Source organism: Hemicordylus capensis, chromosome 13, assembly GCF_027244095.1.
Source record: "Hemicordylus capensis ecotype Gifberg chromosome 13, rHemCap1.1.pri, whole genome shotgun sequence".
Taxonomy (NCBI): Eukaryota; Metazoa; Chordata; class Lepidosauria; order Squamata; family Cordylidae; genus Hemicordylus; species Hemicordylus capensis.
Window position 1 is genome coordinate 10,691,624 of NC_069669.1, and position 53,893 is coordinate 10,745,516.

The 53,893-nt window shown below is 47.8% G+C and overlaps 1 protein-coding gene across 1 annotated transcript; it reads left to right on the plus strand.

The window, feature by feature from the left end:
* Positions 1-5,001: 5,001 nt before the first annotated feature.
* LOC128336582 (syntaxin-binding protein 4-like) lies at positions 5,002-51,350 on the plus strand. The gene is made up of 22 exons (XM_053276464.1): positions 5,002-5,048; positions 6,465-6,538; positions 16,600-16,695; positions 17,274-17,343; positions 18,597-18,671; positions 22,866-22,951; positions 24,325-24,451; positions 26,407-26,548; positions 27,848-27,954; positions 28,976-29,129; positions 29,500-29,572; positions 32,060-32,157; positions 33,305-33,401; positions 35,015-35,142; positions 39,432-39,524; positions 40,608-40,673; positions 41,121-41,309; positions 42,180-42,296; positions 45,027-45,076; positions 45,934-46,073; positions 48,036-48,087; positions 50,325-51,350. Exons 1-22 carry the CDS (start codon positions 5,002-5,004, stop codon positions 50,428-50,430), a joined length of 2,187 nt encoding a protein of 728 aa, XP_053132439.1. The 3' UTR covers positions 50,431-51,350.
* The last annotated feature ends 2,543 nt before the right edge of the window (positions 51,351-53,893 follow it).

Below are 53,893 nucleotides of genomic sequence, written 5' to 3' on the forward strand. Positions count from 1 at the left end.
GTGACTGATGGGGCAGAATGGAAAGGGGGCACTTTTCACAAATATTTTCAGCAGTATCAGAAGGCGTCCCCCTCTTTTGGGGCTTTGGGGGACACTGCATCTAAAGAGGGCCAAAGCATTTGCCACAGTAGCCCTGATCAGACATTTGAAACGAAACTGCTGTGCATCATTTCAGCACAGTTTTCAGAACAGTTTCAGGGAGGAAGGTGAGCTAGTCTCATGGTAGCAAGCATGAATTGCCCCCTGTGCTAAGGAGGGTCCACCCTGGTTTGCATCTGAATGGGAGACTACATGTGTGAGCACTGTAAGATCTTCCCCTTAGAGGATGGGGCTGCTTTGGGAAGAGAACCTGCCTGCTTGCATGCAGAAGGTTCCAAGTTCCCTACCTGACATCTCCAAGCTAGGGCTAGAGAGACTCCCACCTGCAACCTTGGAGAAGCTGCTGCCAGTCTGTGTAGACAATACTGAGCTAGATGGATCAATGGTCTGACTCAGTAGAAGGCAGCATCCTATGAATGAATGAATGAATGAATGAATGAATGACTTTATTACAGTCATTGACCAGCAACCAGCAAATAAAAATAAAAGTAACGATCAAGATGAAACAAAATCAATCAGATCAAAACAACAGAGCTCGATAACAGAGCATCAGAGTATATAGAGATCTCAGTTCCAATTAATCAGTTGCTCCCATCTCAGTTTACAAGTTACCGCACAGGATCTTGCTTCCCCAGCTGTAATGGCTATATACTGGTCTGCCAGAACGAAGGAGATAGAGTATTCTTCCGATCGACCTGGCATATTTGTTAAAAGTGGCTCCATCCAGGCAATAAAAAGGTCCCAATAATATGAACAATATAGAAGAACATGTGAAATGGTTTCAATATTCAAGAGCCCCTGGTGGTGCAGTGGTAAAACTGCCGCCCTGTAACCAGAAGGTTACAAGTTCGATCCTGACCAGGGGCTCAAGGTTGACTCAGCCTTCCATCCTTCCAAGGTCGGTAAAATGAGTACCCAGAATGTTGGGGGCAATATGCTAAATCATTGTAAACTGCTTAGAGAGCTCCGGCTATAGAGCGGTATATAAATGTAAGTGCTATTGCTATTGCTAATATTGCCCGAACCGCATGGACAAAGCTGGTTCTTGAGCGGTATTTTCTTAAATCTGTCATCTAAGATGGCAGAAGGAAGGGCATTAAATCACACCAGCGAGAAAGCTCTCCTCTGATTTAGACTGGTCAAATTTGTGAGGTATGCAGCTGGCTGAGGGTAGTTTGGGAAGCCATCTGGAATGCTACTAGAGGCTACAGAACTTAGATCAACTTGCTTCTCCATATCCACTATTCGTTGCTTAAGAATTTCTTTGGCAGCATCATGGTAAAGTGTGTTGTCGAATCAGGGTCGACTCCTGGTGCCCACAGAGCCCTGTGGTTGTCTTTGGTAGAATACAGGATGGGTTGACCATTGCCTCCTCCTGCGCAGTCTGAGATGATGCCTTTCAGCATCTTCCTATATCTTCCTGGTGATGGGCCACTGTGTGGAACAGGATGCTGGACTAGATGGGTTTCCTTGGGCCTGATCCAGCAGGGCTGTTCTTATGTAAGTAACAAACTATTTAAATAAAAGAAAATAAAATCTTGGGTCAGCTCTGCACGAGTGTGACTGTCGAGGATAATCCCTCACTGGGATCCTCTCTCTCCCCATCCCAGTTCAGCTTGTAGCCACAGTGGATGATGCCTTCTGGATGCAGCCCTGCAGAAGAACCATCCTCTCCCAGGGCCCTCTGCTCGTTTCATCCACAAAGCATCGCCTGCTGCCTGCGTAGCTGAGGCAACCTCAGCTCTGTGGCTAACTGGGCTTTGGGCACCTCTGCCATGGACCGCTTGGCCTCTCTCCCCTGTTGCTATGGCTACAGCCATTTTGCATCATCCAGCTCTCTAATCATCCTATTCCAGCACACAGTGGACTGTTGATCAGATTAGGTGGCAGACACAGGGGAGAGAGAGAGAGAGAGAGAGAGAGAGAGAGAGAAAGAGGGTGACGTGGCTGTTTGGCAGCTGGAGATTTAACCCTCTCTGCGGGAGATGGAGGGAGGGACGGAGGGGACTTTCACACAGAGGGCCTGCAGATAATAGTTCTTCTGGAATTTAGAAAGAGGCACAGACACACCATTGAGAGGGGACGGGAAAGGGCAGGGTTTACCTGTATTTCAGACCATATGTGATTGTTTCTTCAGAGTCCTCCTATACTGGCTGCTGACCCAGTGGTTCTACATAGTGCATAGCTAGGCACAGCATCTGCTTTGCATGCAGAAGGTCCCAGGTTCAATCCCTGGCAGCATCTTCAGGTAGGGCTGGGAAAGACTCCTGCCTGAAACCTCGAAGAAGCTGCTGCCAGTCAGTGTAGACAAGACTGACCTAGATGGACCAAGGGTCTGGCTCAGTAGAAGGCAGCTTCTTATGTTCAAATGATGGGGAGGAGCCCCAGTGTTGTGGAAGAGTATCTTCTTTGTATGCAGAAAGTTCCAGGTTCAATCCCTGGAATCACTTCCAGGTAAGGCTGGGAAAGACCCCTGCCTGAAATCTCTGAGAGCCTCTGCCAGTCAGAGGACACAATACTGACCTAGAGGGACCAATCGTCTGACTCTATATAAAGCAGCTTCCTATGTTCTATGTTGTATTAGGCAGGTTCAGATAATCCTCTAAACCAATTCTCTAAACTTTGGCCTTCCAGTTTTTGTTGGACTACAAACTCCCATCACCCCTGACAACTGGCCATTGTGGCTTGGGATGATGGGAATTGTCATCCAATAGCAGATGGAGGGCTGAAGTTGCCCAGCCCTGCTCTAAACAAACAATGAAATAAAGCAAAAGATCCACTATTACCCACAATAAATTTGCATGACTATGACTGTTATGTATGTGCCGCTTTCCAGCAAAGAGTTCTTGAAGTGATTTACACAGAAAAATAATTATAAGGAAAAAATCCTTATTATTTTGGATTGGGTAGAAGAACGAACGTAATGTACATTTTATATCATTCCAAAAAGGTTCATCTCATTCCAAAAATCAAATCTTCATAAATATGTAGATGAAAATAGAATTAAATGACATATTCTAACATATGTTTCATATATATGTTGACATATGCTAATATATGTCTCATAAAGGCACAGAATACATTTTGATTAAATGTCTTCATCAGAGGTTGCTGTGAAACTTGAAATCATGTCAAAATCCAGTAAGCCCGCAATCTCCGCCCCCACAGGAGCCGCTGAATCATCCAACTGGTATATTCCTGGTCATCTCTTTCTAATGTAGGTCACACACACAAAACCTGCTGTCCAGCTCCTTACACCCCTGTATCTTACTGCATAGAACCTTTTGAATCTCATGGGTGCTTTCCAGATTGCGAGCCTTACATTGCAAAAAGCGGTGTATACTGCAATGTTTTGTGGCGCCGAATTCAAACTGGAGTAGAGCTCCATTGTAAGGGGGCAAGCCTCCTACAACAGGCAAATACAACTTTTTTTTAAAAAAAATGCAGATGCGATGTTATAGAGCTTTGACGGAGCAATAGAACCCAAAAGAAGGCACCATAAATAGGAATGGAGCCTTCCTTACAACACAAGGGCTGAGATGTCAAAACACAGGCAATACGGAAACACACTTAAGAGACCCGTTTTGATACTGTGATAGCGTACAATCTGGAAAGCGCAATGGCTTTGTCAGACTAAGGGCGGCTTCACACGATCTGCTGAAAGCAAGGAAAGGTCTGGATATAAATACGATAAATACTTATATACCGTTTTTCAACAGAAGTTCCCCAAGCGGTTTACATAAAGGTAAAGCATGCTGTCGAGTCGGTGTCGACTCCTAGAGACCACCAACCCTGTGGTTGTCTTTGGTAGTATACAGGAGGGGTTTACCCTTGTGGCGATGCAGCAGCGAGCCCTACAAACCTCCTCTCGGCGCTCGACACTGCTTGTGTGAAGCGCCTCCATGAGTGCAATGGGTTGTAGGGTCATTTCTCCTGCAGATTTCAGCTGGCCTGGGAGTGACCCCTCTCCCCACTCCAGTCTCTCCTGCCACATGGTGTTGCACAGGAAGAGAAAACTAGCCTGGGAATGGGAAGTAGACTGCAAGGTTTGCTCTAATCCAAAAGAAGGTCTGTATTTTCTAAGAGGAATCCGGCCCATTTTCTGAAGAAGTCCGAAGAAGTCCAACAAGGTTTAATATTAAGATAAATAGATGAATAACAGTAATTACTTTGCTTCTGTAAATGTTGAACATATAGCAGAATCCTCGCTCCTTTCTGAAGGGTTTTTTGCCAGCCCTTTCTTCCTTCAAACTAGCTAGAGTCAATCCTGGCAGCTAACTCTGGATTTCAAGAGTGCTGGTGTTTCTGGGAGTGGAAGAAGGCATGCTAATTCACCCTACCCTGAAAGGAGGGCTCCGTTTTTGTGAACTCTGTCGCAGGTGGAGAAAATTGGGGCATTTTGGCACATGCCACAATCAAGGATGGTTATTACAGTCAGGGAGTTTCCTGGGATTTCTGCCCTCCTGGGATAAATGGTGAGGATGTTTGACCTCGTTTGAGTGTTTTCCATCCTTCACCGCCTGTTTGCAGGCTAGAGATCACAATGAACAATAAAAAGCACATCAGGATAATTACTTTGCTGCTCTAATTATGCGTGAGCAGCGGTGGGTTGGGGGAAAGGGGAGGGGGTGAGGATTTATTTAAGTATAATTGAATTTTTACTCCCCAGTTTTCGGGGAAGTCATTCATGACAGGCCAACCCTGACTCCGTTTAGCCTTGCGTAAGCGCTAAGCTTAAGCGAGGAATGGTGTCCTCTGGATTTGTGCTGGTGTTTGGGGCAGAATTTACGTGCCCAAGGGCTGGTCATGTGACTCCCTTCCCTTCCCCACTGCTTTATTGTCTCTCGGACAAAGCAGAATGGTGTCACACTGGATTGGAACTGGGCATCTCCAGAAGGCAAGATGCCCGCCATCTCGGTCCTCTACAAAGGAGCCATCATAATTAGCAGGTAATGGCTCAGAGCAGACTTGAATGGAGCTTGAGGTTATGCTGGTGCATTGTTGGGCTGGATAGTTTGAGGGACAGGTGTGGGCATGAAATAGTGCAGCTGTTCTCCGGATCCTTGCTCTCTAGTCTTTGACTTTGGCAAACCACTGCCCTGTGTTGTTTTGCCTTGAGATAGTGTTAGTAGTGTGACTTGCTACCACTTATCACTCCTCAAGGTTGAGCTCCTTCTTCAGGGTCTCTGGAAGCTAAATCTCTGGGTGGGTGGGTGCATCTTCTCTTCAGTGCATGTGTACATAAATGCATGTGCAAAAAATCCAGAAGAATTTACTGCAGCTCAGTGGCAGAGCATCTGCTTTGCATGCAGAAGGTCCCAGGTTCAATCCCTGGCAGCATTTCCAGGTAGGGCTTGGAAGGACCCCTGTTTGAACCCCTGAAGAGTTGCTGCTAGTCAGTGTAGACAATACTGAGCTAGACAGACCAGGGGTCTGATTCAGCATAAGGCAGCTTCCTATGTTCCTGTGTTATGTACCCTGGAAATAAGGGTAAGGAGTACCTGTCACAGTACATCAGCTGTGATGCATGTCTGTGAGGAAACTTATGACATTCCAAACCAAAGGAGAGGAGAGCTAGTCTTGTGGTAGCAAACATGACCTGTCCCCTTAGCTAAACAGGGTCCACCCTGGTTGCATGTGAATGGGAGACATGATGTGTGAGCACTGGAAGAGATTCCCCTCCGAGGATGGAGCCGCTCTGGGAAGAGCATCTAGGTTCCAAGTTCCCTCCCTGGCAGCATCTCCAAGAGAGGGCTGAGAGAGACTCCTGCCCATAACCTTGGAAAGGCTGCTGCCAGTCTGGGTAGACATTACTGAGCTAGATGGACCAAGGGTCTGGCTCAGTATATGGCAGCTTCCTTTGTTCCTAAAGGTACAAAATCAGCAGTATCTGTGGAGGCTTGTGAAGCTATCATCAATACTCCTTTCATGTAGATGTAGTGGGCTTATGTGCAAACTAATTCATGTTTACAAAACGTATTCTTGTTTTCCGAAATCTTTGTTTATGTGGACTTTACAGTATATGTGGATTTTCTACAAGTTGATTTTTTTTAATTCAGTCATGCATAGTTGCAAATACCTTTGGATATATGGTTTATGTCTAACATCAGTTCTGCCTGTTATGGTGGGATATTAACTGTTGCTTTAATATAGTTGGGGTCTGTTTGTTCTATATTCACCTGGTATACAGATCTCAATACACATTGTGTTATTTGGGAGTTGTAGTCCAACAACATCTGGGGACTCCAGCTGGGAACCCTTGCCCTGGAGAGACTCTTGGCCTAATCCAGTATAGCACTTCATATGCTTAGCACTGAGACCCACTGTCCATAAAAGCATGCTTTCATCCTGGTTTCTGCTTTCAGGACACTAATGGGACCATATGGAATGGACCGGATTGTGCATTGCATTGACTTCTACGACTGCGCCAATGGACTGGGTGAGTTGTGCCATGTTTAGTGCCAAGACCACTGTGGTATGTGCAAATAATGGGACTGGGGAATCTTGAGCTCCTAAGGTTGCATCTGCCTTGCAACTACAGCATCTTGAGAAATCACTTCAAAAAGCTCCTCCAGCTGTAGCAGGTCCATCATTAGTTCATAATTTCCTCTCTCTCTCTCTCCCTCCCATTTTTTGGTAGTACTTTTCTAGGAATGTTGAATTTTCACAAGCTTGTGCTTGTGCATCGTGCTGCACTAAATATTCGGAGGAAACCCAGCATAACTGCCAGGGGTTGCTTTACTAGTGCTGTACATAAGAACAGCTCTGCTGGATCAGGCCCAAGGCCAATCAAGTCCAGCATCCTGTTTCACACAGTAGCCCACCAGATGCTTCTGGAAAGCCCACAAGCAAAAGGTTAAGGCATGCCCTCTCTCTTGCTGTTGCTTGCCTGCAACTGGTGTTTAGAAGCATAGTGCCTCCGCAGCTGGAGGTGGCCTTTAGCTACCAGACTGGTAGCCATTGATGGACCTGTCCTCCATGTAGTGTGTGGATTCTGTGATTCAGGTCTTGGACCCAAGTTCAGGATTTCTCCAATGGTAAGTGTGAGTCAAGATCACTTGTCCAGGAAATTGCCTGGTCCCAGAATTTATCAAGGAAGTTGGGGAGGGTCCCAATGCCGAAATTGAACCTCAAAGATACAGTAGAATTGTTGCTGTTGCTAAACTCAACTCATTTCCAGTGGATATTCTTCTTTGGGGCACTGATGAGGCGAAGCAGCCTCCTCCATTATCTCAGAGTAATTCCAAACTTTAGAGATAATACTCTAGAGATAATAATTTATTTATTTATTTTTTTTAAAAAAACCCACTTCTGGTGCATCTTGGAGTCTTCCTTTCCTATTTCCCCAAGTCCACTCGGCTTGTTCTCATCATCCTCATCTGGGTTTGAGCAGCAGCCTGCCAGGGTCTGAGAGCCAGATCCTGATCGGCAATTGTGTAACCCCTCCAAAAAGGACAGAGGTGGGGCGAGTGATGGTGTGGGAGCTGGAAGCCAGGTTAGATGGGGACACCCAACCCAGATTCTGTCTCCAGCATTTGACCGAGCATGGACAAAAAGCTGTCCTTGCCAGCTCCCGCCTCTCATCACTCTCCTCCTCCAACTTGTTCTTTGGGTTTACATGACCATGGGTTGGGAGCACACCCAGCTTTCTTACCTAGCTGAGGGTCATGGGAACCAGCCTAATGAGTGAAAACCCAGGAGGGCCTCTCAGATCTTTTAGGTAGGGAGGAGTCCCATGGATCTATCTATCCCAGGACTAGCAACGATAGAACCAACAGGTTCTTGGGGAAAGGTCTGGCCAGCTCTGCACCCCCCCCCCGCAAATACCTTTACCTGGAGATGCTGGGGGTTGAAGCTGGATCCTTATGTATGTGAAGCGTGTGCATTGCAAAGTCTGAGTTCTGACCCTGAGACATTGGCTCCATCTCATTGCTCACTGGGATCTCTCCATGGTCCTGTAGCAATAGCACTAGCAATAGCACTTACATTTATATACCGCTCTATAGCCGGAGCTCTCTAAGCGGTTTACAATGATTTAGCATATTGCCCCCAACATTCTGGGTACTCATTTTACCGACCTCGGAAGGATGGAAGGCTGAGTCAACCTTGAGCCCCTGGTCAGGATCGAACTTGTAACCTTCTGGTTACAGGGCGGCAGTTTTACCACTGCGCCACCAGTGTAGACCCCTGGAACGTAGGAAGCTGCCATATTCCAAGTCAGACCCTTGGTCCATCTAGCTCAGTATGGTCTACTCAGACTGCCATTGGCTTCTCCAAGGCTGCAGGCAGGAATCTCTCTCAGCCCTATCTTGGAGATGCCAAGGAGGGAACTTGGAACCTTCTGCATGCAAACATGAAGATGCTCTTCCCAGAGTGGCCCAGTCCTCTAAGGGGAATATCTTACAGTGCTCACATGTGTAGTCCCCCTTTCAGATGCAAAGCAGGGAAGGCCCTGCTTAGCAAAGGGGACAAGTCATGCTGGCTACCACAAGACTAGCCACCCAATAGCGCAGCGGGGAAGTAACTTGCCTAGCAAGCCAGAGGTTGCCGGTTCGTGTCCCCGCTGGTATGTTTTCCAGACCATGGGAAACACCTATATCGGGCAGCAGCGATACAGGAAGATGCTGAAAGGCCATCATCTCATACTGCATGGCAGGAGGCAATGGTCAACCCCTCCTGTATTCTACCAAAGACAACCACAGGGCTCTGTGGTCGCCAGGCGATGACACCGACCCGACTGCACAACTTTACTTTACCACAAGACCAGCTGTCCTCCCGCATTCTAGAGATCAATTCTTGTAAGGTGGCTGAATCAATGCCTGCTTCCCCCGGACATGTGTACAGAACTTCCAGCTTGAAAAGTGTGTGTGTGTGTGTGTGTGTGTGTGTGTGTGATTTAAGTCAGGGATTTGGCATGGGGCAGAGAATTACCCCCACCCCCAAGGCTGTTTTTGGAGCTCCCAATGTCATTTTCTTTTTTCATTCTGGAACTTCCACATCAGGTCCAAGTTGGGTGTCTCGGAGATCTCTACTGATCATGTAATTAGAAATCTGTCACACAGTGGAGGTGCCAGTTAAGCATTGTTTCTCTGAAAAGCTGAGATCCAATTATCCTCACCTTCATCTCCTCAGATCCAAGCTTAACTTGATTCACCTGCAGCCGATTTCTCACCCTGGGTGAGAAAAAGAGGCCAGAGAGTCTGGAAAGCAAAACAAACAGATTAAAGCCAATGTCACCAATCACTCTTTTCTTTAGCCGGGGATGTGGGGTGCTGTCTTGCTGCACATGGATGTAGTCCCAGGCAACATTCTGTGTGGAATCAGCAATGTGTGCTGCAGAGGGGGAAACATGCTGGTATAGAACACAGCATTCTGGCAATCTCAGCTTTCATTTTAAAAACAAGTTTCTAGTTCTTATGGCAGTGGATATAAATGTGAAAGTGGACAGGCAACCTTTGGTGGAATCTCCAATGCTATAGTGAACAAAGACAGCTTCACACATGCCAATTGCTGTAGGAAATGCAAGTCTTTTGCTGATTGGCTCTTACAGCAAACACGTAACATGTGAACACATAAGAACAGCCCTGCTGGATCAGGCCCAAGGAGGCCCATCTAGTCCAGCATCCTGTTTCTCACAGTGGCCCACCAGATGCCTCTGAGAAGCCCACAGGCAAGAGATGAAGGCATGCCCTCTCTCCTGTTACTGCTCTCCTGCAACTGGTATTGAGAGGTATCCTGCCTCTGGTAGCTGGAGATAGCCCACAGCCACCAGACTAGTAGCCATTGATAGGTCTGTTGTCCATGAATTTGCCCAAGCCCCATTTATTGACTGATTGACTGACTGACTGATTGATTATACCACTTTTCATTAAAATAATCTCAAGGTGGTTCACACAAAAGTTAAAACAAGACTATAAAAATTACACAATTAAAATATTAAACTAGAATATAAAAATTCTACACTGGCTGTCAATAGGTTTCCGGGCAACAAACAAGGTGCTGGTTATAACCTATAAAGCCCTAAATGGCTTGGGCCCTGGGTATTCATCATAATGAGTCCCACTGCCCATTGAGGTCATCTGGAGGTCTTCCTCCAGTTGCTGCCAGCTTGGCAGGTAGCCACACGGGGGCAGGCCTTCTCGGTTGCTGCCCCGAGATTGTGGAATGCGCTCCCTACTGAAATATGATCCTCCCCATCTCGGACAATTTTTAAAAAGCACTTGAAAACCCACCTCTTCACCCAAGCTTTTTCAGCTCTTTAAATTTTTAGGTGTAGATCTATGTTTGATTTTAAATTATCTAAATTAAATTATCTAATTTAAATTATCTAAATTGTTTTAAGTTTTTGTGTATGTTTTTAACTTGTTTTATGTTATTGTTAACCGCCCAGAGTTGAAAGTTTGGGGCAGTGAACAAATCAGATAGATAGAAAGAAGATAAAAAATACAGATCTGATTTAAAAGTTGTTTGTTTTTTTAACCCAAGCACAATATAACCATTAAAAAATACAGCAGCAATAGAAAGAATCGTATAAAAGTCTGGGTAAAAAGCCAAGATTTCACATGCTTAAGAGGAAAAAAAAGGCATCCAAGCCAGTGCCCATCACCTTTTAAAGATATCTTGGCTAGTGGCTATCACCTCATCCCGTGGCAGGGAGTTCCATAGGTTAATTATGCAACGTACGACAAGGTACTTCTTTTTGTCCGTCCTGAATTTCCTGGCCATCAGCTCCATGGGATGACCCCTGTTTCTAGTGTCCTGAGAGAGGGAGGGGAAAAAAATATCTATCCACTACGCAGTATATATGTAGATCCAACTATTCTTGCGAAAATGTATATACTTTTATATATTTATATTTATTTATATAATATTTAAATGTTTATATTTACTCTCAAAAAAGATGAAAAAAGTAAATAAAGATGGCTCCCTGTCCCCAACGGGCTTGCAATCGAAATAGAAGCACAAGGGAGACACTAGGAATAATCCGTGAGAGGGACACTGTGCTGGGGTTGGATAGGGCCAGTCGGTCTCCCCCTGCTAAAGACAAGAGAGCCACCACTTTCAAAGGTGCCTCTTTGCTCAGTTAATAGGGATGTGTGTATATTTATTTATTCATTCTTAGATATGTATACCTATACATCTCTATTTTATTATTCATTAAAATAAGCTCAAGGCAGTTTACAATAAATGTAAACACAATACGAAACTGTCGAACAGTTAAAACAATACATATATTAAACTGGAATGATGTGGGGTGGGAAGCAAATCTATTTTACAAGTTTTCTTTTGTTCTCATAACAGTTACCCCGGCTCTTTCAGTCTAGTATTTAAATGGGTGCTGTTTAGCAGCTGCCTTGATTTGAAAGACAGGGCATACAGCACAGCCATTTGAGAAGTCCCTTTGCTTTGGACTGGCGGGGACAGCTTTCAGGCAGCACCTGGGCATTCAGCTTCCAGCATTTCAGTGGGGCTGATTCCTGGGCAAAAGGGTCTCTCCACTGCCATGCGGGATGGTTGCAGTGGACAGATGCTCCTTGGAGGAGATGGCCGCCTTCTCTCGTGTTGACACATCTATTTGTGTCTCGGATTGAGAGCAGGGAAAAGTCTGGTTCTGTTGGCTCTTGCTGGTCGATTTGTTAATTAAATCCAGCCGTCTTAATCCCACTGGCCTCAGCCCAGGCTCCAAGAAACGAGGCGTAATGAGCTGGGCGTAAATCGCATCTTTGCCTTTTCCCTGCCTGGCAGGACAAGGAGCACCTCCCTGGGGAAAGGCTTTCTGGTGGTCCTTGGGTGGGGCCAGCAGGGTTGGAACTGACCCTCGCAGTGGCCCCCGAGTGAAGAGGAGAGCAGGTCTTGTGGTGGCCGGCATGGCTTGTCCCCTTAGCTAAGCAGGGTCTGCCCTGGTTGCATATGAATGGGAGACTAGAAGTATCAGCTCTGTAAGATCTTCCCTTTAGGGGATGTAGCAGCTCTGGGAAGAGCAGAAGGTTCCAAGTTCCCTCCGTGGCAGCATCTCCAAGATAAAGCTGAGAGAGACTCCTGCCTGCAACCTTGGAGAAGCTGCTGCCAGTCTGTGAAGACAATACTGAGCTAGCTAGACCAATGGTCTGACTCAGCATATGGCAGCTTCCTTTGTTCCTATGAGTATTCCCTACATCCCTGAGCAATGAAAGGTTCCAGGAGCAGCACTGCCTGGGTCTGGTTTCCTTTGGAAGAGAGAGCCTTTATGGGACCTGGTTCAAGAAAACCACTTGGCTCTGTGGCCGCCAGGAGTCGACACCAACTCGAGGGCACAACTTTACTTTACTTAAAAAAAAAATATTACAATATACAAGCAGGGCATGTGGAAGCAAAGGGACACTCCTGGCAAGGCAGCAGATGGGCCATCTCTACATCTTATCACCAGAGAGACCCTGCACCCTCCCGGAATCTTAGCTCGGAGGTAGAGCATCTGCTTTGCATGCAGAAGGTCCCAGGTTCAGTTCCTGGCAGCATCTCCAAGTAGGGCTGGGAGAGACGCCTGCCTGAAACCATGAAAGAAGCCACTGCTGTTGGAATAGCCAGAACTTCCAGCTGAGCAAAGAGGCACCTTTCAAAAAGTGGCGATTCTCTTGAGTGAACACGGGGAGAGCAACTGACCCCATCCAACCCCAGCACAGCATCCCTCCAGTGGCTGCTGCTGGGGGTCTACTTTTTTTTTTTAACCAGGCCTGCTCAACTTCAGCCCTCCTGCAAATGTTGGTCTGCAACTCCTATAATCCCTGTCTATTGGCCGCTGGGGCTGGGGCTTATGGGAGTTGTAGTCCAAAAATAGCCAGAGGGGGCCAAAGTTGAGCAGGCCTGTTTTCGACTGTACCCTTTGAGGACAGGGAACCATCTGATTTACTTATTATGTATTTTTCTATGTGAACCACTTTGAGAACTTTGGTTGGAAAGCTGGAAATAAATATTCATAGTCGTGGTCCTACTGACCAATGGTTTGACTCCCTATGTTCCGATGCACATTTGTATGCTCCTACCAAGGCTTGCAAGGGACATAGCAGTCCCAAAGTGCTGCTCTGAGGGAAGCAGCAAGGGGCATGTTGCTGCCCAACTGATGCCTCCATCATTTGCTGCCGAAGGCAAACTGCCCCACCTCGCCTCATGAAAAGGCCGTCTCTGCATGTTTGTAATATGTTAGCATCATTTGGAATTCATATTTAGCTTTGCTAAATCATTCTGAAGGCACTGAATAATTCAGAGTTCTTCACTGCAAGGCCCAGGGGGCCAGAGGCAGCCACCATCAACCTTAAGCACGGCTTCCAGGCGGATTGTTTATTCAGCTTTTGTGAAGCTTTGGCCGAAGTGGAATTCTCTGTGTAGTTCCCCTGCAACCATGTGGAGGTGACCATTCCCATTGTACAGTAGGGATTTGCAAATGTGTTTGAAACCAAACCGGTTCAAAGTCAAACTGGTTCAGTTCGAAGGCTTGGGGTCGAGCCAAACCACCCCCGGTTTGCTTGACCCCAGACCAAACCAATCCCTCCGGTCCGTTCAGGGGGTGGGGTTCACGAATGGGAAAAATTTTAGAATTTTTTTTTTTAAACTTACCCTCTCCATGGGGATTCTCCTGCATGATCCAGGCCATGCAGAGGCCCATTGCTCAGGCGTGGCGGCCTCCAAAATGGCCACCGCACTGGTGTGGAGAAGGCTGAAGAATGGCCGAACGGGCTGGTTTTGGAAGCAAGGGAGGCTGGCAGGGGAAGGGGAACCTCCATGGACTCCCCACCCTGCCTTGGAGGACACCCCCCCCCCAGAGAGAGAGAGAGAGAGAGAGAGAGAGAGAGAGAGAGAGAGAGAGAGAGAGTAATTTTTAAAAAATCTAATTTTCCCCCCATTCGTGAACCTCCCCAGACCAAACCGGACTGGAGGAGCGGGGGTAAGGGGGTGCCAGACCAAACTGGCCCAGTCCGGTTCGAGTCCAGTTCAGACTTGAACCGAACTGGACGAGCCAGTTCTGTGCACACCCCTCTTGTGCAGTCCTGCACTTTGCTTGACACTGTGGGGCTCCCTGAAGGGAAACGGAGCCTTCTTGAGCCCCTGCCCCATCTTGGAAGGTGTGCACGGCGTGCTGGGAACTGGGGCCTCTCCCAGAGCCTCTCTCCACGAGCTCTGCAGAGAGAGCTCCTTGCCTCTTAAAGAGCCCGCCAGGGCACCCTGTAAGAGGGATTCCCAGACATTGTTGACTACAACTCCCATAACCCCCAGTCAAAGGCCAATGCAGCTGGGGATGCTGGGAGTTGTAGTCAGCAACATCTGGGAATCTCTGTTACAGGGCCCTCCTGGCCCTGCAAGGAGGATGGCACAGTGTGAAATGGCTCTCCTAGTGAAGGGTTTTTGCCACATGGCCCCCCACTTGAAAAAATAGTGAAGATCACTGGCTGTAGACAAAGAGCTCGCTGTACTGATAGTGTGCTGCCTGTGTTGTCCCTGATACACGGTCCCGTTCTGGATCTCGCCGCCTGGTCCTATTTAAACAAGGGGGGAAAGTGTATCAGGTCTGATACCACAAATTATTATCACATGGTTTGTCTCGAAGATTTAAGTTCCGAAGTGAGATGTGTCCACGCTCACAAATTCAGCTAGTAGAATTCAGACGTGGGATTCCAAAAGGCAGATTTGCCCATGTTCAAAAAATTCCACAAGTTGAGTTCAAAACCTGAAATGTCTGTCAGATTCTGAACCCATCTGTGCAGAAGTTTGTTCCCACATTAGGACCGGTGTTCATAAATCAGCCGCTAGAGGGCATTGATGTGACAGATGCTTGGATCTTTGAGCAGATTCTCTTTATTGCTTCTGTTAAATCAAACAATTGTACTGAGTCACTTGTATGTCTTTAATGAGGATGAGATGTGAGTTTCCAATAGGATAGCGTGACAAGGAGGTCAGAAGGACCGAGAAACAGTTTTAATAAGGGATTGATGCTGGGTTTTTTCAAAATTGTGTTTTTCTTGTACATCTTTAACTGTAGCTTAGTGGTAGAGTATCTGCTTTGCATACAGAACATCCCTGGTTTGATCCCTGGCAGCATCTGCAAGTGGTGCTGGGAGAAGCTCCTGCCTGAAACCTTGGAGAAGCTGCTGCCAGTCAGTGTAGACAATACTGAGCTAGATGGAACACAGGTCTGACTCGGTAAAAGGCAGCTTCCTATTTTCCTGAGTTATTTAGGGATGGAGCCATTGCTCAGTCTGCTTTTCATGAAAAAGGTCCCAGGTTCACTCCAGTATTCCTTCTAACAGGGATTCCCAGATGTTGTTGACTACAGCTCCCAGAATTCCCAAGCAAAAGCCATTGCAGCTGGGGATTCTGGGAGCTGAGTCAACAGCATCTGGGAATCCCTGTTAGAAGGGACACTAGACACAAGTTTGAGAATACCTGCACTAACCTATATCAGATCCTCAGCAAGAGGCCCTGTGCTCCAAGGTGACTTCAGGTCTCAACACAGTCTTTCTTTGTCTTGGCTTCTCTGCTTACACTTTCTTTACATCCGCCTATGTCTTGCCTCAGTCGCTCTCCTTAGCTTTGGGGTCCATTCTTTCAAGCTTGGCTGGCTTTCTAGATTCCAGAGCAATCTCTGTCTCATTAAGGGACACTGAGCACTCTCCTGCTGAGGCAAAGACCAGGGAAATCCCAGACCTTGGAGAGCTCCCAGGGCAGCAAGTCAGGACCACGGACAGAGCTGATCAGGAGACTTCAGAGCTGGGTATGGCAACCCAAAGGGGATGTTGCTCCAGTGGTGTTTCTCAGTGGACTACTGTTGGCCTTGGTCTTTTAAAGGGACCTTGCTGGATTTTGCAGCCACCTACCCTGACAGTGCTGGGGGGCTTCCATCATGGCTGGGAAGTCCTTGGAAAATTCTTCTGAAGCAAAGGATGTTGGTTGGGTTGAGTATGCAGGTCTTGCAGAAGGTAGTGATTGGGGTTCTTCTGGTTCATCCAGTGTGGGGGTTCCCAGTGTCAGAACATCACCAGGTGTCTGGGTCAAGGGTGTCTCCCAATTCTTCCCAGACACTCTGACTCATTCCGTACTTGAGGGACTCCAGGGTCCAGCATCATGACAGGTAGATGCCACAGACTATTAGCCAGGAATCTGCCACACAAAAGAAATGGCCAGCCAAAAGCCATTATGCTGTGCATACCCCAAATAACCAGGCTCTTTAGCCCACTTTGGGCCAAACTGCACAGGACATGTAAGGTCTGATGGGCTGAAATTTTCTTTCATCAATTATTGATTGATTGATCATATTGTTATACAGCCTGATATGCATATCTCTAGGTGGTGTGATAATAGTGGTAGGGGGCCTTGTTCCAGATCCAGATTGTTGTGTGAGAAGAGGGGGCTTTACTTTCTTTTAAATGTCAATGCATACAATTGCATAGCCACTGGGCCAGTTCTCACAAATGCAAAGTGGGTCAGGGAAGTGTCCGTCATTCCTAGTAACATCACTGTTTCTCTTCCTAGGTATTAAGGTGATTGGGGGTATTAAAGAATTCACAGGAGAGGAATATGGGGTTTATGTCAAGAGAATCTTACCCGGAGGTGTTGCTTATGCTGACGGTGAGTTGTCCATTTACATTTCTGGCCTGATGGTTCAGGGATGCGGGCACTGTAGTGAGGATTGTGACTGGATACAAGAGGAGGCTGTGTGGTTCAGTGGGCAGAATGCTGGGCTTGGATGTGGGAAACCGAGGGAGACATTACTGCTCAGGGTCCAGCTTACGAACGGGAAGGCAAGCTGCCAAAATCTGTGAAGGTGGAGCATAGTCTAGGCAAAGAAGCCTAGATCTGCAGGAGCACTGCCCAGAAGCAGGAGCTATGCAGAAGCAAAAGCTCACCCTCAGTCCGAAGGTCTGGATCAGCAGGAGCGCTGTCCATTAGGACCTAGGCTAACAGTCGTGTGAACAGCCTTAATACAAATTAACGGTCACTCATAGTACTTGTCCAAGGAAGATGGGGTCATGCAGGCCTGTTGTTTTTGGACTACAACTCCCACAATCCCCAGCCCCAGTGGCCAATAGCCAGGGATTATGGGAGCTGTAGGCCAACATCTGCAGGAGGGCTGGAGTTGAACAGCCCCGGGGTAGCGCATTGCTTTATCTGCACTTGTGTGATGCTTGTGTTGCTATTTTCTTTAGGCCGCTTACAGCCAGGAGACCAGATCTTGGAAGTGAATGGTGATAGTCTGATCGGAGTTACAAGCGAGAGGTATGGCTTCTGAAACAGACCTCTGAGGGGTTTTTTTTCCGGCTTAATTTTATTCTGGGACCTGCCCCAAGAGACAGTCTATAAGTGGCTACCTTCTGATGACAGTTGAGGGGGTTTCTCTGTGTTTATACTGGTGAAGTTCTGGTTTGCATCTGGGATTTCCCCAGGAAGGGTGGCAGTCTTGGGAGGGATGAGATCTTTTGGGAGCAGACTGAAATCTGGATCCATGCAAGGTCAAGGGTGAGGTCTACATGGACTAGCCACTCCAAGGCAATTGCCAAGAGCAGTGGATGTGTGACAGCTGGGAATTCCTGTTACAGGGAACACCGCCTAGGCAGCCAGAGGTTCCCAGGAACCAGACATGTGGCAGATTGTGTGAAGCTGTCCATAGTGTGGATTCAAGCAAGGGTTCTCAAACGAGGCCCCCCCAGATGTTGCTGAACTACAACTCCCATCATGCCCCAGCCCCAATGGCCAAAGGCCAACAGTGATGGGAGTTGTAGGTGATGGGAGTTTGAGAACCCCGATGTCTGGTGATTGGCAAAGCACGGCCAGGAAGCAGGACTTGGGGGTGTGGCTATGCAGATGAAGGGGTGGGGCTCTGCAGATAAGAGCCGGCTCTGTCCTCAGTGACTGGGGCTGCCAGAGGTGCAGAGCAGGCTTAGCTCCTGCCCTTTTGAGTTACAGGACATTCAGGGGAGGCCTGAGCTGGGTGCACGCTTTGCATGCTGAAGGTCTCGAGTTCTGTTTCTGACCTCTCCAGTTAAGACATCACAGGTAGCCAGGCTGGAAAAGATCTCCAGCTGAAACCTTGGAGGCCCGCTGCCCACCCGAGCAGACAATACAGGGCAAGCTTGACCAAAGGTCTGACTCAGCACAAGGCTGCTTCATAAGTCTTCAGACCCCACCTGTCATAATGGCAGCCATTTGGTACAGCAGGCCTGCTCAGCTTCAGCGCTCCTGCAGATGTTGGCCTACACCTCCCATGATCTCTGGCTATGGGCCATTGGGGATTATGGGAGTTGTAGTCCCAAAACAGCTGGGGTGGGGGCAAAGTTGAGCAGGCCTGTGCTTCAGTGATATCATAATCAGTCCTAATAGTAATTGGCGCTGAGACCCCTCAGGGAGTGAAGCTTTTGAGCTTTTCTCCAGCATCATAATTCTTCATTGATTTAATATGTGGCGTTTTGATCTGCACTATCCTCTCCTATCCCACATCTCATGGTCTGTTCTCTTTCCTGACTTCCCCACAGAGCTGTGGATATTCTCAGGACAGCTTCTGCCACCAGCCACATGCGCCTTCTTATTGCCCGAGATGATGATGCCCGGTGAGGATTTTGATTTATTGCATTTGGGGAATGGGTGATTGTGGGTGGGAGGTGGTGGTGGGTGTCTAACTTTTAATGACTTCCTCAATTGCTTTTAAATGCATGGTTTCAATGAAGGGCTGGACTTCACTTTACCTTCTGGCTGTTTTGCTAGCCTCTCCCAAACATGTGAGCCTCCATGGACAGATGCAGTATACCTCTGAATACCAGATGTGGAGGAAAACCAGAGGGAGGACTAGTGCCTTCATGTTTTGCTTGTGGGTGACCTGGAAGTATCTGACCGGTTTCACTGCTAGAAACAGGATGCTAGACCAGGGATTCTTAACACTGAACCCCCAGACATTATTGGATTTCAACTCCCATGATCCCCAGTGGCCTTTAGTTGGGATTATGGGAGCTGAAGTCCAATAATATCTGGGGACCCAACATTGAGAATCCCTGTGCTAGGCAAAGTGAATGTTGAGGCCTAGGCCAGGAGTTTTCAAACTTGGGAGTTCTCAAGGACTTCTCAAACTTGGGTCCCCAGATGCTGTTGGACTTCAGCCCCCATAATCCCTTTGGCCATTGTGGCTGGGGATTATGGAAGTTGAAGTCCAACAACATCTGGGGACCCAAGTTTGAGAACTCCTGACCAGGGAGATTCCCCCTTTGCCTTGGTCCATTTCCATGATGTAAATCATGTACTGAAGCTGCTATTCGGCCCTCTTGGGTGGGGGTGGGCGAGAGAGACCATACAAAGTAGAGATACCAGACAGGCACCTGTCTTTTTATCCCCTCAAGGCTCAAGGCAATTTTAAGGGGAGTCAATTTAGATCAGGACAATGGCATGGTGTGTGGGGGGATGACGCACAGGTTAAATACTTACTTTCCCAGCACAGCTACCCCACTCCAAATCGGATGTAATCCTGGTTAGCGATCCTGGTTAAATGCTGGTTAACCGCAGTAATTAAACTGGGATAGTCCAGGCATTCTGAGTTCTCATGACATCTTCCACGGGAGCATACAGGGCTTGCCAATCGCAGCCATCTCTTTCACTGCTAACATTGCAAGAAGACGACACAGCCTTAATTAGGTTTTCATGGCACATTGCTATGGACTGACTGGGTCAAAGGATTTTGCGAAATAGCGCCTGGATATTCCGTAAGCTTGCAAAAACTTTGCCGCAATTGATCTAGTCTCATGACCGGGTTTCCCTGTTCCACGTTACCCAGACACCTCTTCATAGCTACTAAACGCCACCTTTTAAACAGCAGTGTACTGTTGCAAATATCAAGAGACTTCCTTGCCCTGCGGAAATGGAGAGACCCAGAGCGTGCAGGGCACAGAGAAGGCAGCCCAACTTCGAGGGATGTTCATGGACACCCTTCGCTTGCTGTTGCTGAGTCAATCTGCAAAAGGTTATCCAAAGGGTTGCTGGCCTGTAATCTATTTTTTGCTTGTTTGAAGATTTGCAGAGATTTCACTCCCATAATCATCTCATGGAATATTTAATACACCAATTCATATCTCCAAGATTAAGGAGGAGGGGAGAGAAAGAGAGAGGGAGGGCACAAGAGAGACTGTGGTCCCTCTGGATTGCCCTTGTTGTTTATTTTATTTTAGTTATCCCTTATTATCTTCCTGCCATGTCCTTGAGCCCGGAGGAGTAATCATCCTCTGATCCACTCTGGGGTCAGGGGTGCGCACTGACGCAGATGTGGTGACCGGGGCTGGTGATGGGCCCAGAGCCTCTCCCCATCTCTTTGGAAGTCAGCTGTTGAGCTCCGTAAATGACTCAGCCAATCAGGGACAAACAGCCGCAGCCCTGGCCAATCCGTGCTCAGCCTGCTTTCTGTTGAGGTCTCCAGGGCATGGCCAGAAGTTCACGCTGCAAATGCGATTCTAATCATATCAAAGCTTATTGCCCAGGTGCCATCAGTCAGGATGTCTGGGACTCCATGCCGACCGCATATTTCAGCAGGGGGCGAATAACACCTTGGGGGTCATGGCTGATTTCTGTATGCATACTCGCCTACTCTAGGGCACCCTGGTTTCTTGCCTTGTCTGGTTCTGAGAGGTTGAGAGAAGGAGAGCTGGTCTGGTGGTAGAAAGCATGACTTGTCCCCTTAGCTAAGCAGGGTCCATCCTGGTTGCATGTGAATGGGAGTCTGGAAGTGTGAGCACTGTAAGATATTCCCCTAAGGGGATCGAGCCGCTCTGAGAAGAGCAAAAGGTCCCACCCAAAACACCCAAAGGGGGAAGGATTTTTGCAGTTATAGTTTGTTTATGATGATATTTAAATATTATATATGTTTAAGTGATTGCATTGGGCTACAAGGAGTTTGATTTTTAAAAAAATTCAAATTAATGCCACTGGTGAAGATGACATCATCGTCAAAACGTATCTGGCTTGTGGTAAAGGATGACTAAGAATCCGCTTGGGCTATATTATGAAATGTCAAGTTTCATCTAATTGTTCATATAGTACATGGCAAAGGATTGTGATGAGCTCATAGTTTTCGTTGGAGAAACATCCTTTGGGACTCTTAAGAATTTACAGCAAAAAAGGACTTTTAAATTCATTCATATATTTTAGTGTATGGCTTTGATTTTCATAATTAGCAGTGGATCTTTTAAATCGGATATATGTGGGGCATTTGGGATGTATTTATGGCCACATGTGACATATCTTTCTGAGTAGTGGATTAATATTAGTAGTGGATTAATATTAGATTGTGGGTCAACATTACTCTATGATATTATATATATTCTTGATAAAAATGTGATTATTATGCAGATTGAGGTTATATTGGGGTTCTCCCTCCTCCATCACATTCCTAGGACCACATAGGTAGATGTCCAGGGCCCAAGACCAATGGAGCCCCATCAAGGCCATTGGTAAAAGCTCCAGTCAAGGGCACCATCTGGTTTTTGCTTTCCTTAAAACCAAATGAGACTTGTAGCAATTATGAATACGATGATGAATATTTAAATACTGCTTTTCAACAGAAATTCCCAAAGTAGTTTACACAGATATAATCAATCAATCAATCAATCAATCAAATAAATAAAATGGCTCCCTGTCCCCAAAGGGCTCACAATCTAAAAAAGAAACATAAGAGAGACACCAGCAGCAGCCACTGGAGAGGTCTGCTTGCCCACCCAGTGGGGCAGAGGATGCCCATGTGGATGGCACATGACCGAGGCCATCAGCGCCCCTTCCTGCTTGATGCCCTAAGCAACTGCCTAGTTCGCCAAGTGGACGGGCTGATCCTAGTAGGCTTCTAAATGTCATGAAATGTGACGCTGGACAACACAGTTATGTGTGCACAGACAAAGACAACACAGAGATGTGTGTTGTAGCAGTGCTTCTCTGTGTGTATTACACTCATGCAGCATTATGCATTTCTAACATTTCCTTTTAAAAAGGAAAAGATTTAAATGATTTAAACAAAAAAACAAAAAAACTTGCATGTAGATTGACTTCTTTCTATTAGTCATCATTTGGAAGGAGGAATTGTGAGGGGTGTGTGTGTGTGTTTTCTATATGCACATCTGCCTTCTACTTCTTGCTGATGAAAGATTGGTCTCCTGTCCACAAGCTCCAAAACCCTGCCCTGCGAGGTTATATTGGATGAGCCCTTTGAACTGCTCCTATATGTTTGTGATTTCTTATGAGTGCCATGTGGTGTAGTGGTTAGAGTGGTTAGTGTGTTTGGCTATGTGTGGGGAGATCCACACCTGAATCACTGCACAGACTGTGAATTTCAGTGGATGGCATTTGACAACCATTATGGCCCCTGCCCAGCCTATTTCACAGGGTTTCTTGTGAGGATAAAATGGGCAGAGAGAACTAGGTACTCCCTAGAGGAAGGGTAGGATAAAGATATAAACATGATATTTCTGATTTTAGATACTAGTGAATTTAGGCAGTAGTGTATAGACTAACAGGATTCAAAGGACAGAATGTGTCAACATAGTTGTCTTAAAGATTTTTCAAGTTAGAAGGTTTAGGGCTGTTGTTGTTTTAAATGCCCTATAAAAGCTAATTTTAGGAAGAAAGAAAATTGAAATGTAGATCTTTGAAGATTTGTGGTTTTGAAAGAAGGTCTTGAAGACCTCTGAAGATCTGTGGTTTTGAAATACCGAAGATGTTTCAAATTGGTGTGAATTTGTTTGGCAGCAGTCTTGAACAGTATTCTCTTTGTCTTGCAGGAGAGAATTCTCTGAGCTACTGGAAAAATTTGGATCTCATAGCAACACCGGTTCTGCACGCAGTTCACCTGTTCTCCACGGTGGGGGTGAGTCATGGGATGCCAAGACTTAATGCACGCAGCTCCGGTACTTCATATCGGGCACCCCTCTGTGGGATACGATCTGCCCCCTCCAAATTATCAGTCCCAGAGATGAATCACCATCCATGAGCACTCTCCATGAGGACCACCCTCCCCTCCCTTCTCAGAATAATATTCTGGCACTAGTCTGCCTGGATGGATGCTCCCCAGCCTCATTGGTGCCTACAACTCCCATAATCCCTGGCTATTGGCTACTGTGGCTAGGGATTATGGGAGCTGTAGTCCCAAAACAGCTGGGGCCCCTAAATTGAGTAGTCCTGTCCTATCGCCTGGGAGTTCTCCACACAGCAGGCTTTACCATAAATTTTCTATGAGCCTTTACTGAGAACTCAGTTATCCTCAAAACCCGATGGAAAAAGTGGATTTTGTTACCTTGGATATGAATCAGGCTGCATTTTAACATGCAGTGAAAAACACAAATTGTGTCTGGAATGCTCCCTGATAGCTTGCAGGGACTTTGGGGCAAATCTGCCCAATATGTGAATGCACCCCCTCCATTCCAGAGGAGATGTGAGCAAAAGGGCTTTTTTAAAAATTTTAATGTTTTCTGACATCTTGTATTTTACAAACATCTTTCCCATTCCATGCCCCCCCCCCCCGCTGCCCTGCCCCTGAGCCCTTCCCTTCCTGATTCAGCGCTGGTTAGGGAGAGATGAGAAAAGAAAGAAGAGATGGAAAGAGAAAGAGGGAGAAGGAGAGCAGAAGGGGAGGGAAAGGAGAGGAGAAGGGATACTCACCGTTGCACCAGTAGATGTGGGTAGATCAGAGGGGTTTTTATTCTAAAAAGTTCAAGGAAGTTGTCCCAGATTTCTGACCATTTATCTGATTTATTTACTTCTTTGAGGGCCCATTTTTCATGTGCCGCTAACTCAAGCAGGTCATGCACCCAATCCTCACTCTTAGGGGGATTGGGAGATTTCCATTGCCTCAATATTAATATCTCGGCTACCAGTAACCTCCTCCATAGCCATTGTTTAGAACTGGATTTTGGTCCCAAGTTGGTTGGGATATACCCCACCACTACATGCAGATCCTTCAGAGCAAGAGATGAAAAACCTCTCGGAGGATGTTCTCCACACAGTCCTGGGAGCTCTCCAAGTCCTGATCACCCCCTGGGAGCTATCCTTGGTCCTGTTCCTCTGACAGTTTCCTCTGCCCTGAACTGATAGGAAACTGTCAAGGGAGCAGAACCGAGGCTAGCTGACCTTGGACTACTGAACTCCATCCAACTACTACCTGGAACAGGATCAAAACATGTTGTTGACCAGGGATATCTCTTGTTCATCTCCAAACAGTGTCCTTGTCTTTGTTCTCTCTAGGCAGGTACTTGGAGAGCACATCCTCAGGGTCTTCCTCTCGATCCCAAAGTCCTTTGCTGCTGAGCCCGGCAAATTCCCACGGGCCACTGATCGGAAATCCAGGACATTCCCCACACCCAACCTCACAGTGAGTATTTCATTAACACAGATTGTCAGCCATTAATTGAAATCTGCACTTCAGTGTTACAGTTATGAGACAGGCTACTCCAGTCACTGACTTATATCCAGACTAAACTTGTCTCATTAATTTCATTAGGACTGCTTAATGCGTTTGTTGATCTGGATGCAAACCAGGCCATGACTGGAGAAGCCCGTCTCGTTAACTGTAACATTTAAGTGTGTGTGTATGTATACACATAAAAACATAAATGTAAGCATTACAGTTAGAGAGACAGTTACCGACTCACATCCATAGTAAGTTGGTCCGGTGGCGCTCTTACCCCTGGACTTCGGGGCTGAGGTCCAGGGCCTCCACACTCCCCGTGGGGCCCCCAAATCCTCTTCTGGATGGTGCGGTCAACGCTGGCCTCCATTGTGCTGGGTGGTCGAGTGTGATTCGGAACTGTGCTGGGTGTGTTTAGAGATGGGGTGGGGGGAGTGGAGAAAGAAAAATGTGGGATGGGGATATGTGAAGTTGCATGTTGAAATGTTTCTGCTACTGCATATTTGCATAAATATACCCCATGTGTTAAGAATACTGTGTTTGTTACTCTGTGTGTGTGTGTGTGTGTGTGTGTGTGTGTGTGTGTGTGTGTAGGGGGATGATGCTTAACTTGCAGCATGAGGGGGGGCCTCCAGCGCGGGGGCGGGGTGTCTCCAAAGGCCTTTAGGTCCAGGCTCCAAAATTACCTAAGTACACCTCTGAGTTGGTCATAAGCTGTCCTATTGACACTAATGGGGCAAGTTAACTTGCCTGATTAATTTCAATGGGAGTACTGTGAATTCTGAAGCCTGTCAATCAGTCTGAGGGGAGGGGTGTGCTGAGTGTCAGCATATAGCCATCCAATCGAGATCAGAAGAGGAGGGTCTTCACCCTCCTCCCTCCCCCTTCTGTAGTGGACACAGCGCTGAGGACATGCCATCTTCAAGCTGGGAATCTCCAGTCAGGGAACAAATAGCGTAGCTGCAGCATAGGCAGGCAGGACAGCTCTGAGTAAGTAACCCCAGGGAGCCCTTCAAGTACCCCAAGGGGTATTAGTACCCCCTTTTGGGAACAGCTGATCTAAGTAAGGAGAGGAGAGGAGAGCTGTTCTTATGAGGACAGTGAGTTCAGTGAGGAGAGCTGGTCTGGTGGCAGCAAGCATGACTTGTCCCCTTAGCTAAGCAGGGTCTGCCCTGGTTGCATATGAATGGGAGACTTAATGTGTGAGCACTGGAAGTTATTCCCCTCAGGGGATGGAGCCGCTCTGGATAGAGCACTTGCATGCAAAAGGTTCCAAGTTCCCTCCCTGGCGGCATCTCCAAGATAGGACTGTGAGAGATCCCTGCCTGCAACCTTGGAGGAGAAGCCGCTGCCAGTCTGTGAAGACAATACTGAGCTAGATAGACCACTGGTCTGACTCAGTATATGGCAGCTTCCTGTGTTCCTATGTAAGTGGTGCAGTCTAGGAATAGCTCAACCACATGCTTTTTCTGCAAGACTGAACTGGTCTGTGGATTAATTGTGGGAGTAGCATGCAACAGGAGATGTGCAAGGTCCTACTTTTTGGCTGTGGCAAGGATGGGCTTGATGATTCTTTCCTTCTCACAAGGCTGTGACAGGCTACAAGTCAACCAGGCAGATGTATGAAGACATTGCAGGTCCGTACGTCCCTTAGAAACGATTTGCTGATTGCTGTGGCACATAGCTTGAAGCGTCAGGCTCAGGGATAGTAAACCTCTGCACGCCTGATATTGGGGACAAACAACATGTGCTCATCCCACAGCCGCCTGGCTCGACGGTGTTGGAAAGAGGATGCAGCACAAGATGGAGCCTTAATTTGATCCAGCAGGGCTCTTCGCATATCAGATCTACTACCCTTGGGGTTCCCAACCTTGGGTTAGGTTCCCAAGTGACTAACCTACTGTCCTCTTCCTCTGCAGCTGCTCCATTGAATCTGGGATCCAGAGCATCTCAATCGCAAAATCCGCTGGCTTGGGGCTGACCATCGGCGGAGGGGCCAACAAGCCAGATGGGCCCATGGTTTACGTCCAGGAGCTGCAGCCAGAAGGTGACTGCTACAGGGTGAGCCGCACATCTCAGTTCATATTGTTCCACCCTCAAGGGCAGGTGGAGAGAGACTGACTTCTCAATCTATCATCAATATCCGTTGAAGTTTAGAGGTATTAGGGGAAGAGAGCTGGTCTTGTGGTAGCAGCTCGCAACAGGGAAACAATAAATGTAACAGAAAATGTAACACACTAAAACAAATAAAACACCATGCAGAATTAAAAGCAATTTTTAAAATCCACTTAAATCTAAAAACCTACCAGACTGTAGTGAAACACATTAAAAGGTCTCTCTAAACAAGTCAGTTTTAAGATCCTTTTTTAAAACCCTCAGGGAGGGAGAATGGTGAAGCTCTTCTGGGAGGGCAATGCAGAGCCGAGGGGCCATAACTGAAAAGGCCCTGTCTCTTGTTCCTGTCAAGCAAATTTCAATTAATGACAGGGCTGTAAGCAGGGCGTAGCGCATGGACAGTGCAAGCCATGGATCTTAGATTCCACTGTCAGAACTGAAAAGACTTCCCCTCTCCCCACAACATACCACTGCTTACAATTATGCGTAATGCCACACCGTGAGGCTGTTCTCAAGCACAGGCAAAACCAGGCTAATGAAGCCAAGCCTGGTCTTGCCCGCGTGTGAGAACCGCCAGGATCATGCCTGATCCCAGTGGGGCCTCAGCGGCAAACTTGCCAAGCCAGCCACCCTCCTAAACGGGGTCAAGCGAACATGTTCTCTCTTAAACCCATTTTGCTGATCATCTGCAGCCACCTAATGGTGCAGCGGGGAAATGACTTGACTAGCAAGCCAGAGGTTGCCAGTTCGAATCCCCACTTGTATGTTTCCCAGACTATGGGAAATACCTATATAAGGCAGCCGTGATATAGGAAGATGCTGAAAGGCATCATCTCATACTGCGCAGGAGATGGCAATGGTCAACCCCTCCTGTATTCTACCAAGGAAAACCACAGGGCTCTGTGGTCACCAGAAGTCAACACCAACTTGACGGCACAACTTTACTGTTACCTGCCAGCCCCGGCTGCTTGTTGCCAGGGCTGGGAGAATGTGGGGCTCCCCAACCTGCACTGCATACTCACACAGTTCATGATGGGAGTTCCAGGGGCCTCCTGGCCCCCAAACCTCCTGGCTGCCAGTAGCAGCTGGCAAATGTCTGGGAAAGCAATCCACTCTCCTAGCAAGAAGGCCATGATCATCTGTGAGGGAGGTAAATGTCTTAAAGCTCCCTCCCTTGCAGCGTGGAGCCCTTTCTCCATGTTTGTGAGCAAGGGCTCAGTTTCTCCCCCCACTCCACTCCTGCAGGATGGGCGTCTCCGACCAGGTGACCAACTGATTGCCATCAATAAAGACTCCTTGGTGGGTGCCACGCATGAAGAGGCCAAAAGGATACTTGCAAAAACAAAATTCAGGTAAGGAGACCTCTTACAGAATTGGGAAACCACTACTCCACCTATTTGGAAAGTCTGTGAGGTTGGTGTTTGTAAAAATTAGTTAACTGATGTAATGTCTATTAAGGGACCAGGGAGAAGCATCTGTCTTGCTTTGGCTTGTCACTGTTAAGAAGCTTCCATACTGAACCACATGGTAAAATTAAGTATCTCAGCTGAAATGGAACTGGAGTGTTGAGGAACACTGATGATGAATGGAACCAGAACTAAACCCAGAGTTTAATTAACTAAAGCAGAGGCGGAGCCACCAATGAGCAACAGGGTTCAAAGAACCTGGGCCACCAATGAAAAGGGCCGCTGGAGCCCCTGTTGCGTGTGACATCACAGACAAAGGGGGCATGGCCTGATCACCAGAGGGCCCTCCCCATTCCTCCCATTTCCAGCCAGTGCTTGCTGGCTGGCCGTGTTTATTTCTCTTCCTCTCCCTTGTTGGAGAGGAGAGATCGGGAGAGCTCGCATGGGCTCTATGGCGACTGGGCCACACCTCTTTTGTGTGTGACGATTTGCACATTTGGGCATGACTGGGAAATCACGTGCATGGGGCATCACTGATGGGGCTGCCGGCAGGGCTGGAAAACTGACTCTGCCATTGAACCAGAGTGAATCTGGTTTCAATTCTGTACAGCAAGGCCTCCGAGTTTTGGGTCCCCAGACGCCGGTTTACTGACTCCCATAATCTTCAACCACTGAGGATGATAGGAGTTCGAGTCCAACAACCAAAGTTCAGAATCCCTGCTGAATGACACCTAACTCGCTCCTGGTTCTGTATGGACGTTTAGTCCTAATCAGTGTTCCCTCTAACAGGGATTCCCAGAGGTTGTTGAGTACAACTCCCAGCATCCCCAGCTGCAACAGCCTTTGCTTGGGGATTATGGGAGTTGTAGTCAACAACCTCTGGGAATCCCTGTTAGAGGGAACACTGGACCTCATCTCCTCTCATCTTGCATCCTCATCCTAACAAACTGCTTTGGCTATTTTTCAGGCATGAAGGAAACACTGAAGTGGCCTTTATACCCGGGAGGGGACGGCTGCATCCTGTACTCTCTGCTCACAACAGCATCCATTCCTCACCCACCAAGGCCATGGGGAACGGCCTGGGCTCCTGCAGGCTCAAAGTCCACGTGAGGTCCCCCGAGGTAAGGTTGCCGGTTGAGATGCACCCACAAGATCCCACCTGGAATGTTTTTCATTTCTCATGGGATTCCCACCTTTAAGACCTTGGCTATCATCTGTCTGGATTTGTTTGGGGGAAATGGCGGCCAGGCCAGTATGGGCCTGCATGTCGTCTCCCTCTCCTTGGTGGGGATGACGCTTTTAATAGGTGTACCCTCCATTTTTAAATGGACGCCTTGCTGTTGATAGGTGGTCTCTTCCCATGTGCTCTCCCGTGATCTCCTGTAACAGTCGGGAGAACAGGAGGGTCATAGAAGGGATGAGTGGTGCCTGGTAGCTTTGGAAAACGGCTATTTCCTGCAACTCTTTCACAGAAGGGATTTTCTTTTCCAGAGCAGACACGATGGTCCCTTTCCTGTGCCTTCACCGTCACCAGATATCTGCCCACCAGAGCTAACCATTTCTGGTAAGGAGACTCCCTTGTCTTGAATTCTGGTGGGTTGTTGGCATGTCCCGGCCCATGATTTCTTGCTCTTCCTAGCCCCTTGAGGTCAGCCCCGAGGGAATGATCCAGTGCATCAGATCAGCTGCTTCCATAAATCCCTCCAGGGGTACCCACAGTGCTCTTTCTCTCTGTGTTTGCATTAAGACCGCCTGAGATACCAAAATTGGCATATTGGACAGTCCTAGCAGTGGGTCAGTGAAAACTGGCTAGGTGAGGAGGAGGTGGAGGTGGAGGTGGAGGAGGAGGAGGAGGAGGAGGAGGAGGAGGAGGAGTTCAGATGCCCTATTTATTATTTTGGCCTCCCTTCATCAGGGGTCACTCTCAAACTACGCCAGCCCCCCTGCATGGCAGAAACTCGTGCAGAAGTGACTGGAGGGGTCAAGGGATTAGTCATGGGATAGAGAACCTCACCCCACTGGCCATGGCTCTCGAGGTCACTGGTTCAGTCATGGCTTAGAAGTGAAAGCCAGTGTTTGTTTGCAGTCGACAGGCACTCACCTGGCTGTTGTGAATCAAGCCAAGGTTCAGAGCAGAGTTTGGGGCAGCAGCTACATGTGTCTCCCTGGCCAATGGCCTGCATCGATGGCTGGAGTGCAGGCCTGCCTTGGAGACCAATCTGAGATTCTCCAGCTGCTGCTGAACTACAACTCCCATCATCCCCCGTCACCACACATTTTAGGTGATGGGGCTGTAGCTCAGTGGTAGAGCATCTGGGTGCATGGAGAAGGTTCCAGGTTCAATCCCTGGCAGCATCTCCAGATTGGATTGGGAGAGAGACTCCTGCCTGCAGCCTTGAAGAGTGGCTGCCAGTCAGTGTAGACAATACTAAGCTAGATGGTCTGATTTGGTAAAGGCAGCTTCCAATGAATCTATGTAATTTTCTCTCTCCCAGTTTTGGGGGATGGGGCTGAAGCTCAGTGTTCAAGCATCTGCTTTGTATACAGAAGGTTCCCATTTCACTCCCTGGCAGTATCTCCAGGTAGGGCTGGGAAAGACTCCTGCCTGAAACCTTGGAGAACTGCTGCCAGTCAGTGTAGTAGACAATACTGAGTGAGATGGACCAAGGGTCTGCTTCAGTAGAAGGCACTTTATATGCAGAAGTTTCCAGGTTCCCCATCTCCAAGATAGGGCTGAGAGAGACTCCTACCTGTGACCTTGGGGAAGCCGCAGCCAGTCAGTACGGACCAGGGATTCTCAGCGTTGGGTCCCCAGGTATTATTGGACTTCATCTCTCATAATCCCCAGCTCCAACATCCTTTGGTTGGGGATTCTGGGAGTTGAAGTCCAATAACATCTGGGGACCCCACATTGAGAATCCCTGGTGTGGACAATACTGAGCCCGATGGACCAAAATGCTGACTCAGTAGACGGCAGCATCCTTATGACACTGGACCATTCATCAGTCTTGAGGCACAGCCTTATCAACATGCCGATGGCGCTCAGTTCTGTCTTCCATCAAGTCCAGGTGCTGCAGTTCAGTCTCTGAACAAGTGCCTGAACATGGTTCGGGGGCTGAATTAACAAGATGAGGCTCAATCCAGACAGGGCAGGCTGGCTAAGGATGCTGGGGTTGTGCTCCCCTTGAAGGCAAAGACGTAGCCCTTGTACTGAGTTCCCAAGTAGCAGGGATGGCCAGAGGTGCCTTTCCCCAGATCGATTACTCTTCAACAAGGGCCTGGCCTCACTCTGTGGTTGAGTAATTTGTCTGTGAGCTGTACAGAAAGAAGCGAATCTGTCTGAGTAGCTCTTAGAGGGGAACGTTGCGCTCCTTGTTTATGTGATCATGGTTCTTGTCTGAGAAGGGCACCGCTGGTTCAAATCAAGGCGGAAGGCTTGTTCTGAGTTACATATGCCATAAGGACTGCAGGATTTTGCCATAGCGAGCTTGCAGACAGGAAGGCACTCGGGATCTGCTGGAGAGACCTCGGTGTGCCGGCTGGCCTTTCGGTTCACCTGGGAAAGCTGTGTTCCGAGTTAATGAGCAAGCCCGCCCTGCCCGCCGTGGGGGAGCTAATCCCGATTAACCAGGAACCGGAGGGGAGCCTGTCCTTGAACCTGCCTGGCGGAATGGCCGGTGCCAAATCCCGCACACACAAAGCTGTGCTGCGCTTGGCAGGGAGCAATGGATCTCGGGATTTAGCTGGATTAGGCTCGCAAGGGGGTGTCTCTGCTGCTTCTTCTGGTCTTTCCGCAAAATCTTCTCCTCACCTGAGATACATGGGGGTGCTCCCTCCGAGGCTGCCTTCAAGGTGACCTTTGCTGGATATGCAAAATTTGTCAGCCTTCCGACTGGGCACGAGGCTTATGTGTCCGCTGCCTAAGAACTTCCTCTTGTTTTCACTACTATCCGGAAAGTGAGCATTGAACCCCCCAGGCCCCAATGAATTCAGGGGAGGACTCCTTTGGATCCTCTCTTTTTTCATTCATGATTCTTTATCGTCTTTATAGCTCCCACTTCGCCTTTGAACCAGCAAGCAGCTTCAGCCAGCAAACCCAGAGTAGCCCTGGACCCCCACGTCCGCCTCAAGGATGGCAAACTTGAACTGGTGAGTCAGGTCTATTCTGGCCAGGGTGTATTTTCAGGGATAGCATGAGGAATCTCTCTCATCTGTAACGGGAGATCAGAGAGGGCAAGAGCTGAGGGCATGTCCTATCTCCTGCGGTTGCTCCCCTGCAACTGTTATTTAGTGGCATCCTGCTTCCGAGGCTGGAGGTAGCCTAAAGCCACCTGACTAGTAGCCACTGATGGACCAGTCTTCCATGAATTTGTCTAAGCCCCTTTTAAAGCCATCCAAGCTAGTGGCCATCACCACATCCCATGGCAGAGAATTTCATAGATGGATTATGAGCTGTGTGAAAACGTACTTCCTTTTTTTAGGTCCCAAATTTCCCGACGCTCAGTTTCATGGGATAGCCCCTGGTTCTAGTGTTGTGAGAGAGGGAGAAAAATTTCTCTCTGTCCACTTTCTCTACTCCATGCATAATTTTATATACCTGCCTACCTATCTGTTGCATGATTAATCAGGTCACCTTTTAAAAATAATAATAACAACAACAACAATAATAATAAATAAATGATGATCTTTTCATTGAAGCAGCCCTTTTCCCATGCACACAATCCCACAAGGATTCCTGGTAACTGGGTGAAGAGGCATCTTTTCAAGTGGTGATCCTCTTCTGTTTAGCAGTTGGGGAGCAACAGACCCTCTCCAGCCCTAGCACAGCATCCCTTCAATGGCTTTTACTGGTGTCTACCTTGTTTTTCATTTTAGATTGTGAGCCCTTTGAGGGCAGAGAACCATTTCCTTATAACTTTACTATGCAACTCCCTCTCTCCCTCCCTCTCCCTCTCCCTCTTTTCAAAAGCAGCATATACATATTTTTGATGATGAAGAAGTCTTCTTTAATTGAGGGTAATCAAAATAGCTGCTGCAAGGTAGTATCCGTGTGGAGACATTGGCTGCTGGGAATCTACAGTTCAAAATAGGAGACTTTCATTATTTGTTTTAAAAAAAATGCTTGGGGGAAATGAATACAAATAAGAACAGGACAAGAAACCCACAATGAAGGCAGAAATGGATGGGGTTTATTGATATAACTCAATGCATCTATTATGTTTTTGTTGTCGTCGTCGTTGCCCCTTCTCCTCCCTGCCTTTCTGTGTCCACTGCTTGGCTTCTCACCCCACCAAAGATGCTGCAGTATCTCGGCCTCGATGTGAGTGAGGAGAAGAAGCGGCAGCTACGGCAGAGTCTGACGACCGACTCACAGGGAACAGTGGCCTACGGAGGTGAGTTGGCGGGTGCTGGTGAGACATGCGTGCTGCCATGGGACGTGAGAACATGGGGAACTAGTTTGTGTTTGGACGGAAGACTACGTGTGAGCACTGTAAGGTATTCCCTTTAGGGCAGGGTTTCTTAACCTTGGGCCCCCCAATGTTGTTGGACTACAACTCCCATCACCCTCAGCCACAAAGGCCATGTCTGGGGATGATGGGCAATTGTAGTCAACAACATCTGGGGGCCCAAGGCTAAGAAACTCTGCCTTAGGGGATGGGTCCATAGCTCTGTGAGAGAGCATCTATCCCAGGTTCAATCCCCGGCAGCATCTCCAGGTAGGACTGGGAGACACTCCTGCCTGAAACCTTGGAGAAGCTGCTGCCAGTCAGTGTAGACAATGCTGAGCGAGATGGACCACTGGCCTGACTCAGTACAAAGCAGCTTCCTATGTACTTTTGTTCCTATGAATACCATAGCTGGGGAGGGGAGCAGAGGTGCCAAAAGGAGCCTGGCAGTGGTAGCTGAGATTGGTGGGAGCAGGCAGACATGAGCCGTTCATCACACACACACACACACACACACACACACACACACACACACACACACACACCGCTCACCTGCTACCTGAGTCTATTGCCTCAGTCAGCCTCATGGGTGGGCCAGCTATTTCCCAACCAACCCACATCTTGAGCAAGGGTTTTATTTAGAGGACCTCCAACTCAGATTCATCCAAAGTAAATGTATTGCAAACCATGGTTCAGCAGTACATTGTTGTGCCAATACATTCTGAGCCAATACGTTGTGGTTTTCTAGAATGAGAAATCTCATCTGTCTGGTCGCCATGTGTCTTGTGTTCTCTCTCCTCTCTTTCTTTCTTTCTCTCTCTCTCTCTCTCTCTCTCCCTCCCTCCTGAAAATAAAATTGAAAATAAAAATGCTAATATTATAATGCCCTTATACAAAACTATGGTATGGCCACATTTGGAGTAGTGTGTGCAGTTCTGGTCACCATATTTTAAGAAAGATATTGTAGAACTGGAAAAGGTGCAGAAGAGGGCAACCAAGATGATCAGGGGCCTGGAGCACCTTCCTAATGAGGCTTGGAAAAGAGGCGATTAAGGGGAGACATGATCAAGGTGTATAGGATTATGCATGGAGTGGAGAGGGTGGACAGAGATAAATTTTTCTCCCTCTCTCACAGCACTAGAACCAGGGGTCATCCTCCAAAACTGAAGGTCGGGAAATTTAGGACTGACAAGAGGAAGTCCTATTTTACAAAGCACATAATTAATCTATGGAATTATCTGCCACAGGATGTGGTGATGGCCACTAGCTCGCATGGCTTTAAAGGGGCTTAGACAAATTCATGGAGGACAGGTCTATCAATGGCTACTAGTCTGGTGGCTATAGGCCATCTCCAGCCTTCGAAGCAGGATGCCACTAAATGCCAGTTGCAGGGGAGCAGCAGCAGGAGAGAGGGCATGCCCTCAGCTCTTGCCTGTGGGCTTCTCAGAGGCATCTGGTGGGCTACTGTGTGAAACAGGATGCTGGATTAGATAGGCTTCCTTGGGCCTGATCCAGCAGGGCTGTTCTTATAGTCTCCTCTCTTTCCTTTCCCACAACAGACTTCCTCCAAGCACTCAGGGATCTGCTGCCAGACGAGCTTGAGGAGGCCGGCCTCGATTCCACTTCCATACTCTTCACTCAGCACGAAGTGGCCACGTTACTAGACACATCGGCTTTCCACTCTCTGGTCAGTACTGGGCTTACGCAAAGCTTCCTGTTTCTCATTTAAATGCTCCATGTGGGTATTCTACCGACCTTCATAAGCTTATGTATGTGTTTAACCATGAAGCGACTGTCCGGTCCATTTTTAAAGATAAGCCCTGCTGATAAAGAGGAGGGGGCACAGCTCAGCAGGAGAGCATTTGCTTTGCCTGCAGAAGGTCCCAGGTTCGCTCCCTGGCAGCATCTCCAGGTAGGGCTGGGAGAGACTCCTGCCTGAAACCTCGGAGGAGCCGCTGCCAGTCTGTGAAGACCAGGGCTGCATAACCTTTGCCCTCCTGTGGATGTTGGACTACAATTCTCAGCATCCCTATTAGCCATTTGTGGCTGGGAACAATGGGTGTTGTAGTCCTAAACAGCTGGAGGACTGAAGATGTGCAGCCCTGGCGTAGACAATACTGAGCTAGATGGACCAAGGGTCTGCTTGAGTATAGGAGAGCTTCGTATGTTCCTATATGTATAGATTCTGGAACAGAAATTTTTTTTAGTCATCGGATCAGATGAGATCAGACTGGAGTAAGGTGAATCAGGAGGAGAAGGGGAATCGGGAACACATTTTATTTTTATGGGCATGGAGGGGTACAAAATAGCTTACATAAATCCCCCAATGCCCTTTCTTCTTCATTTACAATATGGACACATTACTGTTGTTATTGAGCAAAGTTAGCAGTGCCAATCCATGCTAGCTGGGCAAAGAGGCACCTTTTAAAGTGGTGGTTCTCTTGTATTCTTATATTTAGCAGTGGGAGAACAGCTGGCCCTATCTACCCCCAGCACAGCATTCCCCCAGTGGCCATTTCTTTTTAGATTGTGAGCCCTTTAGGACAGGGAGCCATCCTATTTATTTTTCTATGAAAATGGCTTTTCTATGTAAATCGCTTTGAAAACTTTTTTTAAATTGAAAAACAGTATATAAATATTTATAACCAGTAGACGAGGCCCGTTGTTGACCAGGAAGAATCATTTTGCGTCAGGGGCGTAACTACTATTAGGCAAGGGGAGGCGGCTGCCTGGGGGCCCCCACACCTCAAGGGGGCCCCCAGAGGCAAGTCACATGACTATATATTGTGAAGTGTGTGTGTGTGTGTGTGTGTGTGTGTGTGTGTGTGTGTGTGTGTGTCTGTGTGTGTGTGTATCAGCAAGGGGCCCATTTTAAAATTTTGTCTCTTGGCCCACTCCAGCCTTGTTACACTCCTGTTTTGCGTAGACTACACTTCTAGGAAAGTTCAATACATTAAATGCATGCAATCACATTTTTTAGTAAATGTGCTTGCAAGAGGGAAGTAAAAACAGTTTGACATTTGTAGGATTTCAAATTCCAATGTTATTCATTTTATTGTGTATTGTATAATGAATTTGAATCATAGTAACTTTGAATCTGAGGAAGATCGGCTTCTCTTGGGCATGATGTCATTTTTGAATTATTGTTCTTCTGATTATTGAGTGTTAAAAATCTGTTGAGAACAATAACAGTTAAATATGATGATTAATTCAGAATATCTGCTAAGCTCCCACTCAAAAAAGTATTTAAACCTATCCCCAGCATACTCCAGTGTAAAATGTAATGCACGCAGCTAATTTAAGTGGTATGAGTGTTCATATCAGGATGTATGATATTCAGAGTTTCTTCAAAAAACTACATTTTAAAAAACATTTTCACCAGCAGCAGCGGATGGAGACTGGTTCAGGGTAGAAAACTGACAAAACGACAGGACCAAGGCTAGCTCCTAGGCAGAATCAGGACCTGGACAGCTCCCATAAATTGTGGGCAGCTCCAATACATTTAATTTATTTATTGTTAAATTTTTATACTGCCTTTCATTTAAAAAAAAATCTGAAGGTGGTTTACAAAACATTAAAGCAATATAAAATGATGGGAGTTGTAATTCAACTGCATCAGGAAAGCCAAATTCGCTCACCATCAGGGGATAGGCGGATGTTGCTTCAGCAGAGATCTGGTCCCAACTGAGCCTGCAAACAACTCTGCTTTATTCCTTTATATGTCACCCCTCCAGTAAAATGCTAATCAAGGTGGCTCACAACAGTAAAAGTAATATAAAATTTAAAACAACAAAATAAGCAAAACGCAGCCTAGAATAAAATCAATTAAAACAAACCGAAATGAAAATAAAAACCCATTAAAAACAAAACAAAATAAGAGTCCATCCATTTATAATTAAAAGATTTTAAATGCCTCTCTAAACAGATGGGTTTTGAGTTCTTTTTTATAAAAAATTCTAAGGGAGGGAACATTGCGAAGTTCTCTTGGGAGGGCATTCCATAGCCAGGGGGCCACAAACGTGAGGGCCCTGCCTCTTGTCCCTGCCAACCTAATCTCAGTTAGTGGTGGGGCCGAGTAGGACTCAAGATGATGATGCTCTCTAGCTCCTGTCTCTAGCTCCGCCCCGCTGCCAGAGTTACCAGAACATTAGGGGGCAGCATCTATCCCATAGGTGCTGACTCTGAGGCTGGGTAGCTTCCCCCCAAGACAGACTGGTCCTTCGATGGCTCCTCCAAATCCAAGGAGGAAGGCAAAGGTGCCTTCCTTGGTGGAAAGGGTAGATCCTATGCAGCCAGATCTTCCAGCCCCAACACATCCCCAAACTGTCTGTGTCCTCCCTCAACTGATGGGCTTCCAGACCAGGGCCCAGTTAGCAATCCTGCAGCTACAGGAGTGAACAGAAACCACTTGGTAGGGAAAAAAAGAAATGGGCAAGGAGGGAACTACTAAGTAAAGGACCAGCTGCAGTGGAAAATGGGACCAATACTGACTGAATGGGACCTTGGAGGGCTACAGGCCACCTCCAGCCTCAAAGGCAGGATGCCTCTGAGTACCAGTTGCGGGGGAGTAACAGCAGGAGAGAGGACATGCCCTCAACTTCTGCCTGTGGCTTCTAGCGGCATCTGGTGGGCCACTGTGCGAAACAGGATGTTGGACTAGATGGGCCTTCTTGGGCCTGATCTAGCAGGGCTGTTCTTATGTTCTCATTCCAAGGAAACACACACACACAGAGTAGGCTCTATGGGCATTGTTGCACGTGTTGTGGAGAATTGTATAGAACTTTGTGCCACTGATTTGATTCTGCTTCCAGCTTCCAGCTTTAGTAAATGAGCCAACCATCGGGGGGGTGGGGGTGGGGGTTGAATGCTCATGGTGATTTTAGACAAGGTCTTGCACCCCTAGAGATTGCAAAGAGGTGATAGTATGGCATGACTTTCAGTGGGTTATCTTGCTTTTTTCTTCCTGACTGGCATCGAGCCTGCAGCAGCCACATTTTCAATGATGTTTTAAAAGGTTTTGAAGGTGTTTTTTTTAAAAGCACACAAAAACTATTATAAAGCTCCATTGATGTCATCCGAGGAATGGAAATGAAAATGGGCAGGGATGTCCTCCAAAGATTACTCCATGGAGAGAGTACCACCATTTGTTCGTTGTTACCCCAACCCTGACCCTTTTGCTCGGTGCAGAAATGATGGCAATTTTACCCTAATGGTTTGGTGGTAGGGAAAAGAAGTGGGTGAGAACACACAGAAAGCTGTAAGTGTAACAATGCAATCACCCATCTAGTAGGGGAGCAGATATTGCCCAGAATCACTCTGAACGCTCATCCCCTGAGATGGTTCCAGTGGCCAGGATCTGTGGACCATTTCACTCCATTTTACCCAATAGAGTATTGTGTAAGAGCCCTGCTTTAACTGCTTTGCATTTGTTCACACGCAACTCACAACTGCAGTCTGTACTTCAAGAGTTAATTTCATAATTATTTCTGGTCTCAGCTGGTTCAACGGAATGTAGAAAGGAAGCAATAAAATGCCATCAGATTTCAAGTGTGCCACAGTCTGAAGGAAGCAGCTGAATGTATGTTTCCTAAGGCTAAGAAAGAAGGATTAACCACTCCCAAGCTGTTTCCTTACCTTCAAGGGATGCCTTCTGTCAGCTTACTAGAGGCTGAGAGACAAGCCATTGTGAAGCCAACTCCAACTAATCTTGAGCTGTCCTGGAGCAACCGTTGCCACTCTGATAACACAGCCAAGGATGGATTGATCTGTGCATATCTCTTTAACAATTTCAGGGCCCAGAGACTGAATCCCCATGAAATCCAAAATTCGCTCGCTGGATTAGCTGCTTCCATTGTCAACCTGTTTTCTGGGGTTGTTACGGCTTATCGTTGCTTTGGGAGCAGGTTGGCCGAGATCCAAATATCCTAACCCCAGTGTGGCCCACTAACCGGCTCTTGCCCATGATCTTTTTTCCAGACGTTCGACTCGGTCAGCTGCAATGACAGCGAAGAACTGGAGCAGCTGCAGCTAGAAATGACAGACCTGCGCCAAGAAGTCCGGAGGCTAAAGGTGAGGATCTATTGGTCGGGCTTGTTAGGTCTGAAGCATACTGGTATCTGCCAGCCAAGAGCCCTGGAGCTGAAGCCGGGGTCCCGTGCATGCGTCGGGACTCTCTCCGGATGCCCAGCGGGGCGGGGCACTTACCTGACTGGGCAGCGAGCAGATCAGTGGCCGGAGGTTGCCCAGCTGTGCACGAAGCCAACGGCAACCATACTGGGAGGTGGGGCAGGGGGAGGAAGCTGAGACGACGGCCATCCTTGACTGGGCCAGAATGGCTTGACAAGCCATTGCCTGGGTGCCACCTGGAGCTAGCGGGTCTCTCCCATCATCCCCTGGGGGGTGATGCAGGGAGAGGAAATGGAGTCCTGTAAGGCGGCCCCTTTAAGGGCTAACAGGCGGAATACAGGAGGGCGGGGATGGAAGCTAGGGGAGGGGCTAAAAGGGGTGGTGGCTGACCCTGTGGACATACATAATGGGCTTGAAGCCAGTGATGAGGAAGCCAATGGAGGGTGGCTGCCTGTATGGGCTCCTGGGGAGGAGCAAAGGATTCCCTCTCCCTGGCAGATGGAGGAGGAAGAGAGGGTGCTTAGAACCTGCTCTGCATCCTTCTGAGGCCTCTCTGCCCAGTGGTTGTGAGGCTGGGAAAGAGGAAATGCCACAATATGCAAGTGGTATATGGTGATGACAATAAGGATATACTTGATTGGATTGCTCCTAGTTGCCTGTAATATAGACCAGTGGCATTGTGACATTGGTGGCGGCCAGTGTCCAAGTTGGTTGCCACTCCTGCTGCCACACTCGCCCACTGCCCTCAGCAGCCCCGTCCACAGCATGGTATAATGACATCACAGCCATCATGGCTGTGATGTCATTATGTTATAGTGTCATTATGTTATAATGACATCACAGATGTATTATTTATTTTTCTATGTAAACCACTTTGAGAACTTTGGTTGAAGAGCGGTATATAAAAATTTGTCATCGTAGTAGTAGCAGCAGCAGTGAAGTTACGTAGCCACACACGCAGGATAGGGCTCTGTGAAAAGGATTTCCTGACTGGGTGATGTGATGACATTTTAATCCTTTTCTTAGTCTCTTTTGAAGGAGGTGGAGAGCAACAAGAACTCCATGGAAGACGAGCTCCAGAGATTGAATCAGGTCAGCAAAGAGGTTGGGTAGCTGAAAAGGTTCTTGTGTTGTGCAAGTAACAAACGAATCAGTTATGTGGGTAATTTGTTTTTGGAGGAGCTGCAAAAAGATATCTCTAAACTGGGGGCGAAAATGGCAAATGCGGTTCAATGTAAGCAAGTGTAAAGTGATGCACACTGGGGCAAAAACCACCAACTTCACATATACGCTAATGGGATATGAGCTGAGCATGGCCTTGAACAAAATAACATGAATGTTCCTTGATGGCTGGAAATCTTACTCCCCTGCCTTTGGAAGGAGATACCCTTCAGCTAGGGGGAGGGTCCGAAAATAAAGCTGCTTCCTACCTTCCTAATAAACAGAATAAAATAACAAATGGCGGGCAAGCTAATGGATTGGTTGGTTGGTTCTCACCTGGCAGTCACGGCTCCTTCTCTTCCCCCCACCCCATCCCAGAAGGCACTGGGCTTCCTCTCTGAGAACCGGTCTCTGCATAACAAGCTCCAGGTAGCAGAGGTGTCCCAGCGGCAAGCGCACAGCGCGGAGCAAGACTACGAGGAAGTGATCCATTTGCTGGAGGCTGAAATTGCTGAGCTGAAAACGCAGCTCGTCGGGAAGAAAAGCAAGCAAGCTTCAGAAGCAGAGGTCAGACTGCACGAAGAGAGGAGACGGCTGGAAATGAATTTTGGGTGGGAAGTGGGGGTGGCCACTGTTCCCTCTAAGGAGTGCACATGTGTGCATGCTCACATTTTTTTAAAAAAATGTCCACTCAGTTAATTTTAGATCCCACTCAGATTGAATCAGAATCTCCAGGTAGGGCGAGGAAAGGCTCCTGCCTGAATCCTTGGAGGGCTGCTGCCAGTCAGTGTAGATCAGGGGGTTCCCAACCAGTGATGTTGCTGAAGGAGTGGGGAGTGGTACTTCAGCAACATCTGGAGGGCCACAGGTAATATGGAGCTAGATGGACCAAGAGTCTGAGTCAGTATAAAGCAGTTTCCAGTGTTCCTTTAGAGATCTCAGAATTCAAGCTTCGGAATGCAGGATGCTGATATTCCGGCTTTTGTGCATGCCCATGTGTGCACATTTGAGTAATATGTGCTTCTAGTTCTAACCACCCCCCACGCCGCCGCCACCCCCCAAAAAAAATTCCAGAGTACCTGTCATTCAAGTCTCAAATGGCTTTGCTCTTCAGTAGCCAAGGCCCAGTCCATCTTCTAGGGGTGAGAGAAATGGCGTTGTTATTCCTCCAGTTTGCTCTGCCCCAGTTTCTGCTCCTTTTGACATCCCATGTAACTAGGAGAATATTTAAAATTAATTCCCTGTGGGACATACACAGTTTGCTGCAGGTGTGTGGCACCTTGAGGAAGGGGGTCCCAACCCATCCTCTGAGGTGGGGCGTAGAGTCTTTCAGGCCAGCTAACCTTACCCCCCACTTCCTACTTTGGGAAGGTCTTCCATTTTCTTCAGGCCTCTCTTGATCAGCTCTCTTTCTGTTTTTCTCTCCCTCCAAACCAGAGTGACATCCTAGAGTTGAAAAAGCACTTGTCCCTGGTTGATGGCCAGTTGAGGAAATCGGAGGTCACGCGGAAGCGGCTGGAGATCTGCAACCGGAAACTGCTGCTGTTTGTGCAGGTGATGGCTACAAAGGAGGCAGCTGTTTCTTGATGGCTGCCTGGTCCATTTGATGACAAACACGGAGCCATGGAATGGGTTGTTATCAGACTCTCACCCCATTCACATGACCATGTTTACCTGGGTACAGCTTCTGACCTGGGTATGCATGGTTGTGTGAATGTGTGAATGTGTGTGTGTGTGTGTATACACACACACACACACACACCCATTCACACAACCATGCATACCCAGGGCAGAGGCTGCACCCAAGTATACATCACCATGTGAATGGGGTGTCTGAAATGGGTAGGAGCAAAGAATATTCTGGCCTAGCTTTGCTGGGTGAGAGTTATCACCAGTGTTCTCTGTAACAGGGATTCCCAGATGTTGTTGGCTACAATTCCCATCTTCCCCAGCCAAAGGCGATTGCAGCTGGGGATGATAGGAGTTGTTGTCAACAATATCTGAGAATCCCTGTTACAGGGATCTCTGGTTATCACCTTTTGTTTAAAGGGCATATCTACACTATAGGCCAGCGGCTGTTGTGGCTGGGGGTGATGGGTTTTGTAGTCCAAAAACACTGGGGACCCAAGTTTGAGAACCTCTGTTACAGACTTAATCAGGTCCATTAAGCATTCCCTCTCTCCAAGGAACCCTGAAGTTCTTTGTAGGGGAGCTACGAGAAGATCTCCCACTCACCCATCCTCACCCCTCTTACAGAACATCAGTTGCCAGGGAGAACTCTGATTTCTCCAACAGAGAATTCTCAGCAACCTCAGAAGGCTGTGACCTTCAGGGTTCTTTCAAAGAAGTCCTGGCAGTTCGAATGATTAAAAAAATGAAACAAGGCCATAGTGTAGATATGTATGTCATAGGAACATAGGCACACAAGAAGCTGCCTTCGACTGAGTCAGACTCTTTGTCCATCTAGCTCAGTATTGCCTACACAGGCTGGCAGTAGCTTCTCCAAAGTTACAGGCAGGAGTCTCTCTCTCTCTCAGCCCTATTTGGAGATGCTGCCGGGAAGGGAACTTGGAACCTACAGATACTCTTCCCAGAGTGGCTCCATCCCCTAAAAGGAATATCTTACAGTGCTCACACATGTAGTCTCCCTTTCAAATGCAAACCAAGGCAGTCCCTGCTTAGCAAAGGGGACAATTCATGCTTGCTCCCACCGGACCAGCTCTCCTTCCATATATCCTAAAGCAGGGATTCCCAGCCTTGGGTCCCTATATGTGGTTGGGCTTCAACTCCCTTTCGTCCCCAGCCACAATCACCAAAGGTCTTACTCTCCATCTTTATACGGTGGCAGAGAGCAGCTGTTCTCTTCCACGTGTGTCCAAAGGGACATCTCTCCAAGCCTCCATTCCAGGGGTTTCTCTTTCTGCTCAAGGGAAAACCATCCTTCCTCCGAGGAGCGGAGTCTGTGTTGTACAGAAGGGACCATCCCGCTGTGAGCCTGGATGCTGCAGAGATCTGTGTTGGTGGATCCTGATCAGCTGAACATTTTGCAGGCTCCGGTGACACAGCATTCTCTGAAGCCTAGACCTTCAGAGCTCCTTTTCAGATGCTTTTGCTGAATCTTCTGCCAGGCCCAGCCTTGCTGTAACCCTTTGCTTTCAGCTGCACCAATCCGATAGAGAATGAAGGTAGCAAAAGGATCAGTATCCTGGCCCACCAAGCGGACTTTGAAAGCCATCCCAGGAGAGATTTTTCTAGTGGTCATGTCTCCCACCCCACCACCCCCACCACACACACACCCCTTGAATATTCACCACAGCCGGATTGTAGCATTGGTCTTTAAAATCTACATGATTGTTTCAATCAAGCTTTCGTGGATTTGCACAGGCCTATGGATTGTGGCAGGTTTTTCGTGGGATTAGTGTCAAGAACGGTTAACTCGGAAAGGGAAAATCTGATTAGTGTCACCCCCTTCGATCCGATTGAGGAGATAATTGATTGGCCTGGGTGGGTGGGTGGGAGTAGGGGCTGTGCCAGGATGGGCTGGATCCCCAACCCCTCAGCTTGCTGCCTCCCCCCACTTACCAAGTGGTGGTAGATGGGTGGGTGGAAGCACCCCCCCACACCCTTAGAGGGTGAGAAGAAGTGGAGCTGCTGTTGGCAGTAACTGCCCCCCAAAGACCCTTGTGCCTTTGCAAGGATTTTTAGGAGAAATCCCCTTGGCCAGGGGAGAGTGGAAGAAAGGATGGAGCCATAGCTCAGGGGTAGAATGTCTGCTTTGCATGCAGAAGGTCCCAGGTTCAATCCCTGGCAGCATCTCAAAGGGACATAGGGAGCTGCCATATCCTGAGTCAGACCGTTGGTCCATCACACTCAGGATTGTCTACCCAGACTGGCAGCTGCATCTCCAAGGTTGCAGGCAGGAGTCTCTCATCTCAGCCCTGTCTTGGAGATGCTGCCAGGGAGGGAACTTGAAGCCTTCTGCATAGGCCAATAGGAACATTCTCCAGGTCCTGTGATGATGCAGATGCAGAAGCCTCTCCGGGATGGTTCTCATTGGCTGATGGGGGTGCCCAGTGGTGAAGGCAGTCATGGCACAAGCCTGTCAGCTGACCCACACCCCTGTTGTTGCCCCTGCCAAGGATCTGGCCAGGTGAGCAGGCCGTGAGCCCTCAGGTCTGTGCCTGACGGGGTCCACCCATGACGCCAGTCCTGTCGGTGCTCTGACAACTCTGGACCTTTCCCATCCTGTAACGCGGGCCCTTTTCCATTTCTGTTTTCATGCAGAATGCCCATAAACTTCTGAGCACATCCTGCACATTATCGGATGAGAAGAGGTGAGGAGGATTCTGGGGCATCAGCATTTCTGTAGCCCTTCTGGAGTGTCTCGGTTCGTTTTCCGGTCTATTTATTAACTGCTCTTCTGCTGAAGCTCTCAGAGTAACATACAACAAAAGGCAGTTTTAAAAATACCCACCCTGAACATAAGATCAGCACCAGCAACAGTCACTGGAGGTCCTGTGCTGGGGCTGGATAGGGCCAATTACTCTCCCCCTGCTAAATAAAAGAGAATCACCACGTTAAAAAGGTGCCACTTTGCCCAGTTAGCCCCTGGTGGTCACTAGGATAAGAGGTGCAAACAGACAGATTTATGTGGGAGGGGACAATCCCACATCCCAAGCCATTTAGGGATCTAAAGGGTAAAACCATCACTTTGAATTGTACTCAGAAACAAACCCAGAGACAGTGTTGTGGTTTCAGAAGTGGCAGGTTCCTTTCCAGATGCACAGTCCCAGTTGATCAGCGGACAACTCTGCTTTGCATCAGTTGTCATGTCCAAGCAGTCTTCAAAGGTTGTCCCACATGTGATGCCTTGCAGTAGTTCAAACAAGATGTTACCCATGTGAGAGTAACTGCAGCCCATTTGTCTCATTTCACAGGGATTATCTCAGGAATTTCACATAGGTCTGATTCAGATCTTTGTTATGGTCACTGGTCATCTCAGTCAAAATGTTTCACGAAGCTTATTTCAGTAATTCCACACAGGTTGTCTCAGTCTCTGTAAAGTGGGCCAATATTACCCCGGTATTGCAGACAGAGGGCCTTGCTTAAAACCATCTAGTAAAGTTGTGGCTGAGGTGAGATTGGAACCGGGGACTTCTTGGCGCTCAGACAATCCATTTTTCCTTGCAAGAGTCGACGTGCAAGCAGAGGAGGATAAAACAGGGCTGGCCGCCGAAGCCTCTCTTCCCTCTTCCGAGCTTGCGGACTTGTTGATAGCGGAGGCGCAAGAACTCTTGGAGCCCGCCATGTTGTCTAACCCTGCAAAGGACGGTGAGTTGCTTCAAGTTGCCTTACACAGAGGAGGCAGTGGAAGTTCATGATAAGCGAACAGTCCAGAGGAAGCAGGTCTGTTCTCTTTCAGAGGCCGAGCCTCTTTTCATATTCAGCCATGGGCATTTCTGTACCCTGGTCTTCTCAGAGCTTGCATGCATGGATTAACTCCAGCGAATCAGCTGTGGTGGCACAGCAGGGAAGCAGCTTGCCTAGGGAGCAAGAGGCTGTTAGTTCCAATCCTCGGCAGTGTGCTTCCCAGACTTTGCCTAAGGTCAAGTGTGCCGTCAAGTCCATTTTGACTCCTGGTGCCCACAGAGCCCTGTGGCTGCCTTTGGTAGAATACAGGAGGGGTTGACCATTGCCTCCTCCCGTGCAGTATGAGATGATGCCTTTCACCATCTTCCTATATCGCTGCTGCCCGATATAGGTGTTTCCCATAGTCTGGGAGACATATCAGCGGGGATTCGAACTGGCAACTTTCTGCTTTTTAGTCAAGCATTTCCCCACTGTGCCACTTAAGGAGGTGCAGACTTTGCCCAGTAAATATATATTTGTAGCCACTGATATCGGGCAGCAGCGATATAGGATGATGCTGAAAGGCATCATCTCATACTGCGCGGGAGGAGGCAATGGTCAACCCCTCCTGTATTCTCAGAGGTGCACCAAGGTAATTTTGGAGCCTGGGCCTAAAGGCCTTTGGAGGGCCCCCACTGCAAGTTAAGCATCATTTTTTAATACGTAGGTTTTGGGGGGAACAAACCACACCACCCAGGACAGATTAAAGAGGGTTTGGGGGGCCCCAGGGGGTGTGGAGGCTCTGGATTTTGGCCCCCAAGTCCAGGGGTAAGAGTACCTCTGTGTATTGTACCAAAGACAACTAGAGTGCTCTGTGGTCTCCAAGAGAGGACACCAACTGGACGCCACGCTTTATTTTTATATTGGGCAGCAGTGATATAGGAAGGGGCAGGAGGCGGGTGTTCACTTCAGTGGCAATGGCAAAAGGCATCTTACTGTGCAGTGGTCAACCCCTCCTGTATTCTACCACAAAACCCACATAGCCCTGTGGTTGCCAGGAGTCGGCACCGACTCGACAGCACAACCTTTCCTTTCCCTAATCCCGGACAGCCTTTACATCAAGATGCCCTGTCCAAGGTGCTGAAGTTCCAGGCCTGCCTAACAGCAGGTCTGCCCCAACTATCTCTTGAGCATGCCAGAGGAAAAGTAAGACATAAATCTAACAAATGAACACACCTATCTTCTGTGTAGTGGTTAGCTTGAGCACTGGTACACTGAAGAGGACCCGATGTACAAAAGGACCCAACAAGAACCCACCACCTTATAACAGTCTACAAACTTAAATTTTAAAAATATGCATGGAGCATTAAAAACTATATAATTTATAATTGGTGGGAGTACACAATACCGCCAAATAAATGTTTAATAAACACTCTCTTCTAACACAATTCAAACTTTCTCTATAAAGGATAATACACAATCTGAATGTGTGTGTGTGTGTGTGTGTGTGTGTGTGTGTGTGTTGTTTTAAATTTTTAACTGTTTTAGTGCTTGGTTTTCAGTGGTGGCTTTCTTGCGTGTGTTTTTGTAAATGGCCACTGGACATTTGTGCATGGCAGTATAGAAATGTAATAAATAAATAATAATAATAATCTTTCTATTAAGCAGGGGGAGAGCAACTGGCCCTATCCATCCCCAGCACAGCATCCCTCCAGTGGCTGTTGCTGGTGTCTGTCTTGTATTTCTTTTTAGACTGTCAGCCCTTTGGAGACAGGGAACCATCTTCTCCTTATTATTCTTTTCCAATGTGAATCGCCTTGAGAACTTTTGTGTTTCAAAAGCAGTATATAAGTAATGATAGTAATCGTTATAGTGATTGTTTCTGTTGAGCTGTGTTTTGCATGGATGTGATGATGCTTTCTGATCTTTTGCTTGCATGGACAGCTGTACTGTATGATGACTGCCCAGCTAGTGACGGAACCCCAGACTACAAGGAGTAAGTATCTAGACACTATTTCCTTGATTATTGGAGAGGGGCTGAGGCTCAGGGGTAGAACAGCTGCTTGGAATGCAGAAAGCCCCCGGTTCAGTGTCTGGCATCTCCAGGGAGAAGAGGGAAGGACCACAGCCTGAAACCCAAGAAAGCTGCTGCCAGTCAGTGTAGTCCAGGGATTCTCAACGTTGGGTCCCCAGATGTTATTGGACTTCAGCTCCCATAATCCCCAGCCCCAGTGGCCTTTGCTTGGGGATTATGGGAGCTGAAATCCAAGAACATCTGGGGAGCCAACGTTGAGAATCTCTGGTGTAGACAATACCAAGTGCGATGGACCAGGGGTCCAACTTGATATATGGCAGCTTCCAATGAATGAATGAATGAATGAATGAATGAATGAATGAATGCTTTATTACAGTCATTGACCCAACGTCACAGAAACAATACAAAACAGAATGAAAATAATACAGTAATACAAAACACCGATAACTCAAATCAGCTCAGCCCTGATCTGGCATGCGACTGCACAAAAAATTTGGCCACACACAGTGTTGTAGATACACAGCAATCAGCTCATTTAAAAAAGTTGTATATCCATCATCCATTCTAACAGGGATGTTTGATAAAGTGGGGGGGGGCAATAAAAGAAATACAAATATCTCTGTCAAATGACCTAATGGCACAGTGGGGAAGTAACTTGCCTAGCAAGCCAGAGGTTGCCGGTTCGAATCCCCACTAGGGCAGCAGCGATAGAGGAAGATGCTGAAAGGCATCATCTCACATTGCATGGGAGAAGGCAATGTGTTCTACCCAAGACAACCACAGGGCTCTGTGGTCACCAGGAGCTGACATTGACTCGACGGCACACTTTACCTTTACCTTACTCTTCAGTATTGTAAAGGTACTCTATGTCCTGGGGCCTTACTTTAGGGGATCAGGCTTTAGAGCATCTGCTTTGTCTGCGAAAGGTCCTGGGTTTATTCCCTAGCAGCAGCACCTCCAGGTAGGGCTGGGAAAGATTCCTGCCTGAAACCAGGGGTTTCATTAGGGGGGTGCCCCATGGGGCTCAGACTCCCAATGAATGGCTCAGAGCCTCAAATCTCGTCAGCCACTCCCCTCCAGCAGCAACAATGGCTTCTCGTCTCTGCCTCCTCCCTAAAAAATGCTGTGTCGGGGACAAAATAGATGCTCCAGCCCCCCAATACAGCACAAGATACCTCCCGTTTCCCTTTAAGTTTAATTATCAAAAGTGGGGATGTGGATCCAGGTCCTGGATAAGGCCTCTGCCTCTTTCCCTCCTTATTTCATTGCCCCCCACAAGTGAGGAATATACACTGCCCCGACGATGTTCTTTCTGTTTACGCTGTACATGGAGCCTTGTGACTTTTCAGGTGACAGTTCAGTCCCTGCCCCAAGAAGCTTACAGTATAACAGTCGGGCAAGAGCAGAGGCAAGGGGAACATGGGGCAAAGATCCACCAGTGCCGTTGCATCTGGTTCTATTGTTGTCATTGAGAAGGAAGACTGGGGCGGAGTTGGCAGCGTCGCAATAAGCGGACATTTCTAAGCACAGGCTAGTGGGTGGTGCAAATACCCTTCCCCTAGAGTTCTCTGAGTTCACTGCTAAACCAGATTCGCCTTAGGCCTTAATGGTTCCCCCTCCCCAGTTATCAAAGGCTCCTTTTGGGGGGGGGGAATGAAAAAAGCATTGAAATGGCTGAAAAGCATTGGAGTTTATTTCTGGATCAAACACTCCTCTTCTCAGATCCGGACAATCTGCCAGACCGCCCACCGCTTCCTGAAACAGAACGTCCTCATCATTCAGTTTGTCCCTGAGAGACTTCCATCAGCTGCAGACAATTTTCACCTCCCAGCTCCTTTTCAGTGTGGATTGGGGAAAGAGGAGATCTGGTAGCAAGAATGAATGGCCCCCTTTGCTAAGCAGGGTCCACCCTGGTGTGCATTGGAATGGGAGACTCCATTCCTGTAAGAGCACTGTAAGAGGTTTCCCCTTAGGGGATGGGGCCGCTCTGGGAAGAGCATTTGCAGGCAGGGATCAGAATCTCTTCTCGTGTGATCCACTGGATTCCTGATTCTTCCCTTAGATGCTGTGTCTGGTGTTTCTTTCTGTTTGGTTGGTTTTGTGTCGTCCCCCACCCCACCCTTCTTTTTTTGGCTTAGCTCAGCAGCTTTCTGTATTTCAGGCTTCTGAATACCCTAACCGCTATTTCCGATTTCTAGCCATCTCCACCAGAAGACAACATGGCCCCCTCCTCTGAGTCAAAGCAAAGACGACGATTCACAACCGCCAAGCATACCCAAGGATCCTTCCGAAAAGCCTGCTTAACTCTTCCACAGAAGCCTGCAGAACTCTCCTGCCTCTGAACCTTTATCTGAAAACCTGGACACTCTGCTCTGGAGACAGAAAAGGACAGAACCACCCCTGCCCCCTGCCCCCACATTTTGTTCTTAAGAAGACTGAAACTCCTGCCTGAACCCAAACCCCAAGACTTAAGCAAGCAAACCCATCCTCTGGAGGGCTACCTCTTCTGATCACAATACAAGGCTGTTTTCTCCCGGTTTTGTGGCTTCACAAAAATGTTGGGGAAGCTGTTGCCATTGGACAACTGAATTTCCCAGGCAGGACCTACAGAACTTTATGCTGCAGTTAGAGGAAACAACCTAGGCACCCAGAGGACCTTGGCATTTCTTATGAAAACCAAAGTACATTTTCCAGATCATGGGCTATTTGCAGCTCATTCCATACTAGCTCTCCATAACTGACTTGGATCAGACTTGGAAAAGGATCTCCTCCAATACAGATACGTCTCTCTCCCTTTCTCCGTTTCTGATGTGAAAGGCTTGTTCAGTTCCAGCCGCATGGCTTGACTAACAAGACAACTGGATGGTGGTCTGGAGAAAGCCCCTGAAACTAGATGTACCATATCACTAAAGTAACATTGGTCACCAAATGCTGTATTAAGGCTGAGAAAGATTTCCCAGACAACCTATCTCCATAGCAACTCAGTGTGTAAAAAAAAAAAAGGAAAATAATAATAATAATAATTAGGCATTGATTTTATGTGGCTAGCGAGTAATCAGGTAGAGAACCGATGTCAGCACACCGTTCTGGCAAATAAAATGAAGATACGAGAGGAGAGCTGGTCTTGAGAGGAGAGCTGGTCTTGTGGTAGCAAGCATGACTTGTCCCCATAGCTAAGCAGGGTCTGCCCTGGTTGCATCTGAATGGGAGACTTGATGTATGAGCACTGCATGATATTCCCCTCAGGGGATGAAGCTGCTCTGGGAAGAGCAGAAGGTTCCTAGTTCCCTCCCTGGCAGCATCTCCAAGGTAGGGCTGAGAGAGATTCCTGCCTGCAACCTTGGAGAAGCCGCTGCCAGTCTGTGAAGACAATACTGAGCTAGATAGACCAATGGTCTGACTCAGAATATGGCAGTTTCCTATGTTCCTATGACTCTCGAGGCTGTTGAATCTCATCGCACGTGCCATGTTGATTGGCTGCAGGGCTCTGGATTACACTGGTCTTGGAATAGTGGGCATGTATCATCCCCTTGGCTATGTGGAGTTTGCCTTGGTTTGCATTTGGATGGGAGACAGCGAAGCTATTCCCACGATCAGTAGAAAGTGGGCTAAGGGAACCTATCCCGCTTTCTACTGATCGTCGGAAGCCCTGGGCTCACGGGTGAGCCCGGTGGTTCCAAGGAGGCTAGCCCACCTAATTCCCCCTCCCCTTAAATGAGGTTAACAAAATGTGCACTCTATTCACCTCATTTTGTTCCTCATGGGCTGCCACTGGCTGCAACCAGCCTCCCGGCCTCGGGCATCTCTCCAGAATGCCCTACGCGCTTGCACGGGGCATCCTGGAGCTTCCGGGGGCCAGGCGGTGCCCAGTCCCTGCAGCCTCCACCGGCTCTGTGACGGAGCCAGCAGTCATGTGGGCGGCCGATCTGGCCACCCAGGGCTTGAAGGCTGCTCGTCCAGACATGCCAGAAGCTCTTCTCACTGATCGTGATAAGAGCTTCTACATGTGAGCACTCCCTGCTGTAAGGTATCCCCCTTAGGGGATGGGGCTGTAGCTCAGTGGTAGAGCATCTGCTTGCATGCAGAAGGTCCCAGGTTCAATCCCTGGCAGCATCTCCAGGCTGAGAAAGACACTTGCCTGAACCCTTGAAGAGCTGCTGCCAGTCAGTGTAGACAATACACCGTAGACAATACACTCGATGGACATAGGAACATAGGAAGCTGCCTTACACTGAGTCAAACCATTGGTCCATCTAGTTCAGTATTGTCTACACAGACTGACAGCAGCTTCTCCAAGGTTTCAGGCAGGAATCTCTCTCAGCCCTCTCTTGGAGATGCCGCCAGGGAGGGAACTTGAAACCTTCTGCTCTTCCCAGAGTGGCTCCATCCCCTGAGGGGAATCTCTTACAGTGTTCACACATCTAGTCTCCCATTCATATGCAACCAGGGTGGACCCTGCTTAGCAAAGGGGACAAGTCATGCTTGCTACCCCAAGACCAAGGGTCTGAGTCAGTAGAAGGCAGCTTCCTATGCTCCTATGATAAATATCATCATTCTGGGGAGGCAGTTGTGAAGACCTTAATGTGCTATTTCTTAAATATTTGTCCATGTTTTGAAAACTCAACATTGCAAACGTGATTGTTTTGATTTGTGTTTATAAAAATCTTATTCTTGTGAACTTGTCACTAAAACCTATGTTTGCCCTTACTTCCAAATTGGACTAGCTCAGGAAGAATGTTCTGGTGCTGTATGATGTTTCACTCAACATTGGGTTCACACTTCCCAGAGTGCTAAGCTCTTTCAAGTGCTGCCTTGTACATGGTCAGTTTCTTTGCAGGAAAATACCTGCAGGATACCGGAGACTTGTAGTACTTTAGAAGTCATATCTGTTTAAATTACACCGGTTGAGCAGGTGGAATGTAAATATGAACACAGGTAAGCAGTGCTAGCTAGCACCAAAGCAACGTCCTCTTTCGTTGTTTAGGATCAAACTAGATATGAAGGAGCAGCCACATATCTTTTTCATGGATTGTCAGCAAATGGCCAGCAGATGGTGCCAAAAAATTGCACAACGTCCTTTTGTTTTGCTCATCGCAATTTGTGTTTGTGATGGAATAAACTGCCATCTGGAAATACTCATGATGCAACAATAGGATATGTGCTTAGTTGCATACCTGGCTCCCAGGTGCCAAACCACCTGTTAAAATACTACTTCTACTGCTATTACTACTGCTATGCATATTTATACCTTCTGCATGCAAGCAGGCTGGTGCTCTTCCTCTGGAAAGGTCTGGGGTGATCTGATTGTTGAAACAAAATAGGGAATGAACAGGCTTGTAAGCTGATGTTCTTCTTTGTACATTTATTGATCGTTATGATGAACAGCACTACATGTTGTTCCCAAATCAACAGTTTAATGAAATGATTGCAATTAATTTCAGATCTGCCATGACTTTGATACGGAAAAAAATTAAATGGGTGTTTAATCTGATATTTCAGGGCTGTGGTGGTAGCTGTTGTCAGTTTGTGACCATAAGGCAGTTCACCCGGCCGCTAATTGTACCCAGCTTCCGGAGCTCGGCACACTCCCGATTTTTGATCACTTGTAACAAACAACTAGGTAGGAGAAGGGAGAAGTGATGGTCTGTGAGACAGGAGATGGGTGGGATGGAGACATTGCGCCCAGAATTTAATGAGAAGCTGCCCCACCTCTGGGCCAGATGTTATTGTCTGCAATGTGTTACGGACATAACAGCCTTTCTTCCTA

Coding starts and splice junctions, on each gene's coding strand:
- LOC128336582 (XM_053276464.1), top strand. CDS start 5,002: ATGCCCGCCATCTCGGTCCTCTACAAAGGAGCCATCATAATTAGCAG. Junction 6,539..16,599: donor CGACTGCGCCAATGGACTGG/GTGAGTTGTGCC, acceptor TTCTCTTCCTAG/GTATTAAGGTGATTGGGGGT. Junction 18,672..22,865: donor GCCCGAGATGATGATGCCCG/GTGAGGATTTTG, acceptor TTTGTCTTGCAG/GAGAGAATTCTCTGAGCTAC.